This window comes from Perna viridis, chromosome 2, assembly GCF_037379345.1.
Source record: "Perna viridis isolate PV_CMFRI_1.1 ecotype Kerala chromosome 2, ASM3737934v1, whole genome shotgun sequence".
Lineage (NCBI taxonomy): Eukaryota > Metazoa > Mollusca > Bivalvia > Mytilida > Mytilidae > Perna > Perna viridis.
In genome coordinates, this window is record NC_142446.1 from 57,781,369 (window position 1) to 57,849,559 (window position 68,191).

At 32.2% G+C, this 68,191-nt stretch overlaps 3 protein-coding genes across 3 annotated transcripts; all 3 read left to right on the forward strand.

Moving 5' to 3' along the window:
- Positions 1-13,057: 13,057 nt before the first annotated feature.
- On the forward strand, positions 13,058-15,024 carry LOC148626214 (uncharacterized). Its single transcript, XM_088570035.1, has 4 exons — positions 13,058-13,415; positions 13,883-14,083; positions 14,538-14,588; positions 14,808-15,024. Exons 1-4 carry the CDS (start codon positions 13,334-13,336, stop codon positions 14,966-14,968), a joined length of 495 nt encoding a protein of 164 aa, XP_088426161.1. The 5' UTR covers positions 13,058-13,333; the 3' UTR covers positions 14,969-15,024.
- Positions 15,025-15,901: 877 nt separating this feature from the next.
- On the forward strand, positions 15,902-23,612 carry LOC148626215 (uncharacterized). The gene is made up of 5 exons (XM_088570030.1): positions 15,902-15,979; positions 16,487-16,543; positions 17,175-17,495; positions 20,193-20,540; positions 21,106-23,612. Exons 3-5 carry the CDS (start codon positions 17,204-17,206, stop codon positions 21,297-21,299), a joined length of 834 nt encoding a protein of 277 aa, XP_088426156.1. The 5' UTR covers positions 15,902-15,979; positions 16,487-16,543; positions 17,175-17,203; the 3' UTR covers positions 21,300-23,612.
- A 7,695-nt stretch (positions 23,613-31,307) lies between these two features.
- Positions 31,308-47,385, forward strand: LOC148626216 (uncharacterized). The gene is made up of 17 exons (XM_088570000.1): positions 31,308-31,885; positions 32,453-32,657; positions 33,485-33,502; positions 33,867-33,970; positions 34,460-34,530; positions 35,200-35,582; positions 35,927-36,262; positions 37,076-37,432; positions 38,520-38,723; positions 39,094-39,144; positions 39,665-39,988; positions 40,577-40,924; positions 41,360-41,560; positions 42,813-42,869; positions 44,835-45,146; positions 45,532-45,876; positions 46,828-47,385. Exons 1-17 carry the CDS (start codon positions 31,451-31,453, stop codon positions 47,028-47,030), a joined length of 3,954 nt encoding a protein of 1,317 aa, XP_088426126.1. The 5' UTR covers positions 31,308-31,450; the 3' UTR covers positions 47,031-47,385.
- Positions 47,386-68,191: the final 20,806 nt, after the last annotated feature.

Below are 68,191 nucleotides of genomic sequence, written 5' to 3' on the forward strand. Positions count from 1 at the left end.
CTCCTATGAACACGGGGATATCAATATATATATATATCTGAATATATTTGTTTGTTCATCTTTATCCTTCAACATATCAAAAAAAAATTAGTAGCCTCTTTCAGATTTTTCCGATACAATAAGATCATTATAATTGAACCAATTTAAATGTTCAATTTTTTTTCATAAATAAGCATATCAACGGTAGTACAAATGTTACACCAAATAACAGGTTTGCAGCAGGTTGCACTTATGTCTCACGAAAAGTGTCCTTACCACTTAATAGATTACATATAAAATAGTAAGAATTGAAATAAATCTGTTCAGTTGCAGCCTAGACTTTGAAAAATTTTCTATCATGCAAAATAGTGAATAAATGGCAAAATTCCTACAAACTTGAAATTTCTACCAGAAAACAACCATAATCACATACATGTACATGTGTTTCCCATTTATATAAAGTGACATGCCGACTTTTACATCCTTCATTCCATTCAGAGCAGATATTTTTTTATGAATACACTTTCTATATCATTCCATATATATCAAAGTCCAATAAACAAGAAAATTGACAACAAACAATAACTACAACCACGTGTAACATATTCTTTATCTATATAAAGCCATGTCCTAAATCCTTCAATTGAGAGACAAGATAAGGCAAAGAAATTCCAATGAATGGATGGACAGACAAGATTTTTCTTATATTGCTTCCACTAGTCAAGTGGTGGTACGAATCATATTAAGTAAATCAAAAGTAACATTTATGAAAATTGTTAATCAGAGTTTGCATTGCTTCCATGACATCTATCATTTGAATAGCAGATTCTAGGTCATCTTCCTCTGTTGGTCATGGATGACGAAACTGAAATGAGAGTCTTGAAAAAAAAATGACGCAATTTGACTGGGCAACAGGTACTGACAGGAAGAAAACATTTTTTGTCCTGATTCATCCCTACACACTCTCATATTTCTAGCAACGTCAGCTGAATTGGCTTTTCTTCCAATACCTTCCCCTCCTGACAAAATTCTTCTCAAGTAGTCTTTTGTCCTTTCATCAAAGCGTGTGCTTTACCTTTCTTTTTTAAGTGCCCAATCCATTTCTGGTGATAAAGTGTCATGGTCCAATTGTATATTCTTGGATAAAACAGAATGTTCAACTATGTTTAAACAATAATCTTTCCATTTATTTTTAACATTCTCAAAAGAAGATTGCCTGTGTTTTTTTCTATTCTGTGGTTGTCAACAAGTAAGTGAGATTCTAAATTCAGGAAAGATTGAAAAACTCTCGAACATCCAGGTTCTATGCAAGAAAATATCCTGTTAACACTTGTTGTTTCTTGCTTAGATGTTGTCTCGGGATTTTGTATTTCACCAATCTGTCCATTTAAGTCAACTCTATCATTTATTGAAATCATACCATCTTTTTTTATGGCAAAGTGAATGTTCTATGAACGATAAGTCTAAAAGATGATGGAGGTGATGGACAGACTTTCTTTAATTCTTCTTCACTGTGGGTTTTTCCTTTTCCAATCTCAAAAGATGTCCATGATATAATTTGGTTATCCCTAAAAACCATAAAAGATATTTAGGTTACTTTACAAATTTTAAGTACAAGTAACATTGAAACTGAAGACAATAATTTGTGCATTCTAGTAAGCTCATTCGGTTGACAATCATGAATTAAAAATTGAAAACGTCATAACATGGGGCACATTACATCAATGTCAGTGCACCAATATTGGTTTTAAAACAAATCAATTAACACTCACACCCCGTGCAGGTCCGGGTGTTAAAAGAATAGGCCTGCAGCAGCGCTAAGCTTGTCGTAAAAGGCGACTAAATAGTGCTCAGAAATCTAGCCGGGGGCTAGGCGCTCTGCCCACAGAGCAACTGGGATGTGTGCCCCAGGTGGTGGAATAGGGTACCCCTGGCGTGTTATATGCTGGGGTTGTCAGGCTATAATACGGGAAACCTGACCGCAAACCATAGTGGTGCACGGTGTAGGGAAAGATGTCACGTTCCTCGCACGTTAAAGAACCCTGCTGTGGTATTCAATAGGAGTAGGAACCTTTGCGCTCCGCCAGAGGAGGCTAAATTGCCCGACCTTACCCATTCCCCCTTTTTCTAGTGGCAATCAAAATTTGTCGATCCTATTATCCTTGTGTCCCATCCTTTTTTTTCATTTCATGTTCATTTAATCATCCATTTCATGTTCATCGTCTGAATATAGCTGAAATATTGCTGCTCGGACGTTAAACCCCAACAAACAAACAAACAAATTAACACTCACTATGCTGACTTGTTTGAACAAATGTCTAGATTTCTATATTTTGCAAACTTATGCAAATTATATGCAAATTAGTTGCATCATGGTGCTGATGCTTATTGTTTTATATAAGTTAAACGTAGGTGATCACAGGGTGGGTGTATGGGGTGATGAAGTGATGAGAGGGTGTATGGGCATGCATGGGAAAATGGGTCTGTTGCCTGAAAATGGTCATAAGAAATAGAAATTATAAATACATATCAGTGTTATGTATTTTTTACATATACCTAGTGGTCATAAAAACAAATGATTCTCATGAACCATTAGAATATACAGGCTTTTGTCCTGCATACTTCTTAATCAGCTTTACTTTATTCAGTAATGCATCTGTTCGAGAGAGCCTATATGCATTCTTTAGGCAGAACCTTTTTATTTTTTTTAGAGTGTAGCATCTTCAAAGAGGAATAACATTTCCAGGTCCAGGAAATACATGTAAGGTCTATCAAATTTTATACATAAATACTATAAGTCACATTATACTCTGACATTTCTGACATCATGACTCTCTCGAAAACGGTAACTATGAACTTGGTCAGTTTCTTCCACAAGTACAGGTACTGATAACTCTGTAATAGATATAATTGAATGGAAAACAAGAGAGGACACAAATCGAAATGTCAAAACTGACCATGAAACATTATTTTGATAGATAATTTGTATGTCCTTAAATTATTGTAAAAAAAAAATAAAACGTAATGAAATTTGAGTGAAGCTTTTGTAATTTTCGTCTAGTATTTATATATACCTATTCAAGACTAAGGATATTATTCTAAGAAAACTGTAATAAACAGCAAAAAGTTTTTTTTATATTTCCCCACCAAGTTGCATGTATTATTGGTAGATACATGCAGGTGACTGGTTAACATAATAAATATGCACCTTTGAAACAGACACAGAAATAAAAAAATGACATTTAGTGTCACAGAGGTGGTAATATTTCTATGTACATATACAAAACAGTACATCTTTATGATGACCTTGTTCAGATATCACAATATTTATGGTACATTTGTACCATAAATATACGTATGACAGGTTATCCTCGTGGTTGTTTAATAACCATATACAGTTTTCCTGACAGTGGTTAGGATTACAGGAGAGGGCATGTGCCATTTATCACATTCCATCTGAAAATATCCCATTCAAATTTTTAACGATAGGTATTACAGAATGGCACATTGAAATTCTGAAGTTCATTTAAATTGGTCTATTTTCGAAGTTTTTATTATCAATCAATGCAATGGGATATTGTACATTTATCAAGTCTTTACATAGCCTTTTACCTTGTGTTCTGTCTTCAAAGTCATTGTTTTCTTGTTTAGGGAACTTCAGGTAGCATTGGTCGCAAATTCCTATGAAAAATAGAAGTACATTAGTTCTTCTGTGTAAATGTAAATTACCAGTAATGCTATTAAAATCCTTGGTACTTTTAATGCGAATAATATGCTGACACAATTGTAATTGTATTTGACAAACTCTTCCATACAAATTTCTTGAACTTTTGATACATGTAGCTATTCATGTCTATTTGTCAAAGACATTCTATGTGTAGCCCATCGAATTGTCTTACTTCTTCAAGAGAAATGTGATTTTTTTCAAGGAAAACGACTGACAGTATTTGGTACATAATTTCACAAGCATTTTTATAAAACTTTGCAATGTCCTGAACAGCACAACTAGATGCATAAACAGTAACAAGCACCAATGCATCAATCAACATTATCAAGTTCATGAAAATATTTATTTTTTTCATAGTTTGTAGAAAATATAATTGTAATTAAATTACCACTTCCAACAGGAAAAAAAATTCCATGTTCTTGCAACAGCCATTGACTGTGATTAACTGATACTTTTATTGCAATCATAAATCCTGATAAGACATTTTTCAGTAGGGTACCGAGAATACAAACTACATAATTCGGAATTGTAGGAAAAACTGCTACGCTGAATTTGATCACAATTATTCATCTTTGTAACCGATCTACTCAAATACCGAAAATGTGCCAATTACTCCAGGTTATAAGGACGAGGAAATGTCACTGCATCTGGAAAAAGTAAACTTAAGTTATATACGTAAGGTAGTGCGGGACAAGATATATATTTTTTTCAAATCAGAAAACATAAAGATATTTATCTATCGTTAAATATCTATAGCGGAAATAGCAAGTGTTAAACAACTGATATACTTTTACTAGGAAATAAGTGATATCGATATTTTTGTTAATACCATTTAACTATTAACATTTAGTCAGATAATTTGCTAGCCTACCTTGTGTCCTGTTTATCATTCATGTGTTCAGTTATTTCAATTCAAAATTGGTTAACTTCCCTTTACTTCTGAAAAAAAAATACAAAACGGTATTCGTCAATTCAAGTTACATGTTATTAGTTGGTTGAAGTCGAATGAACGTAGGTTCCGAATATAAAATCTTTCTTTTTACAATTTACACATTCGTGTTGATTGAAGGTACCGTTGTTAATGCAAGGCTTTTTCACCTCTTTTATTGGCAACAAAATAAGTGTGAAGAACGACACGTTCGTCGCGATCTGACTTATTATATATTTTAACATATTGTATCTATTGTCGTTTTCTGTATGGTTTGAAAAAAAATCCAGTTTTTCCAAACAAATTTGTTTATTTCAAAGTTGATCATATGAATGATGTTATTACTTTCATAAATATTCTCTTCTGAAACTGCTTTACAGAATTCAATAAAAGTTATTCTTAACAGAAAGACCGCTTGGATTGATGAACGGTTAAAAAATATGGCCGCCGATACTAAAAACAAAACAGGGGTCAGACAGCTGTTTTTGCATATATCTCCAAAACCCTTTGGTTTAACCAAATTCTGATGTGAAAAAAAGTATTTGGCATGATGAGATCTATCTGTGGTAAATGTTTGGTGAAAATGTGTTGACCCATGTCGGAGTTATTGCTCTTTTTGTTTGTTTGTTTGTTTGTTTGTTGTTTTTGTTTTGATTTTTGATGTTATTACTTTCAAAAATCTTCTCCTCAGAAACTAATTTACAGAATTCAATGAAAGTTGATACTTTTGTTTTTTAGGGTATTCTAATCAAAATGATTGTTTCGATTTTTGATCGGTTAATTAACAAAAAAAAAAAAGTAGAACATAGGCATCAGACAGCAGTTTTTTGCATACATATTCCCAAAACGTTAGGTTTATCCAATGTCTTTCAATTGCTGAAATGATTCTTATTATTAGGTCTACAAAGTCTTCATGAGATCAAACTTGTCAGACGACTCCATGTAAAAGTTATTTTGTCCTCTATAGGCAAAAAAATACGTTTTAGCAGTTTTCAGTTAATATCTTGAAAACTAGAATAGATGGAATGAAACTTTCAATTAATGAAATGATCCTTACGATAAGTCCTACCAAAGTTTTCATGGAGTCAAAAGTGTCGGACAACGCCTTGTCAGAGTTATTACCCTTTAAAGGCAAAACAATAACCAGGTAAGCAATTCAGACTCCTGGAAGTCTCTTGTTATGACTTTATTTTTGATCGATATGTGCACTTTCTCAGCAGTTCTATATTTCTGATCTTCTTTGACCTACTTCGATTTTGCTAAGGCAGTAGTTTTAATTACTGTATATCTGTTAATTACAAATATCTGTAGTTAACTCTGGATGATGCTCATGAGAGCCTCCCTTTTGCCCAATACAACAGTACTGGTTTCACAATTTTGAATGATCAAGTCTTAATTTTCAGTCAAGATAGACATGAATTTTACTGTCGATAGACCATACATTGGTGCTTAAAATGACTCAACGTCAAAGGAATACAGGTCATTTGCACACAAGTTATGTTCAGATGTATGTATAGTTAAAGTTATTTTAGATTTTAACAAGAGATAGATGAATTGTGTTTTATGAAACCCCTTGACCAGTGATAGGCCTAGGTGAGGACGCAACGGGCATACCTCTTTTCAAAAAAAAAAAAAAAAAAAACATATCATATTGATTCATTAATAATCTGATGATTTCTTACTGATTCTCGCAATTACACCTCACGCCATTTTTTCCAGGTCTATAGCAGTTTGAGTAATAAATCATTTAGATTTCTTGCAATACGTTGAACTATTTTTGTTTAACTTTTTATTGAAATCTTCTGTTCAAATTTATTTTCATATTTACAGGTAGGGGTAGCATACAAAAACAACACAAATACACTATCTTCCTATTATGTGTGTCGAATTACGGATCTCAGGTAGAAAGAATTATCATATATTGAAACATTTTGCTATTTATTTTTAACATATACATGACTTTGTGTCTTATTTTATCAGTTGTATACTTAAGACAAAATTAATTACGCAAAGTTTTGAACAGCTTTCTATCCTGTACAATTGAAAGTTCTTTTAAACACAATATCTACCAACAATATGCAAACATTGTATGAAGACAATAAAACTGCATTGACTTCAAATAAAAACAACATATTGATGAGGTTTTGAATCCAGGTAAACCGCGAGGCTTTGCCGATTTCGTATATCGTTTTTTATCTCTAGTTAACATACTGCTATTGTCTTTATACTGCAGTCTAATCATTTCTTACTTCAAGTTTGAATTTTAATACAACGTGCTTTTTGCGGTTTTCCCCCTCAGTAGTGTCTTTACGATAAACAGATAGCTCATGCAACGGTAGGAAAGTAGGCAGATCCAAAGATTTATATACCGTCAGTATATCATCAATAAAAATGGTGTTGATCCATTTTGTTGCTCAAATAGAATAATTGCAGTATAGCTTAGAAAAACTATACATAATATATATATAAGTAAATATCAAAATCAAAATGTGTATGAACAACTTAATTGAATAACACTTTATTTTGTAGACAAGAGGCTATCAATCTCTGTTTACTCATTCTGGCTGTAACAAAGTGGTGTATCTCTGAATTAATGTAACTATTCACTTCCTTTACCTTATGTGAGCGTTGATATTTCACAACAACAATTTAGCAATATTTATTTTGTAGGGCTGGACATATAATAGTGTTGTTTTCAATATATTTCACTTACACATCAGAAAGCGCCCTTGATACAAACTTTCAGGCTGCAATAGTGACTTACATAAAATCAAATGCAAATAAACTGGGACAATTAGATATAGTAAATGGTTCAGATAACGTTCAAACAGTGATATTATTGAAACTAAAACCTTCTCCACCAGTGCATGGAACCATTGTACAGACCACAACACTGGCTAAAACTACAACAACTGTTACTACAACAAATACGACAACTAGTTTAGAAACAACCACAAATTTACCTAGTACTAGACAATTGACACATGATCATTCCACAACGGATTCCAATCTAACTAATAGAACTATACAAAGGACATATGGCCATTCCACAACTTAATCTAACCTAACTAATAGAACTAGACAAACGAACATATGACTATTCCACAACGGAGTCCAATGTAACTAATAGAACTATACAAACGACATATTTCCATTCCACAACGGAGTCTAATCCAACTGATAATGGTAATTAATTTTTATCTAAGTAATTGACAAAATATTTTTAAAGGAAATCATATGTTAAAAATTGCCTAACGAAGTTGAAAGAGTATGTAAACTGAAAGACGAATAAAATATTTCAAAACAAAACCAGAGACTATATTACTAAAAAAAAGAAAGAAACTAAAAAATTAATTAAATGACAAATGATGGGTGCAGATGTGTGCGTGTATGTGAGGTAGTATGAGCGTACTCACTAAGGTTTTTTTTTATTTAAATAAGTATATTGTTGTTATTTGTCGTACTTTCATGTTTTTAAGAAACGACCAGTGTTTAATCGGCAAAGAAAATTGATAAACACAAATTAACATGCAAATTCATATTTTGTACTACATGTAACCAATTTATTACAAGCTTGAAATGTATTTCTCTGTACAATAGGTTTGATATGTGAATGTCAAAAGACATTTCAGCTGTTTGAAGGTCCAGTGAACCTATCATGCTCAAGATCTAGTCCTCAGGTATACAACATCATCCATATCTACCATGAAGGCGGAACCGTCTACGAAGACAAAATACAACACTCCGATATAAGCACTGAAAGTACGGACACCATGATAACCATAACGTTTACAAATGTAACATGCTTATTTGAAGGGACATTCAATGTAGTTCTTCAAGATTACTCAAGAGAGGTAGCTAGATCAGTTTCTAATGTTAACATCAAAGGTAACTGTAAACAAAGACTAAATGAATATTATCTCTATATATAAATTAATCGAAAAATAAAAAGTACCGATATCATTTTATCAAATTGTATTATATAATTATTTGAAACAAGTTCTTAAGCTAAAAAAGGTTAATTATATGTGATGTCTGCAATTAAGAGGATACCGATTGAACTTGTTAAAAAAAAAACAAAAACAAAAAACCACAACACTTACCACAGTAATATGAAAATTACAAATTAATTTCAAAAATAAATTCTGAACAGACTCACCAAAATTCTGATTTTTAAATAAATTAAAATAGTTTCATTGCATGGTTGAAGCCAGCGAAATGATACACAATAAGCTTATACAAAAACCAAAAACCCAGTAGTCCGACTTGTCTGACCCCGAATAATATCATATTTTATCTACCGTATTTTTGAAATCTTGCAGTATTCCAAATTTAAAAATACGTAAACCACCGAGGCTTCATTCCTTGCATTGCATATGGTAGAACCTCTCGGTGATTGATGTAGGTTCCCTTGCGATAGTTTTGGTTATGAGTACTTATTGTATACAACTAATATTTTGATTATGATCTTCTTACATATTTGTTTTTTAATGCTGCTGATGAGAGGTTACTCTTTGAAACACGTGTACAGCATATCGAAATTTACAATCTATAAAACTGGTATTTCTGTATTCAATGATTCAAAATATTGACATTGGCATTAGCTAGGGAAATCGAATATAAAGAATCTCGACAAATACATGCAGGTAATTATTATTGAGCCAACAATGTCGAAAATAATACCTAAAACATGTATAACCTAAGTGCTCGGATCAAACAACCATTTTTTAGATGTTATAAAGTTTATTTCATTGAGAAATATTCATAAAATACATGTATGTATATATCATAACAATACTTGCAGACATATATGAAAAACCAACTATCACGCTGAGCCCTGATCAAGTCACCGATCTTGTGTTTCCCGACGGAAATTTTTATAGGACCACAGGTTTGCATACTTGTGAAGGAAATACTGGGTTTTCACTTTCAAACTGGAAAATTGATATAACTTATGACAATGGTACATCATTTGTATACTTATCTACTGATCAACTGAAGATTGTATCACGTAGTAATTGGACTTCTAGTTGCATGAATTACCAAACTGTTAAATTTGCAATACAATTTAGTGAAATAATGCTCAAAGCACGAATTCGATGTCAAAGTCCCGATGATTTAACAATTGTCAGCCTTAGTGATGAGCTCCCATTAGTTCAAAGTAAGTGAATGTTAACACATGATAGAACACATGCCAGGCAACTGACATATTAGCGTTAAGAACTGGATTGAACTTATGAAATTTTCTCTTATAAATGACGTACAATACATAAATAAAGGGCATGCATTTAATCGTTATAAATATTGACAGGCCAATGAAAATAACAAAAAAAAAATAAAAAAGGAAAAAGAAAAAAGAAACGAAATAGCATTGTAATGAGAGCAGTTTTTTTTAAATCATAGATATATATGTATAACTGAAGGGAAACATAATGTGTACAGATGGATGCGATGCGTCTGAGCGACAATGATTTTACATTCAAAATATTAAATCGGAAATCTTTCTTTTAAATATGAAGATATTATCAAAAATAAGTATAGTGTTAATGGTAATGACTGACACATCAATTCTGAAAGGACTCTCGAATATTTTTTTTTTAATGTTTTAATGTCTATCCATATTTAGGGAACATTTGTGACTGTGGTATAGATAAATCTACAAAGGGTCATCCATCCAACTGTAATTCACGAGTTATCTGCATCAGAGACTTAACAGGAATTTATCCAGAAGGTGTTAGCTGTGATCCACCGTCATGGTGTCGTGATAGCATTAGTGGTGTTTGTTCCGCAAACTGCTCTAACTCTGTCTGCAACAAACATGTCCCTGATAGTACGTTTCGTGGCAAAATATTAATAAAAATGCAATTATTATGGTACTGTGCAAACATTAAAATTAGTGCATTATACTTTTACTAACCAAAACAGAATATAAGGGGAAGGTAAACAATTCTAATAATCATACTGAACAACAATAACTAGAAATACTGACAACCCATTAATAAAATAAAATTTCTTGCTGAAATGATTAGTGTTCGTTTAATTTTGAGATTACGAACAAGAATTTAACATACAATATACGCAATAAAAATCTACAACTACATGTACTTTCGGAGATATATTTTATATATTTCATATTCACGATGATCATATTAAAGAAGTTTTATTGTAATTTTGAACTGTTTCTTTTCTTATATACAGATTTTTGTACAACACGAGACCCAACAACTACGACTCCTGTCCCATCACCTTGTAAGTACTTTTCTAATATTTTGGAAAATTAAATACATATTTGTATATTATATTTTTCAGCCCCGTGCAGGTCCGGGTGTTAAGAGAATAGGCATGCAGCAGCGCTAAGCTTGTCGTAAAAGGCGACTAAATAGTGCTCAGAACCCTAGCCGGACGCTAAGGCGCTCTGCCCACAGAGCAACTGGGATGTGTGCCCCATGTGGTGGAATGGGGTACCCCTGGCGTGTTACATGCTGGGGTTGTCAGGCTATAATACGGAAAACCTGAATGCAAACCATAGTGGTGCACCGTGTTGGGAAAGGTGCCACGTTCTTTGCACGTTAAAGAACCGTACTGTGTTATTCTCCCGGAGTAGGAACCATAGGGCTCCGCCACAGGAGGCCAAATTGCCCGACCCTAGCCACCTCTCCCTATTTCCAGTGGCAATCAAAATTTGTCGACCCCATTGTCCTTGTGTCCCATCCCTTTTTCATTTCATCATCATTTCATGTTCATTTTATCATCCATTTCATGTTCATCGTCTGAATATAGCTGAAATATTGCTTCTCGGACGTTAAACCCCAACAAATAAACAAAAAAATATATTTTTTCATGATATTTAATTTTTTTTCCTGAATTAAAATACATATTCACCATGTATTCTAACAAACGACCAATATTTCAGTAAACAACCTTTTTCACAATTGCAGATTTCACGCCCAGATTTGTATCATTTCAGTGTTTGACTTATAACGTACTTCTGCTTGCACATATATACCATTCGGGTCTCTTAAAATCGTATAAAACGCAATCATTTCTTGATTTTGTTTTCAAATATCCTAAGTTTATAAAAATTAAATTCAGTATCGTTCGAACATTTTATCGCTGTGGTTATGTTTCTATCAGAAATTGTGCTTTATGACCTTGATGTAGATTCTTTATTAAAACACTTAAATGCCTTGAATACGTTATGTAGTTCTCCACATTTACGCATCGTGTATTTGTTTATAGCATTATTGAGTTGTGTGTTAAAGCACAAAAATATCATGATTGATTTGTGTACATATTTTTTAGACGTATCTTGCAATGACGTTACTGCTCAATTGGATTCGGGTATTGTAGAAATACAGTGTTCGTTAAATGGATCCTCATCTTTTTCTTCCATATCCATTGCATTTAGACGTTTGGGGGAATCGGCTGATACTCCCGTTGCAACTATTGATAGTGATAATCCAAATACAATAACCTTACCCAAAGACGATCTAGAAGTTAGTTTTTCAGACGATGTCATCACCATTTCAACTAATTCATCGTGTGAAAATGAAGGAGCATTCTGGATTACAATGTTAATCAACGGTTCATCAGTACCGCATGGATATAATCAGTTTCCATTGAAAAGTTAGAATTTGTAATTTTCTTTATTGAATTTTTACAGGTTTACATCGTTAATTATTACCAAAGTGATAAGTACATGTATTTCATTAATGCCGTAAAGCTTTGCTTATTTTAAACTGATATGAGCTTGCTATTATACAAACAAAAACAAAAAGAGATACATTTGAAAGTGTTATTTTTGCAGCATGCATGGTGTTTTGTGACATATAAAGTAAAAGGTAACCTGTTTGTCTTAATAATAACATACATATTTCAATTTTAATTCATAGAATAGACACAACTCAACCATAGAAAAATTACGAATCAACATTCATAATGAAATAAAGTATCATACATTTTTGTTTTCTATTTTCAACCATAGATATGAAAATTTCGAGTATTGTTGACTTTGAAAAGGCAAATCTCGCGTTTTGTGATAGAGCCTGCTTGGTTTACTTTTTCGACGTTCTTGATAAAACTGACCTTCACATTGAAAACAGTAGGCATTCACAATTTGATTAATACTTTAAGCAGAACTATCATTTATTTTTGTATTTACACTAGTCGGGTTGCATATATTACACATGGGAGAAAGTCTGAAATTTTCGGGATTGTACAATATACATTATGCCAGCGTAGATATTTTAAAATAAAAAACTATATGCGTTCACAGAGACGTTAGAGAATCTGATCAATAAAATATAGCTAAAAACAGGAGAGTATATTTAAATGTATTTCTATTGTTTGGTAATACATTGTACATTGAAATTAAAAAAAATGTTTTGTTCGAACAATTTTTTGAAAATACTTATTTCAGGAATGCCTCAAAGTCCATCCATTACTCTAAACCCAGATCAAGTTGTGGACCTCGTTCTTTCAAACAAAACACCTGATTTCTATAGAGTAGATGGAGTCCATTTCTGTCATGGAAATCTTGGTTATCCACCTAACAACTTGGAAATTGATTTGATATATTAAACGGTACTACTTTTCAACAGTTTCCAACAGATCATTACAAGGAAGTGGATAGAACCAACGTTTCGGCAAACTGTGTTACCACAGAAAGAGTGGAATTCGCTTTGAAGTTTACTGAAGACATGCACAGAGCTAGAGTAAGGTGCAAAATTCCTAGTGACCCCCCTGTTGAAACTTTAAATGAAGAACTTCTTTTGATTCCGAGTGAGTTTAAATATTTGAAAACATATTCTTTCACGATTTTAAATTGATGCACGAAAAATCTAGCAAACACTGGTTTACTACATATTTATCTATATGAAACTATATATAATACTTAATATACTGATCGTATAATTGCATAGTATCTTGTCTGGAACCCGAATTTGTATGTTAAACATGATACTGCTATTGTCAAAAGTGTTTGGAAACAATAACTTTTATGTTTATTTCTCATTCCAATTTTACTATTAGTCATATGTGTAATTCCATTTTTTTCATAACACTACATGTATACAATTTTCAGTACTCTTTTATTGAATCTCATAAAATTTTCTATAGAGTTATCTGTATAGAATTTGTTGTATATATGAGGCCCATAATTCAGAAAGTACCATGTTTAATATTTTTTATGTGTTAGTAATTGAAGAACTTTCAAATATTTCAACATTCAGAGACTTTATATATTCTAGGAAACATCTGCAACTGTGCGGAAAACAACTATAAACTTGGACACCCACACAACTGTAATGTTTATGTAGAGTGCAAAACTGGTGGTTCTGATATATACCCCTTGGGTGCAGATTGTCCAGCAACACTATGTCGGAACAGTATAAGTGGGGATTGTTCAGATAACTGTTCCAGTGCAGTTTGTGAAGAGGAGGTTCCTAAAGGTAAAAGCTGACCATATATAATGATGATATATCTTGTACTTATTTTGCAAATTGAAACATAAACATTATACAATAGTTAATTTTCAGCGATAATATACTTAAGCAAGATATTTAGTAAGGAATGCGGATGTTTGAAATTCATTGTTTACATGGAAATTCAGATGGTTGTTGGTATAATTTACTAGTTTTTATATTTAAATTCTAATTTTAAAATTGATCTGTTGAGTGGTAATATGTATTTAGAGGTGTCATAAATAAGAAATCAGAAATAAGAAGAAAATTATCTTCACTGCTTACACGTAGTTTATGTGATAGAGGCCAACAAAGCGTTAACATACACTTAGTGATTAATGAAGGACACTGAAACGCATCTATATTTAAAAAAATATGTACATCTAACATGCACAAGTCATTGACTTCTTAACTTCAATTTATCCAATGTTTATCATTGCAGATTTTTGCATCCCACCAATAGTTCCAACTACAGTAGAACCGCCATCACCATGTAAGTATATTGTCTCTCCGAAGATCTGCTCTTACATGCAGGTTTGATTCTGATTCAAATTATTTTGTATTATATGTATAGTTTATTATGTTAGAAACGTATATTGTGTATATGTACTGTATGTGATGGATTCATTTTAAAGCATATATTTCATACTCAAAAGTATCATAATGGTTTTATATGAGGGTGATTTTTTCATCCCTTATTTTCACTTTTAAGATGCTTATTGTGAAGTTAAATCTGTGGAGGTAGATTCAGGCGCTGTTGAAATACAATGTACATTGAATGGCACATTTTCTATGCTGAATATCACGTTTAGATCGTCAACGGATAGTGTATCAACAGTAGTTTTTCAAATTGATAATAACGGAAAAAACTAACGATTTTCTAAGTAGTGATAATATTACAGCGTCTCTAAATGGAGAAAACGTAACAATTTCTGATAAGTACAAAAATTGGTTACGTCATTACTGTATAGGTGATTTAGGTTTTCCACGAGGAGAGATTATTGTCAAAGTTCTAAAAGAAACAGACACAAATTTCATACCCACAGACATTTCTGTTGAATCAGACGCTCCCAGTTTGGTTGAAGGGTGTACTAACCGGAGAAAGATTGAATTTGAGATTCGATTTACATCGGAGATGAATAACGCCATAATTCGTTGTGGAGTGAAAAATGATTGTTTTCAGAACTTCACGTCTTTGTATTCGAATAACGAGACCATATCCTTAATTTCAAGTAGGTATTTAATTTGATTTTTAGATGTCGGTCAGTGCACAAAACAGAAAAGAAACGTTAAAGATATATAAAAAATATATTAATACTGTTTCACATTATCTTAGAATAATAGAAAATCGTTCAGATGAGAAAAGTGGAGGTTAAAATAACGAAAATAATTTTCTGCAAGAATTGAACAAAATAGTCATTTCGAAAATTTAGGCGAATAGCATAACTTGCTTTTAGTTCTCTGAATAGTGGACATTTTGGTAAAATGTGATAAATGTGATATGTGAATACGTGTTCTCGTAATCGTTAGAACTTACCAAACTCATAAATATGGAGGCAGTATTATTGTCGAAAAGCCATGTAAAAACCAAGTATCTTTTCATTCTAAATGTAGGGATTATTATAGGTTTAAGAATCTTACCATATTTCTGTGATGATTGTTTTGGTTTTTTTTTTATCGTTGATTGTTTTACCGATTTTACTACAGATTTTTGTGTTAATGACACTTCCGGTAAAGAATACTATCCCCACCCTACGGATTGTGAAAATTATGTTCAATGCTATAAAAACCAGACGTTAGGTAAACGATGTTCAACAGGATTATGTTTTGGAGTACAGAGTATTATCCCATGCGACAACTGTAATAGTATAACATGTCCAGCAGGTAAAAATACCTTATAAGATTAAAAAAGTTTTAGATCTATAATCTTGAATTTATAATCATAAATTGTTGCTTGTAGTTTATATAGTCTAAAAAATTATAGGCATTTTTACGTGTATTTCATTAATCATTTTTTTAGTAATTTCCTTTAAAAATTATTTTCAGAAGAAACACTCTTTCTGATTGAATAAAGATTTTGTCCACCTCAAAGACGTCACCAGCTCTTTTTAATGATTTAATTGTTAAATTTTGATACTAAAATAAATTGTAAGGAATGACTTTTATTTTTTGTTTTATCTTTTTGATTTAACATTAATTCCCGTGGTGCAAAGTACCACGTGATGAAGGTTACTTTGTCATAGACTGAAAAATATAATAGTCATACCTTAAATAAATGAAGATTACGAATGTACAGATGGTATGTTCCAAACAATTTTATAAACGTTACATTCTATCTACAAAATTAAAAGATATTAATTTCTATATTTTTTTGTTTGTTTTGTTTTATAGAAGTCATCTCTACATTGTCGACAACATTGGCAACAACAACGGAAGATATACCAAGCGGTGTTTAAACTTACTTTTGTTGATATTCGGTAAAATATGTGAGGTTTTTAACTATGAATGTAAATAGTTGCGTTAACTTTAATTAATGCCATCATTATAAGCTTGCTCTTTTCGCTTGTAATCTTTTAGTATTTAAACATAAAAAAAAGATTTTATCTAAAAAAAAATTGAAAATTCTTGTTTTTATATTGATATGGAAGAGACTCTCCAAACTATCCACTTTTAGTTTTGTTTCCTTTGTTCAAACACAAAACTACACTGAAACAACAGGATTGTAAACGCTATATCCGCAATAAACAGACAAAGGTTTGTGTGTGTGTCTCAGGTAGCTTAGGTGTAGGTTAAGTCCGTCATATGTCAGTAATACAAAATGGAGAAAACACATCCGTATGTGTTTCTTTCCTGACATTAAACATGATTTTGCAAAACTTTAAGAACATATGTGAGGAGGGATCTCTTTAAAGGATTTACTTTGTCTGGTTGATTCAATCACTTTTGTCCAGGTATGCGAAAAATACTCTTAACTCTTTCCTAAGATTGTCCAACATTGCAAATGAAAGGATAACCAGGTATGGGAAATGTGCACAGCGCCTTACTTGAATGCTCTTGAAATGATTTCTTTTTTTTTCAGGAATCGAGTGCGAAGATATATCAACTCTAATGTTTTCAGAAAATGTTAATTTTGTTTGCATTATTAACCACACGGTCTATGAACGGATTTATATTGATTTTATTGCATCTGTGAGTTCCAGTACTTTGACAGTGGCACAAATCTCCAAAAAGAAAGTTATTACTATTGCCGCTGGTCAAGATAACTTTGATATACAATTTGTTGGTACAAAACTGACTGTAACAGTGAAAAATGTTTCTTGTGAAAATAGTGGCCGTTTTAGTGTGAATGTAAATTTAACTGACCTTGTGGTGTCAGAATCTGCACGACTTACTGTGTTTGGTATGTATGATTTTCTCACATTCCTTGCTGAACATTTTTTGCGGAGGGTTTAATGTAAACCACAAATTTGTTCATCCGTTAAAAAATATATCTATTTTTCCATTTCTGTTAACTAACAAGTATGACCACTTTTTCGGTCAAGATCTAAGAATTACTTTCATTATTGAACACCGTATAAACCTGATGATGAAAACGTAGAGATAAACCGAACTATTTAAGATAGCCCAATACTGTTGCATTGCTTACCACTATTTAGTACGCAAAACTGACGTTCACAACCGTACGGGGATGACCTTCCTATGTTTTGGTTCTATAAATGCTGATGATAAGAGGTCACTCCCAGCATAAAGATTTAGCAATATTTTATATGGTTGGTATTTTATATTTATCGTTAAACATCAAGGAAAAGAATTCTTCTTAAGTGTCATTATCAAGTTACCAAAACTAAGAATAGTAAATAAAAGAACAATTACTGATAGACAAAAAAATCACGAGCAACCTAAATATTTCTTTTTTTGCAAATGCTATGAAAATCTATACTGTAGTTCCTAGTCATGTGAAACTGCATTTAATAACTTTACAAAAGTTGCTAAATTAAATCATATATTAAAAACTTTGTATGCTAAAACAATGAAGTCGAACTAATTATTGACGGTTGTACGGTCACAATTTTTACAAAATAAAAATCACTTTTTGGGGATTCTGTTTGCTTACTTGATTATAAATTAACCTGTTTGAAAAGTTCTGTTATATCTCATGAAAGTTCTTCATGGCTCTGGTTTGAAGATGTCGATGTTAAATGTTTGAGAAATGCTTATGATCCTCCTTTTCTCTTATGAAAGTCAAAATCCGTGTAAACGATTGCGTCATCTAATACATTCTAGAACTACCTAAAGGGAAAATCATAAAATTGCAACGTGTATATCACATTGTATTTATTTGTTCTACCTCATTTTTGTATCTCATTTTATGTATTTTTTCCATGTTCATTTTGCAAGAAAACGATTTGGAAACCATGGCTTCAGTTTATGTACATATACATGTAAAGTAATAATTTATTCCGTTATTGCTTCGTCGATCTATTTTAAGCTATTCCAGACCAGAGGACCATGTTATCCGATGCCACCAATATGCGTTGTCGTCATTACGGATATTTTCGTCCTCTTTTCAACTAAGACCACTAAGTGGATCGCAACCACAATTATAAGGGTATTTTACAAATTGTGACGATTATGCTGGTCTGGCAAAATACAATTTTTGTATATATTCATAGAATATAGGCCTCTTAATTTAAGGTATATACAACTAAAAAATTAAAAACGATCCTTTCTTTGTTTGAAAAGGTGTACAAAGTCTTCAGTTGGTCGAAGTTGTAAAACAACTCGTTCCACATGCTTTTAAATGAGTTAATGTCATATAAAGGCGGAAGGACTTTTTAGAAGATTTTACACTATGCCTTAGAAAACTGAAATAGATAGGAATCAATTGATGACAAATTTTTTTTCTGGTAATACAAGAGACTTTTTCCGAATCAGAGTTGTAGTATGTCATCTTGTTAGAGTAATAACTCTTGTCAAGCTTGGACGAGAAAACACTATTTATTTTGCAGTTTTTTAGTGAAAACAGGTGTTCGGTTAACCGAGGTTCTAAACAATTTAGACTGAAAGAATGGAATTAAAAGCAAGTTTGTGGTTTGGATTCTTTTAGTTCCAATTGTTTAGAACTTAGGTAAACCGAACACCTGTCTTAATCGAATACAATTTAAGTTCCTAAAGGTGTTTGGTTATGATAGGTTTTATTGAAAAACTGTAAAAATAAATAGTGTTTTGTCGTTCAAGGTTGACAAGAGTTATTACTGTAACAAGATGTCATACTTTAACACCGATTCGAAAGCGACAAGTTAACAATTATATTATATAATTATGTGCTGTCGCGTATACGCAGTACTCATATTCCAGGCACTGCGACGAAGCGATAGCGGATTAAATTATAACTATATATTTTCATGTAAATATTTTGTATTAATATGAAGATGAAAAAAAATCGCAAAATGAAATAACAAAGAGGTAGAACAAAAAAAAACCATGTGGTATGTACAAGGAAATTTGATGAAATTCTCTTTTTGGAGTTCTAGAGTATATTGGATGACGCAGTCGTTTACACGGATTTAGACTTTCATAAGGGAAAAGAAATATCATAACAATTTTGCAAACTTTTAACATCGACATCAAGAAATCAGTGTCATGAAGAACTTTCTCTTAAGCATTTAAGGTAAAAACTGCTAGTGTACTGTTCTTTCAATTTCATGGCTTTAGCATTCAAAAATTTTAATATATTCCATTTATTTTAGCAACTTTTCTAGAAACGAATTCTCTTACATTTATAACAATGAAATTGCCTTAAATAAGAAAAATTATATAATTTTATGATTATATAATTAATTTCATAGTTATGTAATTATTATTTGTTAAGCCTAACAAAACACACACAAAACTACAAACACAGGGCATGAGTCGAAAACCACGGTTTCAACTTGGTGTGAAAAGAAAACATTTCTTTTATATATGAAGTTTGGACCCTATGTTGAAAAAAAATAATATAAACAGGGATATCATCATAAAGGTTTCAAATACCACGTTTTGAATTTTTTCTTTTTTTTTAAATGCATATTCCTGTATATTTCTTATTCATCTGTAGGTGCAGCGGAAATGCCAACACTTGTGGTTCCCCATGACATGGCGGAAAATATTGCTAAAAAAATAGAATGCACTGCTGTTATTGGAAATCCGAATTGGTCGTTACAAATCTGGACTCGTAAAAATGGGAGTGTTGATTTTATTGTTCCTGACCCCGGTGTAGTCACCTATGGACCTGTAACGTACTATGAAAATCATTGCTCTTATAGTCGAAAAGTTGAATTTGAAATTCGCTTCGCAAAAGAATGGAATGCCACTGATATGAAATGCGTAGTTTCTAATGGTTTCACTGCTTTTAATGAAAGTAATTCAGCGTTAACGGCGAGCGGTCAAATAATTCTAATTGAAGGTGATGGGATGAAATTATTTTTTGTATATTTCAAGGAATCATGATTCAAATTACAAATAAGAATACTTACATCTATCTATTAATATTTGTTAATTTGAAGTTAAGTATTGCGATATAAGCATTTACATACATAGCCTTTATTGTGAAATTGTATAGGCTATTAATGCATCGTATCATTCCAAAAATGTATCAAGTTTTGAATGTTTTTTTTTAAAATGCATTTTCCAGTATATGTCCTATTCATGTGTAGGTGCAGCAGAAATGCCAACACCTAAAGTTCCCCATGACATGGTGGAGAATATTGCTAAAACACTTAAAGGATTTTTTATAAAGTACATGTATATTGAAAACATTCATTCATAAACATAGCATTCAAGACGTATTGGATAAAACAAAACAAGTACATTTACATCAGATTTAATTATATGGATGTCGAAATATGAGTACAATTTTTTGTTCTTTTAAAATTGTCCAAAATAGAGAAACAAGTTTGAAACAAATCATTTACAATATATTATTATTTGATTCTCGGATATTCACATTTAAATAATGTTCTCTTTTACAGATGATTATTGTGAACGGAATCCAGACGCTGTTTATGTGTATCACCCAAGAGGATGCTTTAATTACATATGGTGCGTTTCAGGACTGGAACATTCATATCCATGTGGAACAAATGATTGTTTTGCATCCAGCAATTCAACCCCATGCGTTAACAGTGATATAGCGCCATTTCCTTGCAACAGTACATCAACGTAAAAAGGAGCCGTATATATTTGTTATCGACTCGACCTTTATATATAATATTGTCATAGACGGGCGAGTGGTCCTCCATAAGTAAATTTGTCAGGGCTCCTCATTGGATAATAATGGTAATATATGCTGCTTCGATGTCATATTAAAAGCTCATTTTTATTCAAACAATACAAGTAATTTTGTAAGTCAACAAAGATAATGATGGCTTTCCGAATTCTCCAAAATATATATGTAACTATCGAGTATAAGGCGGGGAGCGTCGATGTGGTTGGATATCGCATCCTGTTAATCTACATTGATATCTAATGTCGGAAAACAAATTTAACTTTCTTCTTATTTTATGACTGGTTAATTTTACGATTTTAATGTTAAATTTTTGAAAATCGAATTGAAAGTAAATAGTCGTCATTGCTTTTTGTAATGTAGAGGTATCTGTAAATAGTTGCAGTGCCTGGAACATGTGTACTGCGTATACGCGACAGCACATAATTATTAGCTTGTACTATATTTTGATTGGCTTATTTACGAGTTTTAGTCAGCTAAAACCCCTTTCAGATCATTTATAACGGTTATGCACCTATTTTATGAAGTTTATTGTCTTCAGTTAGTTCAGGTCTTAAGTTGACCTGTGTAATGACTGATGCGATATGACATCATGCTTCAGCTTCCCGTCTTATACTCTCGGATGACGACAGAAATGTTCATGCCCGGCCGGCATATCAAAATACTAAAAAAAAATACACAGGCAACTACTAACTCTGATCTAGATCAGTTTTTAAAAAGTCACTGCCGAACATAAAAAAATAAAAAACAAAACAAAACAAAAACAAACATAGTGGTTAACCTTTATACTTCGAATGTCTAATGGTTATAAAATATTTTCTCGAAAATGTAATTAAATTCTTAAAATATCAAATTATTCCATTGTGTTTGTCAAAGAAAACTCTTCAGTTACGCCTCAGATTTCATTGTTCTAAAAAGTTGTTATTTGCCGTATAAAAATGACTATATGTTTAATAAATGTATATATTTGCATTTGGTCAAAGCCAGTCATTCAATGAGAAACTGTTTGAAAAATATTTCAAGTAATAATATTGCTTCACAACTTAAATTAGTTCATTTTCCTTTTTGATTTAAAATTTGTAACGCTATAAACCACCGAAATGATCACACAAGTGATGTATTCATTTTGATGTGCACTGATAACTTATGCTGTCAATTATCAATATTGTAAGCTTGCGGGAGCGCAATTTTGTGGTTTTGTTATTGGTATTCAGCCGAATCTTAAGCCAAAGAATATAAAATCCGTATAATGCTGGTGAATGTCATTAAAGAGAACTTACGAAAAATGTACGCGAAATCAGAAAATTAACATAAACATTTAATTTGTAAGTTAACAGGCAGTATATGTGTATTTTTGAGGCAATATGAAGTCAGACAAAAATAAGTTAATCATAATTTACAGTTAAAAAAGCACCTCCTCTAGGTTTTAGGTCTCAATTAACTGACAGAAACCCTGAGTGGCACGACAGGTTCTCTTTGAAAATTAAAACAACTATACTATTTGTTACTTTGTTACTTTGTGAGATTTTAGTGGCTCCGGGGACCTCCAGATCCGAATAAAATAATTAAGCGTTATTGATAAAGACGCTCTAATAACCATGCATGCGTTAAAAAAATCTGCACCGATAATGCTTATCTGCGAGTATCTTTACAGAGGTGAATTTGATTGCTTACACATAACTCATAAGAAACAGGTTATCGTAGTCAAATCACCTGCAGACCTATCATGCTACTTTTAAAAGACAATCGGTATTTTTTTTCGTTTTGGTGAAAATCAGCAAATTTGTGTGATATAAACATAGTTTATTATGAAGAGATATATACTCCGTAGATCGTAATTTGCTGCTATAAACTACTGAAAATCAGTAAAGGAAATATCCTACATATTTTCATGAGATCGTTCAAAAGTTGGATTAAAAAATGAGTGCAACAAACTATTATCGTGCAAGACAAAGAATATATACTTATTTGAACTGGACGAAAACAATCGTTACTGAATTGACTGAAAAGATAATATACATTCCAAAACAAACGACAGAAAATATTCAACTTGCATTGAAATCTTGAAATCTCCAAACAAGAAAACATACAAGTTAATCTTAAGCCAAACATCCATTGAGATCCGTAGACAGACTAATGAGTGTTAGGTCCTGAAACAAAATATAAAAAGAAAATGTTGGTTTTCACGGAAATTTTAGTGGGAAGGGGTAACATTCTTACGCCTGAATAGCCTTGAATACGTTAAATTATGCACTTCCTTGACTTATTCGAAAGCAGCAAAAAGGCTACATAAATCTGTTTGAATAAACAAAAGTTTGTTTGAAGTTGGGTCCTTGAAGATATTGCACAAAACAGAAACAGAAGAAATTTTGAAATTTTGAAAATTCCCTTTTTTTAACTTAAGCTTGAAACCGAAAACCGGCTGTAATGATCAAATATGTTGAACTTGTACTCAACATGTCTTTACAAAATCCTTTATATGCCAACAAAAAAACATTTGGGTTCATGTTGAGGTATTTTTCTCATGGTTAGGGGTGGCAAATTTTCACCAAATTTGCCTAGGAAAGGTTCAAATATTTAAAACTTTTGCTCATCAGAAAGCTACTACTTTAAATAACTATATCAATAGCTAATATTTTGAATATACAAAAGCTTATTTGAGGTATGGTATTTGACAGAAATTGAGAATGATCGGTGAATGGGAAGTTGTATGAAATTCAGAAAATTCCCCCTCTTTTTTTTAAATTATTTTCAACGAAAATAATAAATACTCGTTTGAAATGAGCATGGATGTAGAATAAGTTCATTATTAAACAATAGTACCCAATATGTCTATTTTACATCGTTTATATGCTATAAATTAACATTTAGGTTGATGTTGAAGTATTTTTTTCAATAGGCAGGGGGGGCAATGTTTTACTTAACTTAAATTGAAAAAATATTTACGATCTCGGGTAACTTGAAAGCTAAGACACTATCTAAATGTTATGTATCACACAGAAACTTGTTTAAACTACGGTAATCTGTACAAATGAAACTAACGGGTGATATAGAAGAAATTCTTAACATCTGAAAATTCCCCTAGGCCTTTTTACGATTTTATAGTCATTGTAACCCCAAAAAGAAAATCTAAGCTCCGAAATTGATCAAATTTACTGGGTTCATTATTATCGCAATTATGAATGCCAAGGATATGAGTATAACAATGTTGGTATGCTCTAAATGATTATTCTGTTTGATGCTGAGACCATTTTTTTAGATGTAGGGGTAATATTTTTAATATTTTTTGAAAGTCATTTCTTAAAAATTATTTCTTGAAAATTATTTCTTGAAAATTAGTTTTTCATGGTTTATTTATGTAGAAAATTATATTACCTCTATAATTATACAACATTTGAGACGTTTTAATCAACCAAAACTAACGGAGTTGAATTTATTCGACTTTCTACGGGAAAATCGAGAATCCTGGTTTTTGCAATGTTTGATATATTCTGACTTCGAACATCACCACAGGTCATCAAAAGACCATCAGAAGTATCAATGGTCTCAACACTACCAGAAAAATACAAAATAATCCATTTTTTTTAACTGAAGAATAAATACTATTAGGGTTATGACATTGAAAGATGTGTAAATTTAAGCGATTTGTCGTTGGGTACGGGTATATTTTTAACTTTATTCCAAAAACAATATTGGTACCATTATAAAGCTGAGACTGAAGGCTTTATAATAATACCTACATGTATATAGTTTCTCTATACATGATGTCCCAGGCAGACTTAGACGCTCGAACAATTGAGTAAAGAATTCCCGGGATTTTGAAAGTTACAAAAAGTGTGGGCTTTTGTTTTAATTGGACATCTATTGTATGCACCCACGATAATCATCTATCGACAAGAGACATTATAAGCGAAAAGAGGTTTAGATTTTGGACCGAAATTCAATAAAAAAAAAAACGCATTCATCGTATCATTTTTGAACTGATTCAATCATCAAGAAATGTACACTTAAAATAATGACTTATCGAGAGAAACGATAGTTATTTTTAGTGTATCATTAACCTACAAAAACCAGATTTGATAACACATAGGCTATCAGTTTCCCGTTTTCGATGTTTTAAATCCAACTAGTTAATCTAAAAACGGGAAAACAAGTATGGTTGTTTCCCTTAAGACTATGTGTATACTTGTTGTAATTCTACCCTTCCTAACGTTCCTTAAAGGATGTTAAGGAGATTGACGTAAACTTCCGCTCAAGGGAACAGAAGCGAAAATGGACAACGATCTAAAGGTGGACACTTTGTAAAATTGCCGTAAATGACGTGTTCTTATGGTGTACTTAGATGATCCAAGCTTTGATATTCATTTGTACCTGAGGTTTTAGTAAATAGTCGTTTTATATAGTTATCGTGTTCGTTTGATTGTTTTTTTATGGAAAGAACTACCGCTCGGACTCTTTTCCTAACAATACCATTTCAGTAAAACCTCCCGAAATCCCTGTTGATCGACGAACAACCGGGTGACCACACTTAAAAAGCATGAAACTTTCATATGAAATGGGCACAACATACTCACATGCAAATGAATACCAAACGAACGTGATAATTTAGATTATGCATATAATGAAGAACGAAAGTAAGTAACTTGGGAAAAGTTTGAAACAAAGTCCAAGACCTACCGATCTAACATTATAATTTCATGCAAAGAAATATTTTCCATTTTAAATAAACATCACTGAGTATGTTTGGTACTTTTTCAATTACCAAGAAAGTTAGAAAATCTAGATTTTTTAGAGTTTCACGGGCCCTTGAAATATTCATTTGCAGTGTATTTTAAATGAAATTTCAAATCATTTTAAGAATGAGAAATGTAAAATCTTGTCTTTTTTTATTTTGATGGTACAAATGATCAAATTACATTGTTTAATTGATGGGTTATTCCTTAACATGTTTCACACACTTACATGTAACCAAACATCTATGATGTAACACATTTTACGAACAAATATAAGGGCGTTTTGCCAAAATCATGTAATAAATAATGCGAGTGTTTCATTAGCACACTTCTGTTTTCACATTCCCATTACCATATTAAAATCGTTTAAGTGTCATATTTTTAAATAGAACTACACGTCACAATAGATAACAAGTACTTTTTTTGTATAATAGTTACTATTATGGTTCACATATATATAAGTAAATACTACTAATATACACAAAAGGCCTTATTGGCAGCCAACATTCGGGGACGTCAAAACAAAACATGAAATAACAGAAACAATGAAATGCTGTAGATTTGTTAAAAGAAATCACTTATAATTTGCGCTCGTGGCTTCCTTTTAACCAAACAAAGGCATTTCATTGTAATCATTGTTTAATAACTGTCTTCTGTTAAAACTTATTGTAGGTCATAATATGGCCGTATATTGTAATATCTCCTTTATCTTTTGTCCATTGTAATTTCTCTTTTTATCTTTTTTGTCACAGTTTGAAGATATTTGTTGCATTGTTTGGATTGTTATTAATAAAACGATTTTAAGACCTACCACTTCTCTTAATGTTCTCCCCATGTCAATGTATAGGAGACATATTCACATAAACACGCTGTAAACCGTATTCATTATTTCATAACACAATAATCTTCATTATTCTAAAAAGTGTTTATGCTATATTCTAAAAAGAGTAATCAAGGGAACCAAGGTTCTAGCGATTTTCAAAAGAATGTAATTCAGGGACAAAGACCAGTCCTAGAAAACAGACACATAAAAAACAGAGCATACTTAAAAAAAAATAATACGTACAAAGCAACAGAAGTAAATGATTGAATAAATCATTAAAAACTGAGAGAATGGACCAGATGCGCCAGCAGGGTAAGCGTCCTCTGCTTCCTAGCAACACCGTGATGCTCATAAAATGAAATCCCTGACACATTGATCAAAACGGTTCTCATGGTGCAGATGGATACACGATCCACGAGTTCATGATGTTTTATGAAGTACAAATAAGCTATACTTTGTGCAGCATGTCTGTATCAAAGTGTACCGTCATTTTTTAGTAACAACGATGTAAAATGGTTATGAGCCTGATCTTAAACTGAGTATGGGGAATAGAAGTACAAACAGTTTAAGAATTATTAGACCTTGAGCTGGGAGGGTCCACCGTGCACCCCCCCCCGAACTCATCAACTTCTTGGTGATATTTAGGTACTTTTATATCTCCCACTACCGAATCAATATGCCGCCAAAGACTATTCTCCGACCCTCTTTCAGTATAAGCCTATATTTGTACCCCATTGGGTCAAAAAGTCAAGATTTTTTTACTCAATTGTTTGAGAGTCTTAGCCTTCCTTGGATAGCATGTGTGAGTAAATTAAACAAATACAGGTATAATTTTATGGCCCATGTCTTAGTTTAACAATAGTACCAAGAAAGTTGCGGTAAAACTAAAACTGTTGTAAAATGAAAACAAATGTATCCCTACCCCGCTGAAAAATCTCTTAAATTGACATATTTGTCAATGTCAAAACACCTAGAGTAACAATGCTTTACTAAAATATGGCTTATTTGGTATTTTCAGTTTACTATTATCACAATTTATACATCTGGAAATCTTTCGATGAATTTTGGTGATTTTCATAGTCAGAATTTATCAAAAAGTGCGAAAAATAAGATTTTCGATATTTCGGTCAAAAGTCACATAAATTCGGCTCTCCAATTATTACTCCACTAAAACGTCTCAAATTGATATAATTTGATAGATAATTTAATTTTCTACATAAATGAATCACGAAAAACAAATTTTCCAGAAAGAGTTTCAAAAAATGTTGAAAAATATTACCCCTACCCCTGGCAAACTAGTCTCAGTATCAAACAGAATTCTCATTCACAGCATACTGACATTGTAGAACTCATATTTTAGTCATTCGTAATTAAGATAATGATGAATCTAACATATCTGATCAATTCAGACGCTTAGATTTTCCTTTTGTGGTGATATTACTATTTTCACTCTATCACACGATATTGTCTTTTTTTTCAAAATACCGTACTTTAAACAAGCTTTTGTTTAATAAGTTCATTAAAATAATGCCTTAGCTTCAAAATGAGCCCAAGTAATAAATATTTGAACTTTTTCAAGCCAAGTTAGGTGAAAAATTACCAACCCTATCCGTGATAAAAATGCCTCAACATGAACCAAAATGTAAATTTTTGGCATATAAACGGTATACAATAGACATGTTGGGTAGAATTGTTTTAGTTATCGATTCAACATACCTGCTCATTTCAGGGGCGTATTTTTCAGTTTTAATGTGATAATATTGAGCTTTTCATAAAAGGGGGGAATTTTCATAATTTCATATTTTCATCAATTTCGCCTATAATTGCCAATTTCTTTCTAATATCGTACAAGCTTTTTAATATTTAAATACAATTATGTAGTGTCTTAGCTTTCTAACGAGTCTATGTAATAAATATTTGAACATTTGCAATTCAAGTTAGGTGGAAATATGCCACCCCTACCCATGATAAAAATGCCTCAACATGAACTAAAATGTAAATTTTTGGCATATAAACGGTGTACAATAAACATGTTGTGTTCTAGTATTTTAATTGTCAATGTATGCAACATACCTGCTTATTTCAGGCGCGTATTTTTCAGTTTCAATATGATGAGTTTTTATATAAAAAGGGTTATTTTCGGATTTTCATTTTTTCTTCCATTTCAACAGTAATTTTTTTTAAGTACCCAACTTCAAACAAACGTTTCCATATACTAACACATCTATGTAGCATCTAAGATATCTAATGAGCCAAGGCATCGCATACTTTTACGTATTTCAAGACAGAAAGGCGAAAGGATGGTACCCGATACCCACTAAAATATCTTTGGAAAATTCGGAATTCGTATATGGTAGATTTGCATTTTTTACATGTATGCCAATCATTCATTGCAGTGGTGTCTTTGGGACCTTTCAAATCATTTAAAAACTGATATTTTGAGCAAAAATTATACAATTTACGTTCTAATATGCGTGATAATCTATTTTATTCTTAAATTGCCTTTTTTTGTAATATTTTGTCGTTTTCTGGACAATTAGACCATAATTTTGCTTGACAATATGATTGATACAATAAGATCTCCATATTAAATGCCAGACAGGCATTGTGTGCATTTCGTGTATGCTATAAACGATAATTTTCTTGCACATCGGGGCAGACTTTCGTGTGTAAGGGTCCCATTCTTTCGTCCAAATGGCCTGGAATACGTTTAATTGTGCACTGCCGTGACTCATTAGAAAGGTAAGATGCGACATAAATGTGTTTGAATAGACAAAAGCTTGTTGGAAGTAGGGTACTTGAAAAACATTACCCATTACAGGCGAAATGGAAGAAAATAGTAAAATCCAAAAATTCCCAATTTTATAAAAAAAAAAAAAAAAAACTCATTATTGTCAGCTTGAAAATGAAAATAACTCGCCTGAAATGAAAACAAAATAAATACATCGATAATTAATACAGTAGTACCCAACATGTCTATTTTACATCGATTATGTGCTAAAAATTAATATGTTGGTTCATATCTAGGTATTCTTTTGATGGGTGGGGTACCCAACGTATCTATTGTACACCGTTTATATATATTAATTATTAACATTTGGGTTCACGCTGAAACATTTTTATTCATGGGTAGGAGTGGCAATTTTTCACCTAACTTAACTTAACTTGACCGAAAAATCGAAAATCCCATTTTCGCATTTTTTGATATATTCTGACTAAAAATTCATAAGAAGAACCCCAGAAGTATAAATTGGATAATACTAAACAGAAAACACCAAATAAGCCATTTTTACAGAAGCATTGTTACTCTATAGTTTGGACATTGAAAAATATGTCAATTTAAGCGATTTTTCAGCGGGATAGGGGTACATTTTTTTCATTTCACCACAAAACCCTCAGTGTTACCGCAACTTTCTTGGTACTATTGTAAAGGTGAGACACTGGGCTATATGATGATACATACATAGCACGTTCTGTAGAGAGAAGTTCCTTGAATTAAGAAAAAAAAATTAAAATAGATTTTTATAAAAAGTAGCCAAAAAATACAAAAAATCTTCAGTTTAGTTTTTGGCGACAAAAAGATTCGTAAATGGGAGGTATCGGGGTACCTGAAAATCATATTTTGGTTGATGAGTGGGGTGGCGGGTGCACGGGTGGTTATCTCAGCCCACGTACCATTTAGGTTTTGATGCTATTATTTTCTTTTACTGATCTTGAATTAATGTATGAAAATGTGTTGTACGCACAACAACGTTTTGGTATTTTTTAGACAAGAGATAATAGAATTTCATTGAAAAAAAACTGTTTGCTAATTGTTCCTTTGACATCTTAAAGAGGTTTTCTTAAATTTTGCTTTGCGATGAAAATTTTTGAGTCAAAATGTTCTACCTGTGCAATAATGTAACCAATCCAGTTTGACCTCAACTCAATGTGGAGGAAAAGGTTACATTTTGCCCTGAAATATGCATCTTCCTTGTTTGTGTAGTGTTTTGGAAACAATATTAAATAACATAAAAGAATGTACCCCCGAACCTTCTTTTCATATATTTTGGGTGAAAAGAATAATTATATAAAAGTGATTTATCAAATAGACAAGGGCTAGACAACGAAGTGGGTCTGCTATATACCATTGTCGACTATTCATTCGATAGTTCTTCAGTAACACGCATACGGTCGATTGTGAGGAAAGTCACATACATGTACCTTTTGCATTAACTAAATTTCATACACAATGCACATAGTATATTTCAGAATAAACTATCCACACATAATGTATTCTTTTATAAGGCTTTAAACTTGTATGTTTTGGTATATCTATTATATCTATTATTTAAATTTATTGAACCTGAAAATAAAGTTTATAATATTTTTAAATTCAATCAACTATTTCATTCGGGAAGTAATGAAGTAATATAAAGAAAGTCATAGTCATTATTGCGTTATGTATTTCGTATTACGTACCAAACATTTAGTGATAATAGTTGTAAAAACTCATGTAAATGCTGATAAATAATCAGAGTAACTAATTTCAAGAAATGGCTAACATTGAAGCGTTAGAAAGTATAGCTCCATTTCAAAGTGGTTTACATGTATACGACTCAATAGATGATGGCGATCTGTTTAAAGTAAGCGATATATCACAAACTCAAGGAGCCATAGAGAAGAGTCATTCTGCGGCATTTAATCATTTGTGCCTTGCGAAAGACGATACCGGGTGGCCTGATGATCGTGGCGCAAAAGGTATCGGGCATAATGAAATTAAGTTAGAAATACCACGATCGGCCTCAAGAGATTTGTACGAAAGTAGACCGATCTCTTTTAGTTCAGTCTCTGGAACCTATGAAGATGTTGCCGATCAAACCTCTGAATCATACTCTAACCATAGCATGTTCTCAAGAGGGCATATGCCATCTTCGAGTAAAATGCCCCAAGATCTTGACTCGACAGGAGACAACTTATCTCGGCATATGGTAAGTTTATATATTCACACACAATTTTAATTCATCGTAATTAAATACGAATGGTTGAATTTATCACTGACATTTCCATGAACTAGGAGGTTGGTGTTAGTTTTGATATGTTAAGCGACATGTGAGCAAAACTAATAAACGGTTATTTGCAATTATCGACATGTGAGCAAAATTAATAAACGGTTATTTGCAATTATCATACAACAATCGGTGAGAACAACCCGTCGAATACATTACACCTATTTTCATTCAACTTGAAATGTCTAATCTACTGAATGTAAATTTATATCCTTGATCGTCATACTTGAAATGTTAAGTTAAATTATAATTCATAAATCTATTTTCTCTACGATTCTATTCTTCAGTCAACAGTTCAAACTAGGATTTCATACAAGTAAATATCTTTACTTATAGAATTGACGTCCAAATAATATCTTTAAATGTAAAGTTCTTCCTATCGGTTGAAGTATAGTGTCGACCAAAATGAATGTGTGTTAACTCTATACAAAATGCATGTGCTTAATACATTAAATGAAAAACAAATACATATGTCAGGTTATATTATAGGTCTCATTGAGAGCATCATATACCAGGGATGCACCATATGTGTCTCCATATGAAAATGAGATAGAGGATGAAATTAAGAACAACAACAAATGTACAAAGATAAAGAAAATTACATTAGTAACACTTGTGGTCACAATTATTGGAATCATCCTTGTTGCTGCAGTTGTGATTTCCGTTTTTCTTCAACTGAAAGTGTCAGAAGACGGTAGGTTTATCTAAAATATGTGTAATTAATAACATACATTACCAATAGACGAAAATAATTTAAGTAATTCGATTTGTTTTTTGTTGTTGTTGTTGTTGTTTTTTGCTGGGGGGAACAAAAGTTATTTCGAAATGAACTAAGTTCTCTAAAGATGATAAAAACCTGGAAGGAATACCGGTCGTCGATTTGTTTGATTCTTGTTATTCGAATTATTCAGAAGTAAATAAAACTTGGTCCAACAGAAATTGGAATTTGGGATGGCACCGTATATTATTTTTTTAATGTTAACCAAAGTTAACGATTGTTTATAAACAGCGTCGATGTACATGACGTGTAAAAACCTCAGTGTTAGTTATATTGCTTGAATAATTTAAAAATAAACCTGACATGAAAAGGTTTCTTCAAATGTATTTAAATCGCAATTTACTACTATAAATTGGTTTACGAAAGACATTGAGATTAATTGTTCAACCAATTGTAGGTCTGTATTAGCATACTCTATATATCTTTAATACTTAAAGATGAATATATTCGGTTAACACTAGTTTAAAGTATAAGCAAAGGGTACTGTTAATAAAATAAAAAAAAATACTATTAATGGAAACAACACCACCAACAAGAACATAAACAACAAACATATTTTTCATAGTGTATTTGTTAATATATTTACAATTTTGTTCAGATGTTCAAATCCTGATAACTTGTTAACTGACCAGTCTTATGATAAACATAATTTTAACTACACGTACCGAAGAAGAAATATACTTTTGTTTGTTTCATGCATTATAATCATACTTTTTTACTACCACATTATTTCATTTTTACAGAAAGTTACACAGATTATAGTAAGTACATGTACAATAACATGACAAATTACAATAGATTCGCAAAAATGATACGCACAACACGCTGTATTGACCAAGTCTTGCACTAATGATAAATGTTATGTTTTTGGCTCTTGAGCCGATTCCTTATCAATCAGGCGTTTTTTTACATCACGTTTGATTGGTATATACACTTCTTCAGAGGATCTTCATTCTTTTTGTCTTCTTTGCTCAAAATATTACTTCGATGTTGCTAAGGCAGCTGTTGTAATTACTTCCAATTTCTGTAGTTCACTATGCATGATACACACGAAAGCCATCACTTTGCCCAATAATACAACAGTACTGGTTTCACAATTTTGAATGATCAAGTCTTAATTTTCAGTCAAGGTAGACATGAATTTGACTGTCGATAGACCATACGTCAATGCTTACAGTGACCCAACATCAAAGAAATACAAGTTATTTTCAGACAAATTTTGTTCAGATGTATGTATAGATAAAGTTATTTTAGTTCTTAACGAAAGATGAATGAATTGTATTGAATGAAACCTTTTGACCAGAGACAGATCCAGGTGAAGTGTAATGGGCATACCTCTTTTCAAAGAAAAAAAATATCGGAAACTGCTAAATATTGATCTGAATATATCATATTCATTCATTAAAAATTTGTTGATTTCCTACTGATTTTCGTAATTATACCTCCCCTTCATAAAATCCTTGTTGACACAGAATGTAATGTAAACATAAAAATCACGTCTTTGTTATCTTTCAAGCATCTATAACTTACTCAATTCACTTTTGTTATTGCTTTTCTAATCGGATTTTAGGGGACATAGAGATTCTAATAAGCCATTGTTTTTCAGGTCAAAGTTTGAGTAATAATTCATTTAGCTAACTTGCAGTACGTTGAATTATTCTTGATTAAATTTATCAATTAATGATATCTTCTATTCAAATTTATTATCACATTTACAGGTAGGAGTAGCATATAAAAACAACACAAACACACAATCTTCCTATTATGGATGTCGAGTAATAGATCTCAGGTAGATTAGTATAACCTTAGATTGAAACATTTCGTAATTTGTTTTTAACATTAGTTCATGTCTTATTACAACAGCTGTATACTAAAGCTATAATTAATGATACAAAGTTTTGAATTGCTTTCTTTTCTGTACAATTGAGAGCTTATTTACGCACAGTATCTGGCAACATTATACAGAAATAGTATAAAGAAAATAACTTTGTATTGACTTCAAATAAATCAATATATGGATGAGGCTTTGAATCGAGGTAAACCGCGAGGCTCTGCCGAATTCTGATATCATTTTTATTTCTAGTCAATATATTGCTAATGTTTTTATACTGCAGTTCATTCAAGGTAAGGAAAATATGTGGGTCAACAGATTTATTTACCTACGTATACCACCAAACGCTGTCAATATATTTTGTTGCTTAAATAGAATAATTGTAGTATACATTACTTATTCTATTTATAACATATATAAAAGCAAACATCAAAGTATGTAAAAAAATATGCATGGAAGATGTAATTGAATAGCACTTTATTTCAGTAGACAAGATGCTTCCATCTTGTTTACTCATTCTGACCGTAACAAAGTGATGTTTCTCTGAATTAATTTAACCTACAAATACTTATACATAATGTGATCATTGACATTTCACAACGACAATTTAGAAATCTTTATTTTTAGGGCTGGGCATATAATAGTGGTGTTTTCAATATATTTCACATTCACACCAAACTTTCAAGCTGTAATAGTGACTTACATCAAGTTAAATGAAAATAAACTTGGACAATTAGGTATCGTAAATGGATCAGTTAACGTTCAAGCAGTGATATTATTGAAACTACAAACTTCTCCACCAGTGCATGGAACAATTGTACAGACCACAACACTGGCTAAAACTACAACAACTGTTACTACAACAAAGACAACTAGTTTAGAAACCACCACCGATTTACCCAGTACTAGACAATTGACACATGATCATTTCACAACGGAGTCTAATCTAACTAATAGTACTAGACAGACGACATATGACCATTTCACAACGGAGTCTAATCCTAATAATGGTATTGAATTTTTTGTCTAAGTAATTCCAAAAAGATTTTCAAAGGAAATAATATGAAACAAAAACATTTGCCTCACGAAGTAGAATGGGGATGTTAACTGAAAGACGAATGAAAGATTCTAAAAGATTTCAGAGACTATTATACTGAACCAAAAAAAAAAAAAAATACTAAAAAAACAGATTAAATAACTATAGTTTTGTTCTTTGTTGTAGTTTCATGTTTTTTTTAAGAAAGACCAGTGTTTAATTGGCAAAAAAATGATAAACACCAATTAACAAATTCATATTTTGTACTACATGTAACCAAGTTATTATAAGCTTTAAATGTATTCCTCTGTACAATAGGTTTGATATGTGAAAACCAAAAGACATTTCAGCTGTTTGAAGGTCCAGTGAACATATCATGTTCAATATATAGTCCTCAGATATACAACATCATCCATGTTTACCATGAAGGCGGACACACAGATCCGAATTCTGTCTTTGATATAAAGTATTACCAGGACGGAACCGTCTATGAAGACAATAAACAACACTCCGATATAAGCACTGAAAGTTCGGACGCTATGATAACCATAACGTTTACAAATGTCTCATGCTTATTTGAAGGGACATTCCATGTAGTTCTCCAAGATTACTCAAGAGAGGTGGTTAGATCAGTTTCTATTGTAAACATCAAAGGTAACTGTAAACAAGACTAAATGAATATTATCTCTACATATAAATTACTCGAAAAATATAAAAAGTACCGATATCATTTTATCAAAAAACCCCAACAATTATCACAGCAATATGACAATTACAAATTTAATATCAAAAGTCTTAATGAATTTTGAACTGACTAACGTTCGGATTTTTAAATAAATTAGAATAGTTTCATTGCATAGTTGAAGCTAGCAAAATGATACACAATAAGCTTCTGCAAAAACCAAAAACCCAATAGTCCGACTTGTCTGACCCCGAATAATATATTTTATCTAGCGTATTTATGAAATCTTGCAGTATTCCAAATTTAAAAATACGTAAACCACCGAGGCTTCATTCCTTGCATTGCATATGGTAGAACCTCTCGGTGTTTGATGTAGCTTCCCTTGCGATAGTTTTGGTTATGATTACTTATGATATACAACTAATATTTTGTTTATGATCTTCCTACATATTTGATTTAAATGCTGCTGACGAGAGGTTACTCCTTGAAACACGTGTACAGCATATCGATATTTACAATATATAAAACTGGTATTTTTTGTATTTAATGATTCAAAATATTGACATTGGCATTAGCTAGGGAAATTGAATATAAAGAATCTCAACAAATACAGGTAATTATTGTTGAGCTAACAATGTCGGAAATAATACCAAAATGAGTACTATTTTACAATGTATAACCTGAGTGTTCGGATCAAGCAACAAAATTTTAGATGCTATAAAGTTTATTTCATTGAGAAATATTAATAAAGTACATGTACGTATATATCATAACAATACTTGCAGACATATATGAAAAACCATCTATCACGCTGAGCCCTGATCAAGTCACCGATCTTGTGTTTCCCGACGGAAATTTTTATAGGACCACAGGTTTGCATACTTGTGAAGGAAATACTGGATTTTCACTTTCAAACTGGAAGATTGATATAACTTATGAAAATGGTACATCATTTGTAGATTTATCTACTGATCAACTGAAGATTGTATCACGTAGTAATGTGACATCTAGTTGCATAAATTACCAAACTGTCAAATTTGCAATACAATTTAGTGAAATAATGCACAAAGCACGAATTCGATGTCAAAATCCCGATGATTTAACAAGTGTCAGTCTTAGTGATGAACTCCTATTAGTTCCAAGTAAGTTTATGTTAACACATGCTAGAACACATGTCAGAACCTTTCACGGAACTGACATATTAGCGTTAAGAACTTGATTTTGTTTAAATGATAAGATTAAATGTATTACAAACTTATGAAGATTTCTCTTATTAATGATATACAATACATACATTAGAACATTAAGGGCATGCATTTAAACGTCATAATATTGAGGAAGACCGTTTTAAATTAGATTTAACAGGACAATAAAAGAACAAGGAAACGAGACAGCAGTGCAATGAAAAAAAATCATAGATATATATATGTATAACTGAAGGGAAACATAATGTGTACGGGTGGATGCGCTGCTTCTGGGCGACACTGATTTTACATTAAAAATATTAAATCAGAAATCTTTCTTTTGAACATAAAGATATTATCAAAAATGAGTATATATTTTTTTTAATGGTAAGCATTGACGCATCAATTCCGAAAGGACTCTCGAATAGTGTAATAAGACTTTCTGTAATGATTTTTACATTCGAAAAATTGTGTACATTTTCAAAGGTCGCACTGCAACTACACACAGGATCAGCTCCATTGATTGTAGTTAAGGAAAGACACTGGACATCGTAGCAGGGTCAAACAAACGTTTAATTTCTGAAAACCGTAATTGAAATATCGAGTTCTGTCTACTTTATGCAGCGAGTCGTCGCTTCAGATTTCACATTTAAATTTTGATATCGAATTTAAATTTCGCCTGTAATCACATAACATCTTCCATTTGCTTATAGTAGATGGTATGAATGACTCACTAGTTAATGCTAATCTACAGATAAGATCTGACAAATTGTTCACATGCAAATAACTCTTAAAACAAAATAAAAATATATGTGAATTAAAGCATTTTGTTTTAATGAAATGAATGTAAAACAACTTTATAGTTTACTTTTAAAATTAAAAAAAAGTTTTCTTGTACATTAGACAGTTAAGTTACAGTCTTTTAGATACAATCACACAATATCGACAGAAGTTAAAAACGCATTTGTTCATAACTAAACGGTTTCAAATCAATGCATACAGTATGATGTATTTTTATAATGTTTTAATGTCTTTCCATATTTAGGGAACATTTGTGACTGTGGTATAGATAAATCTACAAAAGGTCATCCATCCAACTGTAATTCACGAGTTATCTGCATCAGAGACTCAACAGGAATTTATCCAGAAGGTGTTAGCTGTGATCCACCGTCATGGTGTCGTGATAGCATTAGTGGTGTTTGTTCTGCAAACTGCTCCGACTCAGTCTGCAACGAACCTGTCCCTGATAGTACGTTTGGTGGCAATATATTAACAAAAATGCAATTATTATGGTACTGTGCAAACAACATTAACATTAGTGCATTATACTTTTACTAACCAAAAAAACAGAATATAAGGGGAAGGTAAACAGTTTTAATAACCATACTGAACAACAATAACTAGAAATACTGACAACCCATTAATGAAATAAAATATATTGCTGAAATGATTAGCGTTCGTTTAATATTAAGATTACGAACAAGAATTTAACATTACAGTATACGCAGTTAAAATCTACAACTACATGTACTTTCGGGGATAAATTTTAATCATATTCACGATGATCATATTAACGAAGTTTTATTGTAATTTTGAAATGTTTCTTTTCTTGTACACAGACTTTTGTACAACACCAGCCCCACCAACTACGACTCCTGTCCCATCACCTTGTAAGTACTTTTGTAATATTTTGGAGAATAAAATACTTATTTGTATATTATATTTTTCATGATTTTTATTTTTTTTCTGAATTGAAATACATATTCACCATGTATTCTAACAAACGACCAACATTTTAGTGAACAACCTTTTTCACAATTGCAGATTTCATGCCCAGATTTGTATCATTTCAGTGTTTGACTTGTAACGTACTTCTGCTTGCACATATATACCATTCGGGTCTCTCAAAAACCTGTAAAACGCAATCATTTCTTGATTTTGTTCTCAAATAATCCTAAGTTTATAAAAATTAAATTCAGTATCGTTCCAACATTTTATCTCTGTGGTTATGTTTCTATCAGAAATTGTGATTTATGACCTTGTTGTAGGAATCTTTATTAAAACAATTAAATGCCTTGAAAACGTTATGTAGTTCTCCACGTTTACGCATCATGTATTTGTTTATAGCTTTTTTGAGTTGTGTGTTAAAGCACAAAAATATCATGATTGATTTGTGTACATATTTTGTAGACGTATCTTGCAATGATGTTACTGCTCAATTGGATTCGGGTATTGTAGAAACACAGTGTTCGTTAAATGAATCCTCATCTTTTTCCTCCATATCCATAGCATTTAGACGTTTGGGGGAATCGGCTGATACTCCCGTTGCAACTATTGATAGTGATAACACAAATACAATAACCTTACACAAAGACGATCTAAACGTTAGTTTTTCAGACGATGTCATCACCATTTCAACTAATACATCGTGTGAAAATGAAGGAGCATTCTGGATTACAATGTTAGTCAACGGTTCACCAGTACCGCCTGGATATAGCAAGTTTTCATTGAAAAGTTAGAATTTGTAATTTTCTTTATTGAAACTTCAATAATACAGGTTTACATCGTTAATTATTACCAAAGTGATAAGTACATGTATTTCATGAATGCCTTAAAGCTTTGATATGAGCTTGCTATTATATAAACAAAAACAAAAAGATATATATTTGAAAGTGTTATTTTTGCAGTATGCATGGTGTTTTGTGACATATAAAGGACTCCCCCCCTTTTTTTTTACTGAAAACACATTTTTTCCGACGCAGTCAGTATAGTTTCGCTTTTTACCCTTTGACCTTAAAGACGCTCTTCCATGGAAACGCAAGTCACATGATCACAATTCTCTTTCCAGATTGGCTAAAGACTGATAACTTATTGGCGTTCGAAAAAAATTGTTTGCGTGCCAGGTATTATATTTCCTGAATGAAATGCAGAAAATTATAAGTAAAAGAAAGAAAAAAATTACTGCGTCGGCTATATTTTTTAAAGATAGTACTTGTTTATATTTCAGCTTAAATGCCTTGATAAATATGTATAAAGAATAAAACCCATGTTTTGAAAATAGTTTGTATCTTGATGCATTAATAATATTGTTTGCGTTTTCAGAAGATCCAGAACAGCCCGTCCTTACTTTAAATCCCGATCAAGTTATTGATCTTGGATTTTATAGACAGAACAGATATCATCATTGCGAAGCTGTTGTCGGATATCCAATGAGAAAACTTCTTGTTGAGATACTTTATGCCAATAACTCGGAATATGTGGAGCTTCCAAGTTCACTGTTGAGTATTGTCGGTACTGAAAACAACCCTTCTAAATGTACTTACCGACAAAAGATTACTTTCGGAATGATGTTTTCTGCAGATATGACGAATGCTACTATCAGATGCCGAATTTCTGGGTTAAATGACAACGGGACAGTTAGTAATGAGGAGCAATTATATTTAATTCCAAGTAAGCTCAATTATTCATACTCATGTTTTTTTTTCTATTTTGTAACCACAACGCAAGGAACAAGAAAATGAATCATCACTTTTATTGTTAACCTTATAAACAAAGATACAGAAATCAAGTTTTATTTCCTTTGCTATAAAATCGAACTGTCTGGTCAGTTCGATTAGAATAAAGACCGTTTAAAAGAAAATTATATCACATTGACACCCTTTAAAATGTAAGAATGTTTGGTCATAAAATATTGATTTCCAGTTTGTCCGTATTTACACGTACCAGTCAACTAAAAAGGACGTTAATGCGTTTTCGCTCTACAAATACGTATTTCAACTTTAACAAACATAACTTAAAAAATAATGCTACATTCGCAAAAAAAATATCAAACTTCATAGGTCTTTTTTCTAGATTTTGATGTTGTTTTTTTAAAATTGATTTCAGGATGGCTATGCAAGTGTGCGTTATCTGGTGAGCAGAGGGGACATCCAAATAAATGTGACCGTAAAGTGTATTGTTTAGTCATTGGTAATGTCAGTTATCCACTAGGGCTGTCATGTAACACTGGTCAATGTCGAGATAGTTCAACAGGCGAGTGTAGTGATATCTGTTCCTTTGATGTCTGCAATGAAGAAGTTCCGGAAGGTAAAGGTTATCTCCTGTAGTAAATGTATATATGATTTGTGTCTGTAAACGGAGAAAGAAGTTTGCTATGACAAGCTTAACATACAACTGATTTCATTGTGAGGAAAAGTAGGAAAAGAGAATTGGTATTATTTACCTTAAGAGTTGTATGTTAATGTATTCAGGAACAAACGAAAATTGAAATACTAGGTTTTCTATATGTATCCTTAAAATTAATCAATTATCGGAAAAATAGAATTATTCAGTTTAAGTTTTCTTCTGATCTATATGTTTATTTAAGCTTTAACATGCAAACATTCATCCAGAATGTATGTTTTATATATCTATATCTGTAGGGAGTAGATATGTATATTTTGTAAATACCCTCTGAAATCAATGCAAGTTAGCAAATTTGCGATGCAAATTTGGTCGCTCCCTCAGCGAGATTCGGAGCATTTTGAAATTTTGGCGGGAAAATAGGTTGCCATGGCAACGAGCAGCATACCGTTTCTGATTTTTTTTTTGCATAATCTTGCTTTGCATATGAAGCTTTACCACTTCTAAATTTCAAGTTCCTAAAAACATAGGTTTCTGAGCTATTTCAATGTCCTATATTTTGACCTCTTTTCTTATTTTGGCAGCCATTTTCCAATGGCCCCCTTTTTCGAAGTTTTGAAAACTCTAGGTACAACTTCTAATGTTACTAGATATATGTGCAAAGTTTCGTAACAGTAGATCATACATATACGGTTTCAGATGATAATGATTATAAATGGAGTAAAAACAATAAGCCACTTCGTGGTTGGTGACTTAAATATATAATTCAAGACTTGCGTGAAGAAAATCAGGTACCTGTGCTTATATATCTCAACATTTCGGGAGAACATTAGGAAAATGTATAATTAAGGTAAATTAGTATCTCAAGCAGATATTAATTCAACAGGCAGTGGTTAAATCGCCTGCAAAGATAACCACTCAATATCGATTGGAGTATAATATTTGAATGATAACATGTGCATTGTATTTATATCTGAATTCAGAAACAATTTGTTATGGAAGTTTATTTTGTATCTTTCGTGACCTTTAGAAATATATGGTTAATTGTACGACACACCGGTAGGCTTTGTTTGATAGACGTATCAATATATGTTTTGTGTAACAGAAATATTTATAATAACTCGAAATAAAAAATGAGAGATTATCATATAACACTAATGGAAGAATTTGTTTAATCAGATAAATATCTTACTAATATATTGTATTTTTGTTATAGACTTTTGTACAACTACACCAACAATGCAAGAAACAACAACTACGGTGCCAGTGACAGGTACAATGTGTTCTAAACTCAAATCTGAAATATTTGGTAGACCTAGAACAACTAAATGTGTGGTGGAGGGGAAAGTAATCAAGGGAACCAAGGTTATAGCAGTAATCAAATGAATGTAATCCAGGGACAAAGACCAGACATGGAAAACAGACATACACAACAAAGAACACAAAGTAACTAAAATCATACATACAAAGTAACAAAAGCAAATGAGCAACTCGGACTCCACTAAAAACTGGGAGCATGGACCAGGTGTACCGGTAGGGTAAGCGTCCTCTGCTTTTCTAGAAATATCCGCCGAGTTGCTAATAAAAAGTCAAGTCCGGGGTAGAAAAACGAGGAAAGGAAAACCATGACCCGTTGAATAAATCAGTTTTCATGGTGCATATGGATACACCATAACGATCCACGAGTTCATGATGACGACCATAAAACTCCTGTGGTGACTTGATGACTTCAACCTTGTAGCAACATAACCCTGTCCCAGAAGCCTATTTGTTAGAGTTCTAGCGCGATACAAAAAGTCTGCGTAGTTTCGGCAAGTTATGGCAGAACGTATGAGTTGTGATATGAACACTCCATACGCAGGTGCCGAAGGGATGTTGCCACAGATAAAAGGAAAGTTGACAATTCCGAAACCATCGATTTCTAAGTGTAGGTCAAAATATGAGGCTGACTTCACAGTGTCTGTAGTATCCTTTATCTCGAGTTCTTTTGGGTAGATTCGATGTATCAAATCCCCGAAATTAGGATTGTTTAAAGATAATACGTCATTTATATAGTGGAAACTGAGATTGAAGGATTTAGCCAAACGATATTCTCTCTTTCTGATCAGATCAGCTATAAAGTCAGTGAAGATTGAAGGAAAAGGTCAGCAAGTAAAGGAGCACAATTTGTGGAGGCATTGATTTATTTGTGAAAAATGTCTCTGTCTGCATGGTCGTCCGTTGGTCTGTCCAACTGATAGCAACTGACCCTTCTAAACCGTCCTATTCATATTTCGGAAACATTACAGGACACCACAAGTGCTTGATAAAGTTATTGTTTGAATCAAACTGAAAAGGTTTTTTTTTTGTTTGTTTGGGTTTTTTTTATAACGTTTTGCCATCGTAATATTCATGAACTTATATCATTTCTGTCCAATGTCTACTGATAGAGGTAATTAAACTATTTTTTTTCAAAATCCTTTAAACGCAACTTCTAATGAACTAAATAAGGAATTTTCATTAGTCACCATATGTAGATGTGAATGAGGGAAAATATTTTAGAAAATCAATGTCTGATACATGCAAAGAATCAAGCCTTTCGATTTGAATTTGAAGATTAAATTTAATTTGAAATGAAGTTATTTTCCTTGTAAGCTTGCTCAAAGTCATTCAAGTTAAATACAATCATAATGTCAACCTGCCAAAACTGTTATATAGTTATTTGCATTGAAAAAAAATAACATGATTTCATAAATCAAAAGAAACAATGTGAAATATATATATTTCGTATCATTGGCATTGAACAATAACTAAATTGCAATAGTAAGATGCTTTCTGACTGGATAAAATATGTTCATCATCTCATAATACAATTGTTAATGTGACTGTGCGGCATCACCAAAGTTATTTAGTGATTTGGGTATTCTATCTTGATACTAAAATTGAATTTTAAGGAGGGATTATTATATTTTTCTGTCTATTTTAAATAACCTCTCTTGCCCGTGGTGCACCCTTGAAAACAACATGCTGTGAAGGTTATTTAGGACTCATCACGTGATTGAAGTGATTTCTTCATAGACATTAAAAATGTAACAGACACTCCTTAATGGATCCTACAAATGTCACATGCCCGTGGTGCAGACAATAACATGGTACGCAGATTACTAGGTGTTCACCACGTGATTCATGTTGTTTCTTCGTATACAGAAAAAAAAATATTACTGTCATTTCTTAATAACAGTTATAGATGTTTTTTCAGGAATATCTTGCAATGACGTCACTGCTTTACTTAACACTGGACCTGTGGAATTAATCTGCCAATTGAATTTCACGACGTTTGATTCTGTAACATTGTTACGGACAAATCAAACCATCAAGGTAGAAATAGCAAAAATAAGTAATGGCACAATTATTTCAACTGAAATAGATCCGAATCGGGTAATCCGGTTTCAACATGATGTACTCACTATTAAAGTCTTAAAAGCTGACTGTGAGGCCAGTGGTAGTTATTACATAAAAGTAGAGGACGCAGGAGTTACATATCCATCGCAGGTGGAATTGATTGTCTATGGTGAGTTTTATGTAAGGAAAATGCGGTTAATCAAATTGCCAGTCCCACTATATGTAACTATTCACTGCGTTGTCTGATTTTTGTTTTCATGTTGTTTCTTCCAAAATTTGTATCGGGCAACTTAGAGCTTAGTTATGTTATTACAAACACTGTACAAATCAACTGGAAAAAAACCTGCATCTGTTCGTTGATTCATTTAACTGCAAAAAAAAATAAAGTAAGTGGTATAACAAAGCATAATGTCTAGCACAAACTATTGTTGATAGTACCGGTGTTTGTATGTCAATACATCCACTCAGAGCATATTAGATGGCACATGATGTATTTATTTTACAAACATTGTCAACCAATTTTTAAATTACAGTATACCCTTGTGTTTATGTAGGTGCAGCGGAAAAACCAATAGTGAACAATCCATACACCTTGATAGAAAATAATCCAGGTACAATAACATGTTCTGCTGTTGTTGGAAGGCCCGACTGGGTTGTTCGTTTATGGACTCGCCAGGTCGGCAATGACAATTTTGTAATTCCGAATACTGGTATATATCCTGGAGAAGTAACTAACAATAAAGATTCTTGCTTGTATGAAATGAAAGTAGAATTTAGAATTACTTTTGCTCCAGAATGGAACATGACAGATATACGATGTACAGTTTCTGATGAGTCGACTGCATTTAATGAAAGTGATTCAGCATTAACGACATATGACAAAATTATCCTTATTGCCGGTACAGTATACTTTGTTTTTGCTTTCTTACATAGTTACCGGACTTTAATGTATATAAAGGTTTTAAAATGCAGTTAAAACGTTACTTCACTAGAATATGAAACATTTACATTTATAATATTATAAACATGCGTACACTTAACATTTTACACGGAGTCATACTACATACTCGTAGTTACCCCCATTCCACCCAAGTCGAAACATTACGCTTCAAGTACAATTATCTTTCGTAAAAATGTGTGAAAAAAAATACAAATTATCATACAATATGCTGTTTTTTTTTAATAAATGACTCTTGACAATCGCCATTTGTTTGACAAACAGCTTTTTAAAGGTCGCTAAATGCAGAACTGCATATTTACAATATTAGAAAAAAAAGAATACTTTTGTAAAAGTGTCAATTGGTCTCTGATAATTCTAATCGAGATTTTTAGACAATACCATAAGAATATTCTTATCTAGAACAGTACATGATTATATCCCTGACAATGTTTTTCACTTAATACTGGAGTCTATCCTAGTAAATTGGTGGAAGATTTCCAAAAGTGTATGACACACTTCTAATTTCAACCAAACAAGTACGTTTAGACAGCAAAAAAAGAAGCTCTTATGTGATCCTTCAGTAATAGATAATTTTAGCTGTTTAACTTTTGTAGCAAACCGTATCGATTAGTTTCTTGTAAATATGTAAATGATGCCGTGCATCACTTACTCATTGCAAATCATTCATTGTATGATAAGTATCAAGCACTGTACATTGCATTTTCTTTGCCGTCAGCAATTCAGCCGGCAGAATCACAATCATTTCGGGGCCGACCGGTTAGCGTGCTGGGCTTAACGTAGCGAGTCAATGGATGCTGTTGGAGTTGCATTTGTTATTGTAAACCATTTTTATAATTTATTAGTTCAAATTTATGATTTTCTTGATAATCCAGGATATTTATTGTTACAGATGACTATTGTGAACCTTCTGAGACGGGTGTATACAAATATCATCCTAGAGGTTGTTCGTATTTCGTTGAATGTAAGTCAGAAAATGAAGTTCCACGGCTGTGCAGCCCAACTCTGTGTTTTAACAGTACAAGTACATCAGCGGCTACTGTATGCTATTATTGCCAACTAGTTCCTCCTCCATGTAATTCAACATTATCATGAAGTATTATAAAACGCAAGGAATCTTGTTGATATAAAGCATTTATCTAAGGGATTTGAATATGTGTAATCTAATATTTATCAAATTATTCTCAACTTTAGTTGAATATTAGCCATCCACAAACACGTTCGATTTCTAACACTTTGCTTAAAAGGAATGATTTTAGGAATTGAAAACTCTCCATATTAAGCATCGGAATTTGTCCTGTTATGCCTTGCGTGGAAACCCAGAAATAGTTCATGGGATTCGCAGTGTTCTGAACAATTATGGAAATAAGATGAAACAAAACGTTATGATATATGTATTTGTTATTGTTGTGATACTGAATTGGTTTAATGATAAAAGATTTGAATCAAAGATGTTTTGTGAGTATCTACACACAAAAGCACAAGAAAGATAATTAATGGTACAGACCAAAACAGTCATGTTTCATATTTTTAACCGGAAATCGAAAATTAGAAACCTTTTTTATTAATTACTACCTTACTACAGATTGCAGACGGTATAAAGTATTGGACCGATCCGTTTGTCATCACTATATTGCCACCTGAATACACACGACATTTTATGACAAATGTTCTTCAAATTTGGATTATATATTAGGTTTCATACAAAACCGGTATGATGTTAATCTTACAGAAATAATTTTTTCTGTGATCTGTTTCTTGAACTGAATGCAAATACGCAGTTGCGAAGGTAAATGTGAGGGTGCTCATTATGACTCTATACTGACTTACTTATCCCTTGTCTGTCTAGGCCGGCCTTTTCATTCAAAATTTAAATCCATTCTCATTGCTTCAATGAAAATTGTCAAAGTTAACCCGACCTAGAATACGACGACAAACATATTCAAAGTTTTCAAACCGCTTAAAAGTAAAAGTGGTTAAATAACACTATAACAATAAAGTTGAAAAATAGTACTTTCCATAATCTTTCTTCTGAATCACACCATTGACCCGTTTCAACACAAACTTTTTTTTCAAAAATGCTGTTTTAATATGTTAAAACGCCGAACTGGTTTCTTGATTTAGCTCATGCGCACAACAGGATTTGAAAGAGCTATCTCGGGGGAAAAAGCCATTGATATTTTTACGCAGTTGGCACATTAGCCAACCAAAAATATCAATTAAATCACCAACAAACTGTCGCTTATGCTCATGCGCAGAATTTGGCAATCTTTGATTAAGATCAACTTGACCATAACCAAACGTATTATCGTAATACGTTACACAAAAATGTAAGAAAACAACAAAAATCTAATTTCATCTACACCCAGGCAATAATAGAGCAATTGTTGAGTAAATGATCGAGGTGGGATATAATTGTGTTTCCTCAATGAAGTTTGGAAACATATTGTCTTTACTTCTTTCTTCTTACGTATGTGTTGTTCGCGCATCTCCTCAGAAATTGCTGAATGGATTGAAACCAAACGACATAAAAGATATATATTATTAGTACCATTATATGTAGATGTACATAATGGTTTTAGAATTTTAGAACATTGCCGGCATTTCGAAATGGCCGTCATCCTTACTTTAAAAAAAATCGTCAAAAAATCAAAAAAACTTGTAGAAGAATGATACTTGTTTTTTAAGGTTGGTCGCCACAAGGGCTTCCGATTGGTCAGGTTGAAAGAATGGCCTCAATTTAAAAATGGCCGCCACTCAAATAAAAAAAATCAAATTATAAAAAAAAATCATGGAGCCTTAGAAACTAATTTGTAATGCTCCTGTGACAATCGGGCAGCTGGGGTACATCTGATTACACTGCATAACAATTATGTCTAATTTAATTTGGATTTCTTTCGAATACACGTTACTGTTACCCGTGATTTCAACGGGTACTCTTGCTTTTATTGGATATTTTACATACTATATAAAAGTGACAAACTGTTACCGAACCAAACAGAGTTTACTCGACATTAACTCCGTTCTGATGGACATTCGGGATCACTGGTCACATTTGAAAAGCTCGGGATGAGCTTTACCAAAATAAAATTTATAACGAATTATATATTTGTGTTACTTTATTCACTTATTTATCCATCAGCATTCGGCCATTCCCGCTTCAAGTTACTGTAACAAGAAAGGCAGAGCAGTCCGGTTTTAACTATACTTACATTTATTGCCTTTTTCAGTCTACAGCTATTCGATTATAATTCCAGCTATATTCAATGCTTGAATAATAATCGAATACCGGTAGCTTACAACAATCCTTTTTGTAGTTTGTGCGTTGCCATCATGCACCGGTACATTTACACTATACTAATAAGGTCTTGATTTGTTGCATGTGACCACTTCCATTCATTAAGTAGGTGTACGTACATCACGTTATCCAATTTACGCTTGTGTAAATAAAGAACGTTTTTGATGTCGTGTGAGAGAGAAAAGATTCCGAAAAGACTGTAAAACTGTGCAAAACGTTTACCTAACCATCGACCAAGCAGAATGTTCTTTGGACTTATAAATCAACGCATTATTCAGTAGATAAGTTTCAACTGTTTAGGTGCCATTTATTTTGATAAATTATCTCAAATATTGGTGCAAGAATATTTATTTCAATTTCATTGTATGAACATAGACCTGCAATTTAATTACATGTCTATGGTAAAAAGTATCTGGATTTGTGTCAGAAAAAAATATTTATTTTCTAGGAAGTGTCGGGGGCCAGAATATTTTTTCCAAAAACTGACACCCCCCTCCCCGAAAAACAAATGGCCCACTCTTTATGTTATGAGATCTCATGTTGCAAAGGCGGATCTGGCCTTTCCGGGCCGTTTTCAAATCTGTAAGTTAGGAAGCCATCATTTGACTTTTATGGGAAGGGCTAGGATCAGGTTTTATTTTCAGTTATTTTTCTGATCTGAATTTTTAATTTTTTTTTACTGAAGCCTATCCTGGGTTTATCCATGTGTACATCCTGAATAATTGTTTTAAACATACATCATCATCTTGCCTTTTTATTTCAAATTTGATTCTACCCTCCACCCCCTATGAAAATCAAATGGTTGCTAAGTTACACATTAAACGGGCCAAGATTATCATTGAAACTCAAAGCATCCAGTGTATTCAGCATTGTGAGATCACAAGAAAGCAACAAGTGAATATGAGAATATCTTCACATGTTAGGGTACTTGGTTATATACATGTAGGGCCCTTCTTATACAAATCTCCGGGTCTGTCTCTTAGAGTTTCATGCATTTCTGTAATCATTCATATATACTGTAAGTAATCGTGTTTGGATTCATGGAACATCTCTTTTAGTTGTTGTGGTCCCATTTATATTGCAAGGAAATGTAATATAAAGGCCCTACTTAACCTACAGTTATTGAGTATTTTTGTAGGTCTACAGTATATATAAATGTACATGTAAAACTTTTTATAAAATTTCGACTTTTATCTTTCTAATTTTCTGTCAATTAATGATTTGACCCTGTCGTCCCTGATCTCTATGCATTTCCATAGACACTTAATTTCATGTGATAATCGGTATCAGCATCAGTTTGTTGCTCAGTCGTTCAAACCATAAAACGAAGGTTGGTATTGATTTTGAGAGATAAGACCTCAACCGGAATTATGAATCAAAATTAAACATTTCATAGTATTGATCTATAAACATGTAACTCAAGTAAAAGCAAATGAATGCCTCTGATACTGCTATACAATTTTCTATACCACTAAGGTAAGACTGGTATTGATTGTTAAGATTTGAACCCTTAAGGAATGAAAAAGGGCCAGAGACAAGCACATCTCTGATTTCTGAGTTAAGAACCAAGTCAAAGTAAATTGATCTCGTTGAGACTGTACTAGAAGGTGCCAGTACAACAAAGTAAGGCTGGAGTTGATTTTTGGGGGGTTATGACTGGATCTGATTAAGGGGTAAAAACAAGTGTTTTCCTGATGTCTGGATGATAACTTTAGTAAAACAGAATTGATCCTTGTGGAATGGTACCATAAGGTGCCTATTCTCCAATGAAGAGTTTGGATTGATTTGAACGAAATGAGGGTCCAAAAAGGGCCACATTGATAATGGTGAAATCTCTCATCATGTCAGAATGCAATCAAAATTCAAAGTTGTATTAACCTTGAATAGTCTGTCCATAATTGTCCCAATGTTTTCAGGGCATATGAAACTGTCCCACATTTTGGACATTCTAACAAGATGATTCTAGGACTACTAAAGAGACGTCCATAAAGATAGGACCCAAAAATAAAGAAATGACTAGATTACTTAAACGACATTTTCAATGAACAGATTAAGGATCGAGATATACGTAAGACCATTCTAAGATTAGTCTCAATCATAAGACACCTTCGTTAAACAGGTTCCAGGTTTTTGTTTATATGTGTCACAGGTAGCCTTTGCAAGTGCGGTCAAACATTTTTACAACACTTAGTTTTATTGTCCCAATCAAACACCGATAAGTTCAAAAATTCAAAAGTTTGGCAATTATTGCAATAACTATTTATTAAAATATATAGGAAGCAGAAATACATTACTATGACTATTAGAACTAAATGTTAATTCATAATTATCTTTACAAGTGTATGGTTTGTTAATTCTTTTGCCAATAACGATTTTCAATCTGTTTATCTCTTCGTTTGCAATAAGATCCATATGAATGAATGTATCAAGTTAATTGAATACTGACACTTTTTAAATTTAAATGTCAGACATGTCTATAAAAACAGAGGAGCTATTGTCTGAGTCATCCTTTTGTGACCGAGTCAGGCGAAAAACGTAATATCATATACCGACAAAAGTGTTTGCTATTCTTCCTGTAGTGGAGCTTTAATTTGTAGCACTTGCTATACTAGCCATATTATTGGTCGTCTTTCTACTAAAGACAAAGGATGATGAGCCTGCAGGCACATACTGGTATAATTCAATTGATTTGATTGATTTGACGGTTAAACGCTTATAAAGTTTATAGGTTTATACGTGTATGTAGAAATTTTACATTTGATTAACTTCATAAATCGGCAGAAAGTGCTACTTGACGAATTTCACTTATTTTTGTCATTCAAAAGTAACCAAACGCCTGATTGAATATGTCCTATTCATTTTGAAAATAGTACATTTTTGCAAAATTTGTTAGCAAGACATTTGAAAGTTAAACATTAATATATCTATTTGGTTAACTGCAAATTGGTGTTGCGAAGTATTTAAACTTTTCAGGTAGTAGACCTGGGGTAACCCCCAAATTTTCCCATTATTAAATTTTATTTAAATTTGTACATGATATTACACTAACTGTGGCACATCATTTGTCAAATTTTTAACAAAATTCACCATGCAGATTTTAAACAATGCAGCCTGAAATATTGCTATTTTTAGACATCTGCCAAACTGAACCATATCTGGTATGTTAGGGTCATTTTGACAATATATTTTAATGAAAAACTGCATATTAAGTCAATTGCACTTTAAAAGTAATTAATATATCAGATTTAGCATGAAACTTTATTCTATCAATTTTGTTGAAAAGATACTAGACTTTTAATTTAACAATATTGCAAATAAAATGGGATAATTTTCAGTAATTTGTTTATCTAAAAACTTCTATTTTGCAAAAAAAAACCATTATTCAATTTTCGTAAAAAACTAATATATTATGGACTATTCATACGCAAATCAGTAAACAATATTTTTAGGAAAATTCACCGTGTATTTTATTTTTTAATTTTTTAATAATTATAGGGGAAGGCATTAAAATATTTTTTTTTAAATAATTAATCATTATGGCTAAAATAATGTTGATATGTAATATCAAATTATGATGACTTATATTGATGAAAGGGCATTGCCGGGCACAGCTTGAGTCAACTACTGTTGCAAACTAATGCCACACAAATAATCATACTTCTGCACGAAGGGACAAATTTACATCATATTTGCTAAACATATTTCAATGCTGGGTAGAGTCATATGCTGAACAAAGCAACAGAATGAATACAGAAAGCTTGAAGTCTTATAATGAATTAAATGTATAAATAAAAAAAAAAAATATGTGTTTTTAACTCTAAAAGGTTAAGGAGTTAAATAATTTGCAAGGTTATTGGATAGCCGTACTGGTTCATGACAGAGATTATCTTCATATTTCAATTTGAATATTGTATCTAAAGTAATCTTGGATTGTAGTAGAAGACATTATTTCATACGGTTTCCCCACCTTATAAAAATATGTTCGTCGATGTACCCATTAAAAACATTTAATCAATAATTCAAAAGGGCAGACGTACTGGGGCTGTCATCTTTGTTCTAGAAATTGAACCCTTTCTTGGAGTTTTTTCCCTTTAACATCGGTATACTACCTTGATAGGGAAACAAAGATTCATCTGTTTACTTGTTTTGTGTATTCGACCTAAGGAGTCCACAACTAAAATAAAATTAAACTTAGAATGTTATATACACTACTGTTGTTACACTAGTTAATCATTGATGTTACACTATAGTGTATCACAGTTGGTAAATTACAGACGACGGCAGACTTGGCATACTTACATTCCTGTTCTATGGAATGTAGTAGACCAAAGTTTAAGCCGCTGATATAGTTGTAAAATATGTCGGATATATTGAAGCTTGTGACTCTAAATATTTTATAGGGAAAATGATTTTAAAAATTTGCAATACATTTGAATAGAATTTACGTAAATAAAATGAAAATTAAAGGAACCGCGATTCGAACGATAATCAAAAGAATATAATACCATGATAACGACTCGGATATAGACATAAAACAACAAAGAACAAGGAATACCCAAAATAAACATTGACAGTGCAGAGTGGGTTTTCTTTAAGAAACGTAGGCGGATCATTTTCATGAAAGATGGCTTCATGCTGTTACAGAACATAAGGAAGTAAAGTCATCTTTTATAGCCGTGTTTCATTATTTTGTTAATTCAATTTACATATTTATCATTAGTTGACTCATTTACAGGTGATATATACAATTAGTTTTATACGTGCATGATTTATAACAATTGAGACACATATTTGACCAAGTAGGACAATTATTTTCTAGTTGAATTTAAAAAGTATAAAACACTTCCCTACATAAATGAAACTTGTTTAAAGTATAAACGGTAAGTAAAATCCCTTTCAGAGATCAAATTGAATGATACCTTGTTACCAGAACACCACAGTCATATTCAGTACACCTGTTACTCCCTTATGTGTCCTTGGTGTAACAAAACATAAAAAATGGCGTTGAATAAAAGTCATTCTTAGTGTTTTAAATGCAAATAATGTCTTTCCTTTCATATAATATATGTTGAATATATGTAAGAAGATGGATGAGATATTGAACTATTCTAAACAATAATTGCATATTGCTAATCAACAAACACGTTTCATTTAAAACAATAAACTTTAAACGAATAACTGTAGGAATCAAACACTATACAAATTATTTGCATCGGATGTCTTTCGGTAATGCTTTACTCGGAAATAGTTTAACGAATCCGTTATTATCTGAACAAACAAGAAAACAAACTAAAAAACCTACTATGTACATTATTTGTATTATGTATTTGTTTTTATTGTCATACTTAATTGATTTATTGATAACAAATTTTGAGTAAGAGGTTAAGTGCTTATCTACGCATTAATGCACAGTACAATTAATTAGTTGCTGACAGGAAATTGTATTCTAGTAGAAGAAAACCCAAAAAGCCATGTTTCATATGATTAACATGATTTACTAACATGGACAACCATGGTATGTACTTGACCATAGCCAGCATGTCCTTCTCTATGCAGCAGTTGACCCTTGTAACATCAAACAATTAACCATTGTCAATAACATCACAACTACACACTAAAACAGGCATACATATGGGGGCATGATTAAAGTTTATGTCATCATAATCCTTTATACATTTTGTGCAACTCTGAGTAAATATAGTCTGTGAATGGTTTCATTTTTTTCTCAAATTGGAAATGGAAAATTTCAAGATAAAAAACGGATAATCTTTGAAAAAGAAATCACTGGTTTTAGCTTTTGTCTGTTAAAAATGATTTACATGTTGTAGGGTTATAAGCAAGAGAAAATAAAATATATTGGAAGCGTAACCAAGGAAACCCAGGTTATAGCGGTAATAAAAAATATGTAATCCAGGGACAAAGACCAGTTGGTTCCCTTGATTACACTTCTAATATATTTTATTGTAATGCTGCTGATAGTAGGTTACCCTTTGAAACACACGTACAACATATGACAATTTGCAATATATATGATTAGTTTATATTTTTCATATCTTTGAAAGAGAAATGGGTTGCAAAATCAAGCAGCGAGAACTGCCATGTGTAAAACAAGAAATATAGTCTCAATGTTTTGGGGTTTTGAATTCTATACTACTGCAAATAATCTATGATATCATTTGCATCAGTGAAATAATTTTAAAAATATGTCATTGAAAACAAATGTAATATTGGAACAAAAAACCAAAATGAGTGTTTCGAGTGGTTGAACATTCAGAAGTTCTACATGTATATTGCTACTCTTTTTTTATCAAGGAAAGTGAATATTGCATGAAAAATGTCACGGTAAATTATTATTAAGCTTTATTTCATTTTGCAGTAACTGACACAGTTACTTGTTGTTTTATTTCCTTTTGAATTTGATCAGCATGTTTACTTATTTCATATATCGGGATCTGTAAATTACTTTGTTCGATTCTTTTAAATCATTCTTTAGCAAAGAAAATAAAAAAAACTTCTAATACTGAACTTCTTTTTATATGCTGACCGCAATTCATGTTCGACAACATTTTTGTTGGCTTTGGCGATACCGTTTATTGTCAGGTTAATGGAAATGCAATGGGGACCAATTGTACACCACTTATTGAAAACCTCTTTCGTTATTGTTACGAATCACAATTTATGGCTAGAATAAATAAAGAAAATAAAAACTAATATCAACTTAAGATATTTGACAACATTTTGGCCCTTATCAACGACGACTTCAATATTTGTACTAAAGATATATATCCTGCAGAACTTTGAAGAAAGCAAATATTGATAATAAAGAATGTCCCGGTTTTTTTTTTTTTTTTTTTATCTTAGTAGTCAATTCAGAAGGGGTAAACTAACTACTAAAATTAACGATATAAGAAATGATTTTTCCGCTTTTAGATGACGGCTTCCAATTGTCATCATCATATGGTGTGTACATATCACTCACAATTAGTTCAATTCGATCGTATTTGTAACAATGTTTCGGATTTAACAACAAAAATCCTAATATTACCGAGAAAATCACGGTTTTCGAAATCACAAGCTCGCAAAACATTGACAAATGTTTTTTTGACCAATAGGAGGAACACATTCTCAAAAACAGATGTACATGTAATGCGATTGATATATGCGGGTGTCTCCCACCCTATATTTTATGGCAGTAGTCTTCACAAAGTACGGAAAGCTCAATACTCACCCAATAAGTTGCCTGAAACATTGAATAGGCTAATTCGTAAGGAATATAACTATGATTTTGTTGTCAAATCGTTAAGATGTTTTGGTATTAACATATTTTCGCTAATATGGTCTTTACACATTATATTTAAAAGCAGTTTTCGGAATTACATAGGTTGTGTACTTATTTTGTGGCTGCCGTGGTTCTCAATCCCGCATGGGAAGAATTGGGATTGATATTACATACAATGAGAACATGACTGTTTTTGGGTGTAAACTGGTCTGAAGCTGTCATGTCGGTTACATGTAACTGCTAGTAGTACTTTGTTTGTGCAATTGTCTAACGTATAATTACTTTCTTTATTTATAAAGAGTATAAAGAGGCAACTATTCCGCTGTACCTGAGTATAATGTTGTTTTTCATCCCGGTTTGGTTGTTGTTTCTTTGACACATTCACCATATCCGTTATCCTTATATTATACTGAAATATTCAAGCAATTAAGCAAATTAACGCAAAAATTTGAACCACACCACGAATTGCATATATTCGTTAATATTGAATATTTCACTTTCATGTGCATTAAGGATTCTAATGTATTGACACCAGGTTTTTGCTTTGATGTTGGAAGGTGCAACAGTAATAATCTATCTACTAGATAAATACAAAATTTTAATTTATAGTACAAAATCCAATGGAGCAAGACAGTCATGAAGTTATTTTTGCACATATATGTCATAATCATCTTATGTGAAAGTACATGGTGAAGTAAACCTTCTGTGATAGGTTTGAAAACGTTCTGCAACTAATAACGTAATAACACTTTCTTCTTTACTTTGACGGACAGTGATAGGGTTTTTGTTAGTACCATTAGTACCATAAGTCTGGGAGGGTCCACCGTGCTAGCTCCACACATCAACTTTATAGTAATGTTCAGGTACCTTGATATCTCCCGTTACCGAATTAATTTATCGGCAAAGAATATTCTAGAATTCTTTTTCAGTATAATCCAGTATTTCTACTGCACTGAGTAAAAAAGCAAATATTTTTGTGACTCAATTGTTCGCGCGTCTACGTCTTACTCGGACATAATGTGAAAAAAACACTAAATAAATCATAATATAGTCCAATGTCTTAGCTTTCCAATGGTACCACAAAAATTACGGTGTAATACTTAAATGAATAAAATATTAACCTTTCCCAAAAGAACAATCGCTTAAATTGACATAATGTTAAAACCCTGAGAGTATTTATGCTTAAGTATATTTACAAACTAATCGGAATAGTGATCACCCCTTTGTTGTTAACATTAACATGACCAAACATGTTGTTTTAACATTGTAGTTACACAATTGAACTCCCCCTCTGTTAAAAAAGGTTTATAAAACAGAAGTATAAAAAATTGAACTAACACTCTGCTTCTATTTTTTCATAAATAATTATCTATATTAGTCATATGTAGTTAATTGTGCATACTCTCATGATGTTATGGTTGGACAACAATTGTAGAAATGACGGCTGCTGAACTTAGACATTTTACAGCAAATTTGATCTGATGCGTTATCCGCAACTCCTCTTTAACAATTTTCTCGATTGTAATGAAACATAGTAAAGTGTTATATTATTATATTGGAATGTGCATATTGTCAGTAATTTATTTTTAATGTAAATTTGCAGTCACATTCTATCAATTTGTTGTAAAAAATAATACTGATTGTGGTTTTGAGTTTTGAGAAATTGCATTGTAATTGTGTGTCAAACCCATAAAAATGGTGTTCAGTATAAATCGTGTGTAAACGTTAGTCCCCAAATGAACAGGACTGAACCCACAGGCTATGGGGGTATTAGTCCTTTAAAGACAATGTATAATTTAATTTGGTTTATTTGATAATGTAAAATAAACTATGTTACAAAACTTTGTCGAACTTAAAAACCTGATTACAATAACAAACATGTTTTCTGTTTTATGAAGGAATGAAATGAGAAGATAATTCGACGATGATGTTTTCGGAAGATTTCAATCTTGTTTGTTTTATAAATCAAACTGTCTAAAAAAGCATCAATATCATTTTCGTTGTTTCTCTGTGTTCTTCTTCATTGTAAATGGCACAAATTTCCAATACAAAAGAAGTTACAGTGGCCGCAGGTCAAGAAAATTACTTTGTATGATATACAATTTTATGGGACGGTATTGAAAATAACAGTGAGAAATGTTTCCTGTGAAAATGATGAACGTTTTAGTGTCAACGTATTTATGAGTGTCAGAATCTGCTCTACTCGCCGTATTTGGGTATGTATAATTTCCACAGCTTACTTGTTATACTTGGTTTGATAAAAGCAGAAGATGTTTGAAGTACTTTCCAATTAGAACGAAACTGTCTTAACCTCTTATTTTGTCTTTGTACTGCTATGGTAGTTGATATGTTTTAGCATCGTTAAACGTTGAAATGCCATCACAAATGCTGTAAATCGTTATTAGATGTAAATCCAAAATAATTGTTTTAATGTGTTCTTGTTAATTCACCAATTCAAAAGTTGAGTGTTATGTCAGTCTAGAAATATTTTAGTCGTTTTAAATTAAAAACTGAAAGAAATACAGACCACGTCACTGATGATGAAGGTATCAACTATACAGATGTAGTAAATGATGGCTAGTCTTACGTGCGTTCCATGTGCAAAACGGGGTTCATGGAATCCATATGTATTTACGCTTTTTTAAAATGAATCTTCAGATTGTCTCCTATCGTTGAGAATTTTTTTTCTTATTTTACTCACTTTCTGTGCTATTCTTGTGAAAAACTCATGTTAGACATTTGTAAGCTTGAATAGCAGACTTCCCGGAATATATTATTGATCTGTCTGACCGAATGGCATGTTTTGACTTTTTTCCTGTATGTGCAACCAGAAAATATGAAATTTTCTGCTACTACAAGTTCACATTTTTTTCCGGGATCAAGTTTTATGGCTTATTTTGTTTGGATTGATTCAGAAATGTACATTTCTCAATGTTCAGATATTATTAAAGTCGAGTAGTGTATTAACCCATTTGAATGCTAAAATTTAAGTGATCACATGGATATAAATTCACAATTCTAAACAATTACATCGTTTTTATTTTCGAATTCGCCCTTACTTTCATCATAGATTTCTTTGTAAATGTTAACGTTTAATGTTCACAGAATATTTATGCTGCTCTTTGTCTTTGGATGCTAAATCGCGCGTAAAAACTCAAAATGATTGGAACATAACATGTTTTGCGAATACAAAAAATGTTGACAAATTTTTGCTATCTTATGGATAAAGATACTTTAAATCGCATATTTACATAAACACAAGCTTTAATAATGAGTTATTGGCGAAGTATGCTTTTAAAAGTGATACATGTGCTTGTTGTAGCAATTTAATTTGGAAATCGAAATCAGTAACTTTTTTTTGACGAGTTTTCCTCTTCAAACCTTACAGAAACATATTTCGTCAAAATAGTAATAAAATGATACCTTGTTTAAACGAACATGTGTATAATTTGTAAAGAAGTTGGTTTGCAATTAATAAGGACAAAATTTAGTCTCAAAAACAGTCTACATGAAGAAAAATTTATGCTGTTTCTCCATCTCTTAATGTGTTTTATAGTTGATCTGATTGATTTATGGTGATAATTTAAAATATATAGTCATGTATGCCTTTTAAACTTGGCTGAGATTGGAGAAATCTGTTAAAAAAGCAGGAAAACATCAAATTTTGTGTAGTTTTCACTCTTTGAACAATGGCCACATGCGTGTTGACTCTCGTGCTTATATATTTTGTGCAGAAATGTCAGTTACAACTCGTGTAAATTATCTTGAGTCAACAGATGTGTGGTCACTTCTGTTCCACAAAAAAAAAATCATCTTAGCAATTGCAGAAATGTTAAAAGTTAAAGGTTTTTGTAAAAGTTATATACTATTATTTTTTTAATAAGGTCATAAATCTCGTCAAAAACATCTTATATTCAGGATTTGCGAACATTTTTCTATTCCACTACCACCTAGAAATCAGCCTTAATCAAAATTTCAAAAATATTTAAATCATTAAACCAAAATGGGTCATTATCAAACTTTCTCCTTTATACTTCGAACAGGTCATCTCGACATTCTAATCTATAAGAAATACCTTACATTATAGACGTGAAATAAAAAAAAATGATTCAGCGTTTAACCAACTATGTAACATTTGCTGAAAAATATTCAAAAAATATTTCAGATACCCCATGGAATTTACAGCTTTCTCTACATCCAGATCCAATAATGGATTCAGGATTCTTTAGAAAAGATAGTCTTCACACATGTGAAGGAGACAGTGGTAATCCACCGAGAAATCTTACTGTTGAATTTATCCATATACATGGTATCATTCAACAAGTTAAAGTGGAGTCAACCAAAGTTAATATCGTTAAACAAAGTTGCCATAACTACGTTACGGTACAATTCGGAATAAAGGTTTTATCAGAAATGTCCGGTGGTAAAGTACGCTGTAGTATACAAGAGAGCAGTGGCAATGATGTCTAAGTAGAGGAACCAAGCGAAAAGAAAAGGCTTGCCCTGTCCTGTAATTTTATTTCAAGATTCTAAATCTACAGTGCAAACCAACACTGTAATTGAGTGTTCTTAAATGTTCCATATCTACATATAATTGCATGAAGCTGTGAATCTTTTCATGTGTCTTCTGAAAGGGAATTTCACACAAAAAGAGTGGATTTGTGGCATGGCGTCATACTTTCAAGGTTTACTTTCAAAGGGACCATTCCATATGTATGTTTTGAATACTTTGAAAATTGTTTTGATATTTGTTTAATTTTTGTTAAAAAGCTACATAGTTTTCGTTTTTCTTCTTAATTGATTGTATGTTTTTAAAGTTTATTTCTTTAGTGTTTCGATTATATTTCGTGAAATATAAAAGTACTGAGTCATACGATATAGATAAATATCTTAATATCTTATTCATTCTGAAGCTAAGCAATATAAACTATCGAACTAAATTAAAATGTCATTTCTGTTTTTTGGCAATATTTGTGCTTTTGCTGTAAAGAATGGATCTTTACAGTCTATTATCGGAAATCCAAGCAGTTGTAGATCGTTTGCGGCATGTTATTACTGGGATAACATTCCCTATCCTTATGGCAAGAAATGCCATGATAAAAAATGCTGGCATACTTTACAAACGAAATGCCAATCGAACTGTTCATCAGCAGTCTGTAGTGAACCGGTACCAGGAAGTGAGACCTACGTTGATGTATTTTAGTTTTTGATTTTGTTACTAATGTATGAGGTTTTTAAATGTACATGTACCGCGATGTTTTTTTAACTTCAGACAATGCATTGTCTGAATATCTGTCTGATTACCTATATTTAAATAAGCGATTTCTTTCTTAGAAATATTTGTTTTCATGACAGAAACAGTTAGACAGAATAATCAAGGGAACTAATATTCTAGCAGAATCAACAGAATGCAGAAGAAGACTAGAAAGGCACAAACAACAAAGAACAGAAAATAACCAAAATAACACGCACAAAAAGTATATGAGCCACTTCGACTCTTCTTAAAACTGAAAGCATGGACCAGGTGCTCCGGGGGTAGACGAAAGAGGACAAAAAAAACTATGACATGGTGAACAAATCGTTTTTCATGGTGCAGTTGGATACACAGACCCAAAAGTTCAAATATATACATAGAGTCAGAGTCAACTAAGTATGTATCAAATTGTATTCCTAATCGTAATTAAAGCTTATAATTGTAATTATTACTTGTTTTTTTATTCAGATTTCTGTTCAACACAACAGCCTGAAGTAACGACGAAAATACATTTGTAATAGGATTGTTAGAAAAAGTGTTAATATTGTGAGTACTTAAAATAAACATGCAAACGAATTCTTTAGCAAAGGATCTAATGTGGATTGACTATATATATATAAGCGTCTCAGAATGTGACGACTCTATTCACTACACTGCTCCATCGGATAAAATTGATACAGGAAAGATATGTAAACGTATAGAAAGGTCTGAAAAAGTCCAAACGATGTTAGAACTGGCAAATTTGCAATGCAAATTTTTGGTCGTTCCCTCCGAGGGACTCTACCTCGTACCGCTGTGACATCTATGGCAACACCGCCTGCACAAAGTCCAGTGCCCTAGACCACTCGGCCAGCTAGGCTATATAAAAATATGGTTTTCGCTGGCCGGATCATTCCTCCTCGTATGATTAATCTAGGGCTGTGACTTAGGACAAGATGTATGGTAGTACTGGACAGTTCATTTAGATGTTATTATGTAGGATAGAGGATCAAATTAATGATGCATGTCACAACAAATCAATATTATACAAGCGTCTCAGATTGTGACAACTCTATTCACTACACTGCTCCATCGGACCAACTTGATACATGAAAGATATGCAAACGTATAGAAAGGTCTGAAAAATTCCCAACGATGTTAGAACTGTCGAATTTGCGATGCAAATTTTTGGTCGTTCCCTCCGCCTTGATTCTTTCCATAGAGTTGTAGTTAATGTAGTTAATATTTCGTTCTGATGTTCAGATCATGATAACTGTTAAACTGACCAGGTTATGGTAGAAATGAATTCTATATAGATAACAACGGAAGAAGAAATGTTTTTTTTCATCTTGTGCATTGGGTTTCAATTTACAATATTAAACCTATTTTATAACCGTATCATTAGACGTATCTGTATTAACAATTAATGAATCGACAACCATGACGTCGTTATCGACACATACGAGTTCAGATGAGTCAACTGTAACAGAATCCGGTCAGACAACATCATTCGCACCTGAAATCTATTGGACATTTTCTCAATCTGAACAACAAATAGTAACAGACTATACAACGTTGAGATTTTCAGATAAAACGACACATGATCTGAACCGAGGTAAACACTTGTGTATTGATAAATGACATATCCGTTAAGTGGATGAAATGTTCGCAAATTATGTATTGTGCTGTTTGTTTTGAAAAGGCCTTATTTGCTATTCATTTGATATTTGTGTAACAAAGGAGGAAGACATGAAACTCAATTGTATAGTTTGAAGTAGAGAGAATTAATAAAAAAAAACATGAAACAATATGGTTGACCTCCTCAGTTCTAGATATTTTATCTTAGTAAAATGTTAAGAAATCACTTATTATAGTATCAATATTGAATCCATCTGCAATCTAACTGAATTGAAATTAAGATCAGTTTAATAATGAAAACGTCTAAATGTGTGCATTGGGGTCTTGAAAATGTATACTCAAAATTTCTTAATAATTCGGTATAGAGCATTTTAACTCTTGTATTGATGAGGCTAAAATCAATTTTGATTCTTTGCATGTCTTAAGTGCGCTGATGTCATCGAAACTTTGTATTCTCAACAAAGACAGATAAAATGTGAAATCGATCCTGATCTTCAATACTCACTGATCACCGTCTCTCGCGGAGATGATTATCTTTATAGTGTTTTCAAAAAAGGTACTGAATTCCAAGATGCAGACAAAAGATCTGATTTGAATATAAAAAATTGCGTTTCAAATGTTATTATAGTTACATTTTATAACATGACATGCAACGTAAATAAATCATTCTCAGTGATACTCATGGATGAAGACTTCAATATGGAAGCGAATGCGTCGGTTGGTTTTTTGGTAAGTTTTTATTTTATTTCTATGAATGATGTTAAGCGAAATCCATTTAATATGAGTTTTTTATTCCCACCTACACATTTTTTAAACTTGAATAATCGTTGTGAATATGTAGCTAAAGGGAAAATATCATATTTTTATTTGGTTAGTGAATTTATTCCAGATTATGATTGAATTCAACCCCTACAAGGACTGTAGTTAAGTAACTTTGTGAGTGTATAAATACATGTATGTACTTCAAACATTTTCATTCATTTTACTTTTACCGCACCCTCTTTGACAAATCACAGCGTGTGTATTGTGACGTAATAAACGTACATTTTTTTTATGGTTCTAAGACTCATCCACTAATAATCCAGTCAAAATTTGACCTCAAAATAGACGCAACAGATGATATTTTAAAGCAAATGCTGGAGCATATCCCAATTTTCACGAAAAAAATCCTCATAAAATGGAGATCTGTGAGAGTTGCCTCAGAGGATTTCCAGTGGACAAGGTAACTCGAACTTAAGCTTAGTATCGTTAATTGTCCAAAATATGATTTTTTTCCTACATGAAAACATAAGGAAAAAAACAAAGTGTATGAGTATGGTTCAATTTAACATGTATAAATTGAATACTCGTATGACCCCGACGGAAAGCTTACGACCGGTATACACGTATATTTGTATGTAGAAAAAAACTAGATATGGACAATGATCTCAAGGTCAAAATTGAATTTCCAATGTCAATATCTTGTCCGGGTTATAAACTGTTCATCTTTTGACACGAGCGTTTCATATTTGGTATGTGGATACATCATTGGAGACAACGTGTCACGTTCCAAAATTTGTAAGCCAATATCTTGTCCGAGTCATAACTTTTTTCTCTTCAACCTTGACATTAAACCTCAAGATTAAATAATTTATTATTTGTCAAAAACTTTTTCATCTTTTGATTTTTGCTTCTGTCATTTGCAATTTTTATCATTTTTACATTGAATGTTTACGTGAATGTCAACTGATAGAAATTTAAATTTTCGAAATTGGACGTATCATTTACTCTTGACTATATCACAACATTGTACAAAATATCGTAGTAATACATGTTAAGACATCATTAACAAAAATATAACCTTGCACGTGATTGTCGTCGTAATGAATGTTTAGAATTCTATGAAAAATGGAGGTAGAGACATTAGTTTTAGCGTGGTAAAACAATTCATCCTAGATTTCATGCTATTTTATTTGTCGGAATTTGAGTTGGGGAAGGATTTGAGGAGATCTTTATGAAATCAGGCCAAGGTACCAGGTTTGTAGTAACAAGTTGAGCACAAGCACATACCAATATTTCAGTAAGCAGTAACATTTATGTTCATTACTTACTGTCCTAAGTTATATTTTAGTGCCACCAGAAACATGGAACTTAGCCCAGATCAAGTTATCGATCTAGTTTTCGGTAGCAAATTATACTATAGGGACAGTGAAGAACACATCTGTTCAGGAAATGTTGGAATCCAATCTGAGAAGATACAAATCGATTTTCAGTATCCCGGAACTGAAAATTTTGCAGAATTTCCGGTCAGATATTCAAATATCATTGCACGGGAAACCGCTAACAAAAATAACTGTAAAACAATAAAGCAAATTAAGTTTGTTGTGCGCTTTACGGAAGAGATGTTACGTACCTCACAGGCCAGGTGCAAAAATTTTAAGTCAGAGTCTTAATCTGGTTTCAAGTAAGAGTTTTATTCATTAATCAATTTGAAGTACACACGTATATACTTATAATTGTTACTGTTACTTGTATGGTCTCAGAGTTTTTTTAAATGCATTGCAATACCAAACCAACATGTATATGTGAGAAATGCCAGACTACGTTTTGCATTCTATGAATAACTAGAAGAAACTGTGAGAAATGTTCACTAACCTGATACCCCAAATATCCAGCGTGATAGCATGCACCTTTTCATCAAAACATTGATTCGGGTCGAAATCTAAATTAAGAGGTACACAAAGGGAACATGTAATAAAAATTCTGTGAAAGCATCATTTAATTTCATTAAGCGGTAAAGGAGGAGTAATAGATTAGGGATGGGGCCCCCTATATAACGGAAAGGTAGAAGGAAGGAAGAAAAGAAAGACAATGGACACCGCTATCACTATATAGCCCGTACCCGCAGACAAAGCCAAAAACAATATTGTTTTTGTCTGCAAAACGTTTTACATCAAATGTTTATTATCACAGGTAGGCGTAGAAAATAATAACAGTGATAAGACCTATACTGCTACCACACTCTCCAAAGACGAGATTGTGGAAAACCATAAATCTGTGCTATCCTCTTTTGGTCTCTCTACCAAGGACGATGATTGTGATTTACCGTCTATGTACTGGATTCCTAAACTCCACAAGAATCCATGCAAACAACGTTTCATAGATGAATCTGCAAAATTTACTATCAAACCTCTTTCAAAACTTTTAACTTCTATACTCACAACTGTCAAAGAGGGTCTACAGTCCTACCACAACACTTGTTACTCCCGTACTGGTATTAATTCAATGTGGATTCTGAAAAATTCGAAATATCTTTTGGAGACAATCAGTTCAAGACCATTATCTGAATATAATAGCATTAAAACCTATGATTTTTCAACACTGCATACTGCTATTTCCCATACTCAGTTAAAATCCCGACTTTAAACACATTATACAACGTTGTTTTTCAAAAAAGATGAGATGGTACACCTAGATAAAACAATATAGTTCTTGGTAGAGATTCCTCATACTTTGTAAGAAATAATTCCAAATCATCTTCGAAATATACAATGGAAAATGTTTATGAAATGCTGGAATCGACAACATATTTGTCCAGTGTAGTGAACGTGTTTTTTAACAAATGGTCGGCATTCCAATGGGAACAAATTGTGCTCCTTTACTTGCTGACCTTTTCCTTCACTCTTATGAGGCTGACTTTATAGCTGATTTGATCCGAAAGAAAGAATATCGTTTGGCTAGACCCTTTAACCTCAGTTTCCGCTATATAGATGACGTATTATCTTTACACAATCCTAATTTCGGGGATTTTGATACATCGCATCTACCTCAAAGGACTTGATATAAAGGATAATAAAGACAATGTGAAGTCAGTTTCATATCTTGACCTACACTTAGAAATCGATGAAAAAGGAATACTATTGACCAAACTTTACGACAAACGTGATGACTTTTCATTCAGAATTGTCAACTTTCCTTTCATCTGTGGCATAATCCCTTCAGCACATGCGTATGGAGTGTTCATATCACAACTCATACATTATGCCAGAGCTTGCTGAAACTGCGCAGACTTTTTGCTTCGGCGCGTCTGCACCATGAAAACTGATTTATTCAACGGGTCATAGTTTTCCTTTCCTCGTTTGTCTACGCCGGACTTGACTTTTTATGAGCAACTCGGCGGGTGCTTCTAGAAAAGCAGAGGACGCTTACCCTACCGGTGCACCTGGTCGATGCTCCGAGTTTTTAGTGGAGTCCGAGTTGCTCATTTGCTTTTGTTACTTTGTATGTATGATTTAGTTACTTTATGTTCTTTGATGTGAATGTCTGTTTTCTATGTCTGGCCCTTGTCCCTGGAATACATTCTTTTGGTTACCTCTATAAACTTGGTTCCCTTGATTACTCTTTCAAATGCAAGCGGGAAGTAAAATGATTAAGAACATAAATATGAAACAAGAAATTATTTTGTTAACATTTAAAATGTGTTCAATTATTTAAATAAACTTGTTTATGCGATTTTGCGGTGCCTGCACACTTAAAATGCATAATTTCAATAGAAAACATTTGTTCCTGTGCAAACTGCGAGGTCACCCTACAAATTGCAATAGATTTGTTGAATGTGTAGAGGACACTGATGGTACAATGTATTCATTCGGAAAGGCTTGCAAATCTGGGCAGTGTAGGAACAGCTTGAATAAAACATGTTCTGACGATTGTTATGATGGAGTATGGAGTTTAGAAGTGCCAAAGGGTAGCATATGTATTTTTATTAAAATGGTGTATTATTACATTTTGTCAAATACTTTATCATAACAGTAACTACACTCTTACCG

Bases quoted from the DNA above. Each gene is read 5' to 3' on its own strand.
- LOC148626214 (XM_088570035.1), top strand. From the start codon at position 13,334: ATGCACAGAGCTAGAGTAAGGTGCAAAATTCCTAGTGACCCCCCTGTT. The intron at 13,416-13,882 runs GTGAGTTTAAAT...TATATATTCTAG, and splicing joins AGAACTTCTTTTGATTCCGA to GAAACATCTGCAACTGTGCG. The intron at 14,084-14,537 runs GTAAAAGCTGAC...TTATCATTGCAG, and splicing joins TGAAGAGGAGGTTCCTAAAG to ATTTTTGCATCCCACCAATA.
- LOC148626215 (XM_088570030.1), top strand. From the start codon at position 17,204: ATGTTTTCAGAAAATGTTAATTTTGTTTGCATTATTAACCACACGGTC. The intron at 17,496-20,192 runs GTATGTATGATT...ATTCATCTGTAG, and splicing joins TGCACGACTTACTGTGTTTG to GTGCAGCGGAAATGCCAACA. The intron at 20,541-21,105 runs GTGATGGGATGA...TCTCTTTTACAG, and splicing joins TCAAATAATTCTAATTGAAG to ATGATTATTGTGAACGGAAT.
- LOC148626216 (XM_088570000.1), top strand. From the start codon at position 31,451: ATGGCTAACATTGAAGCGTTAGAAAGTATAGCTCCATTTCAAAGTGGT. The intron at 31,886-32,452 runs GTAAGTTTATAT...GTTATATTATAG, and splicing joins ACAACTTATCTCGGCATATG to GTCTCATTGAGAGCATCATA. The intron at 41,561-42,812 runs GTAAAGGTTATC...TTTTTGTTATAG, and splicing joins CAATGAAGAAGTTCCGGAAG to ACTTTTGTACAACTACACCA.